Source organism: Haemaphysalis longicornis, unplaced genomic scaffold (assembly GCF_048455015.1).
Source record: "Haemaphysalis longicornis isolate Haplotype H1 unplaced genomic scaffold, Haemaphysalis longicornis Haplotype H1 scaffold_17, whole genome shotgun sequence".
Lineage (NCBI taxonomy): Eukaryota > Metazoa > Arthropoda > Arachnida > Ixodida > Ixodidae > Haemaphysalis > Haemaphysalis longicornis.
The window spans coordinates 1,307,339-1,379,427 of NW_027526276.1; the positions used below are offsets into that span (position 1 = coordinate 1,307,339).

Below are 72,089 nucleotides of genomic sequence, written 5' to 3' on the forward strand. Positions count from 1 at the left end.
TGGGGACACCTGTTATGCAGCCAATTGAATTCTTTAGCACACGTTTTTTTTCTTTATGACAGCTTGTTAATTTATATTCGCTCTTTTTTAGCTAAGACAATTCGATGGTTTACCGCCTATTTTGTATTTTTTTTAAATTACACACCCTCAAATTACATAAGTTACATGCACACTCTCAACATCCAAAAAGTAACAAACATTAGCTAGCCCCCCATAATGAAGAAAACCTTATGAAGAGTATTACGTAGGCTGGGCTGCCTTATTTGCTACAATGAATTCGCGAACACTGGTCTAGGATATTGTCGGGGAGGAAAAACGGGCCTTTTGGAAAACAGCCGCAGGTTCTAATGTCCTAAATGCTGATTAAGCGCGTACCGGTATGCATACAAATTCCACCCATTGTGTTTACAAGCCTACATTTAGCACATTTTATCTCTTTGTCCCCCCCCCCCCTCCCACCTCCCGCCTGTACGTTCGAATCTCGACCAGATTTCTTTTTCAGCCATATTATTTTAGGTTTCCCCTGAAAATCCTACTGGCGTGGTGGAGTTCACGGTCTCCGAAGCGTCACCACAGTGATTTTTTTTATTTTTTATTTAGGACATACTGCTAGCCTCTTAGTGGAGGCTTTTGCAGGAATTGGGCGATACATTCAGAACAATGACATAGCACACTTCCCGTTTAAAACAGAGAAAAAGCTTTACATTCACCATGGGCGCACGAAACCTCTATAATGTGACACAAAAAGCCAGCCAAAAAGCCGCTGAGAACACAATGGCCACTATCGTTTGCTGGCTACGCCCTTCCGCGCGTCGCCGTCATATCGACGGCGCCCCCACTTTAGGAATCGCTATTTCTGCGCCTTCAGTCGCCCCTTGAGAATTAACTCATCACGTCGCAGATATCATGGAAACCCCAGGTATACATCGCTTCCTCCCATTATAAGGAGCAAAAAAAATGTATAGACTAGTGTGACAAGAGCGGCAACAGTCGTCTTCAAGTTTTCGAAGTCCATTCGACGCAATGGTGAAGCACAAGTGACAGCCCTCTCTCTCTTCTTAGGGTGATGATTGCCGGCGGGGCTCAGCTTTCCCCTCCCCTAAAAAACGCCACCTTAAATGCGATCGTTGGTTTGTTAGTTTTAAGTAGAACTGACACCGAATGCAACGAAGGCGAGATTGATTGAGAGAATAATTAAACCGAAATGCACACACGCCTAATCGACCTCGTTTTTTTTTGTTGTTGTTTTTTCGCGGAAGATTTGCTTGGGGGGGGGAGGAATAGACTAAAAGCAACAACGTCTTGCACCGTTGGGAGAAGTGAAAGGAAAGCGCTTTGGTAACACTTAAAGTATGAGGGTTGTTCACATGAATGTTAAAATAACAAAAACTGGTTGAAGGAATCCAAATTAACAACGCTAATTTTTACCATATGCTACAGAAATTGGGTTTCACGTGGCAATGCTCCGCCAGAATTTAGCGTTCGTTTCCACGAACGGCGGCGCAAGCACAAGTCTCGAACGTAAAATCATATCAAGTCACGAAATTACAATATTAAAGCTAAAATGTTCAAAGAATGCCTGGGACATCCCTTCACTCAAAATGTCTGGGCCAAGACGTCGTGCACCAAAATGTCCGTGCACAGAAATGTCCACACCGAAACGTCCTGGACCGAAATGTCCGACACCGAAATGTCCGGATCCCGTTTAGCAGTCCGTCCGTTCGTTGGTTACGTTGTTACCGGGTTGGCCGGGCCCGGTCTGCTCCTGAGCGCGCGGAAGGGCGAGTAGGAAGGGTGCGGAGGCACGGATATGGCGAAGGCAGGCCCGCGGAACTAATCCCCCTACCACGACGAATGCCCAAGTGCCCAGCCGGGTCCAGGTCAACCCAGTAACAACGCATACGACAGAACGGACGGACTGCTAAAACTCTCTATTCTTTCCCCGCCAGGGAACAATTCTATCGGCCAGACGCGCATTCCGGCCTCCCCAAACAAACGATGAAGGGTGAAAAGCATTCTCGCGGCTACGCTATTCACCCGTCGAACGCCGCGTAAGCAACCAGCATGAAAGCAAGCACAAGCTGCGGCCTGCTGCGTGGTTATTCTTCTGCCTTTGACCTTCGAGGAAGCACGTACGGTTGAAGGGCGGGTAAACTGACCATCTTATAGTAAGAGAAACGCAGTAGCGCTTTGTTGATTTTTGTACTCGAGCCTTGGCATCAAAAACAGCCAAATCTTAGCGATGTAACGGCAGGAACGCCGTTCCTGCCGTTCCTTCAAAAACGTAACGAGTTACCGTTACAGTTCCACCAACCCTTAATGGAACGGTGGCGTTCCTCCGTTCCTCCAAAAAGGAACTAGTTCCAGGAACGCCGTTCCTTGTAACGCCGTTCCGTACAACACTGAATTCTGGTGCCAACCGAGGCAAGCGAAATTTGTCGAAAGGTCGTGAGTTTAAAAATTCGGAAAAATTGGATATTCGTGACCTTCCACTCCAACTAGTTCAGTGCGTAACAGACGTTATAGCACACTGTCAGGCCTACAGGGTATATCCTATCACGGGCTTAAATCTTGGATTCTTGCCCTTCAACTGTCGGCCTCAATTTACAAGGATCGCTTTTGTCTTCCGCCGTTTTGAATATGCTGTCTCCCGACTTGACCCCAGACCAAGCTAAGAGTCTGTTCGCCCGTTTCTTCCATTATAGTGATATTTGTTTTTATATGGTGGTCGTCTACTGCAGCAAAGAACCATTGTGAAATACAGCCTTAATACGGGCAAGGAAAACCTCGTTCACAGACTACCTCAGCGCGTTTCTGCGACGGAAGGCGGAATTACACAGACCGAAGTTGATAAAATCCCAGACAAAGGTGTCGTAGAGACTTCGCGGCGGTACCCCGTCTTGCTGGTTGAGCTGGTTAAGAAAATGACCTGGAAGGAAGATATTGCCGGTACTACCGCCATCCAGAAGTACCGCCATGCGCCAGCCTAGACCGACGTCCACTTTTTACACCAAATTCATGACGCACTCCGCTGCCATCACGGTGCTCGAAAGTTTTCGTTAATGGACGTCCGTTGCGGGTACTGGTAGATATCGCCGGACAAAAATAACCGTCAAAAACTGCCTTTATTGCTCCCGGCGATCTCTACCAGTTTCGGGTCATGCCCTTCGACGTGTGCAGCGCCCCCGCGATCTATGACAGAAATATGAACGTCCTCTGCCAAAGCTTGCAGTTGTCCACCTGCATGTGCTCTGTGGATGATATAACCGTTTTCTCCCCTCCATTTGAAACTCGCCTCGAGCGTGTGTAGGCCGTTCCGGCTGTTTTTCGCAAGGTAGTGGTTTGGTTCAACTCTCTAAATGCATTTTCGTAAACCGTGCGATTGTCATACTTGGTCACATCGTCAATGCCAGTGGCTGTCTTCCGGACATCGCCATATTTTGCGCCGTAAAAGACCTTCCCCGCCCACGTTCTACGAAAGACGTTCCAAGCTTTACCAGATTGTGCACCCATTTCCGCCTGTTCGTCAAAAGATTAAAACATAAGGCGCTTCATCTTCCCAGCCTTATGAAGAAGAACATTGCTTTTACAGCGAAGCTTTAGTGTTCTTACTGATTCCGTTCTGCTCCAATACGCCCTGCAGAAAACCTAACTTTCTCTGACGATGAATGATCGGGGGTGAAGTGAGAGAAAAAGCGCTTCCCATGGCCGGAATCGAACCTGGGTCCTTCGCGCTAACAAGCCGGTGTCTATCCGATTGCACCATTTCAACATGATCGAAGTGAGCGCCAAGCAGCAGGTACCGCCGTACACTCCGAACCCAAATGTAAGGCCTGGGGAGTGCAGACCCGAGAGTTTCTCTGGGAATTCTAGAACAGTTGGGCGTACCTCCAGAGTAGAACCTACTCACAGTGTGGGATTGGCAAACTAGAAATCCATCAGGAGGGAGCTTCCCGTCCAACCAAGGTCGTCGTTAGACGGAGGTGTGCATGTTTTTCTACTTTGGGTACTGCCTAACCAGACGCCCTATCATCCCCATCCCATTCGCTCCCAGTGCCACCCATTGTGGCACACATGGACCCGTTGGCCCCTACAGGGCATCGCACTGATGCCGGTGTGCATGGCATATACGTCCTTTTTGGCTCAGTGCCAGATGGATCTTGATCGTGTGATGGCCGAAGCCAGCCGCCTTCTTTTATCCGCGGATATGAACTACTAGATAACGGAACGCGGAGTCCTTCGGTTTCATATGTGCGATGGGAAATTTTAGGCACTACTTCCACGCCACGCCTCCCATTGTCGTAACCTTTCACCACGCTATTTGCTGGTAATCGTCTCTCAAACATCCGAATTGCCGCCTGGTAAGGTAGGCCTTCGGGCTTCAAGAAGTGTGTACAAATCTGAGTGGTGTACAAATCTGGACGTCTCTACGCCGATGGCAGAGTGCATTGAACATCTGCACTATGCCATCTTCTACGTGAGCACTGCACTCTGGAACACCTTGGTATCAGTCGTATATGTGACCGTCTCCGGTAACGATTCTACTCGTCTGTCTTGTACCGTTCTTTATAAAGCATGTTGCCAGGTGCGGCACCTGCCAGTGTCCTAAATCTCCCTCCCGACCACCTGCTTGTCTCCTCCATCCACTCGACATTCCTGCCGAGCAGCTTTCCCGCGTAAAGGTAGACGTTGTCGGTCCATTTAGGTTATCCACGTCGGACAATAAGTCGGTTGCCATTGCCCCAGACCACAAAACAGGCAACGCCATTACGCAAGCGTTTCGCACCAGCTGCGCTACCGATTCTGGCGGACTTCGTTCTCTATGATTTCATTCTTCAACCTGGTGCTCCACGCTACTGCCGACCGGCCAAGGTCCGTGTCTTATCTCTGAAGTCTTCTCGGACATTTTACGCTCTTCCTCTACCGACCACGAGTTATCCGCAGCGTATCAACCGCAACTAGCGGCCACACAGAGCCTTATAACGGACCATTTACAAGAATGCTTTCAATGTACGTTTACACCGACCACCGTGATTAGAATTTTACGGGACGTCATACTTGCAGTAGTACTCGGCGATGCCCCGGTGGGCCACTGTACTACTGAAACTAATAGGCATAACATCTGTTCCGTTATTTGTTGTCCTAATGAGGTAGTTCAGCATGAAGTTGTACACAATTAGGAACTGAAGCGTGCAGTCAATACGTGCCCTCTTAATAAAAAAGGTCATAAAGGGTAGTAACGGCCGTAATTACTAACTCTTTACAAACCTTGCAACCTAGCGGTAGCGTACCCAGGCTCCGCCACTAGCAACTGCATGGTTAGGAAATTAACTGGGTGTAGAATGTAGTATACACTACATTTAGGTCGTGCTTATGACTAGGCTATGAATGGCTACTTAGTAAACGCATTTAACTCAGGAGTGTATTATCCTTAGGACTGTACAAGTGAAGGTAGTGGCGCTTATTGCGTTCTTCAGTTAGTAACCCCCTGACAAGTGCGGAATTTACAACCTCTGGTTACTAAGTACCTAGTGTACACTGGGACAAGTAACTTTCTAGTGTTCCCTTAGTGAATGCCACAATCTTTTTTTTCTGAGGCGTGTGGCAATGGGACAAGGCTGGAAGTCGTGTTCTATTTGAACTCTCCCGAAACAAATTGTACCATGATTGTTCGCTCGAACGACTACTTACCCGTGGGAAGTGTTATCTAAGTAGGCATGAAGGATGGGCTGCTACAGGGAGGCGCGGGGTTGCGGAAACTCCCAACAAATGGCGAGAGCTATGAGAACGCGGGAAAATTGAATTGAACTCCACGTCCAGAGAGGCGTAGTTGAAAAATCCCGCTCGCGTCTTTATACGAGTGTTAGGACAAAATCCTGTAATTGTCCTGATGAGAAATATATACGCAGCATTTACTAGCAAAAACGAATTGGATGTACGTACGGGCTGTTCACGTATTGAGTAACTTGTTAAAAGGCGTAAATTCCCGAAATTTGTGTTGTCACTACGATGTGGGCCTTATGTAAAAGTCTTCTAATACAGTGTTTACATACCTGTATACCTATATCAACAAAAACCACCTCAATATCTGAACTGGGATGCCGGAAAAATAAATATATAAAACTCTATTTCAGCGCTCCTCACTCTCTCCCTGGCGTAATTTTTAAAGATTTCAGCAATATGTAGCTCCTGGCACTATAATCAGAACGTGTCCACGAAGTTTGAAGCGTTTGGAATGAGAAGTTTGGCTAGGCGTTGATATCACCTATTAAGCATTTTAGGCTCGCCAGGCGTGTCATTTAAAAAAAATACTTGCGGTCCTTTGCAAGGCGAAATCAATAAAATTGGTTTTGTGCATCGGTTTTAGTAATATTTTTACCATGAACCGATTAGATAAATAAACCAGTGGAACATTAATTGGAGAATCTTTAAGAACAGCCAATTTGTTCGGAAATGCATAATTGGCCCAATAGTGTTGGCTAGGGGAAAAAGTAAAACTCCTTTTTACATATTCGTAAGTGTTGCACATATTAGAAAAAGGCGCTCGGCTATGCGAATGGGCGAGAGAGTCAATGACGTATTTCCGAAAGCATAATTTCCCTCTTTGCCTTGCTTGGTATTACCATTTCGGAAGACCCCGCCTTTGTGAGCGCCTTCGTCATGACACGAATGTACTGCCCGAATTTCAAGTCTTTGGCTCGGCGTTGATGAATCAGTGAGTGAGTGAGTGAGTAAGTGAGTGAGTCAGTGAGTCTGTTAATCAGTCAGTCAGTCAGGCACTTTTTATGGGTATAGATTTATCTAGAATTCTTCTCCCGATTACACCACCGGATATTCCCCTTTCTGCTTACTTTTCGGCAAAGAACCAACGTCGCCCATCGACAGGTTGCTCCCACCCAACAGAATGCCAGCTATCGAGTGCGGCCGTGGTACCATTGCCGAGGCTGATGAGGCCCGTTACATAGACTGCGAACCAGTGACTCACTCTCAGTGTCCCCGGAAAATTATTTACGACTGCCACGGACACGACGTCCACTTCCCTCCCCGATCCTTCGTGCCGCTTTGGTCTCTGTACGCTACGTGGGTCGGTCCTAGAAGGTTCTTTCTCCGTAGCCTGTGAACAATATGAGCGCCAGTGGTAGTTTTTGAGAGCCCGGTGATTTGGTTGCAAGATGAGCTTCAGTGAGTCCTTTTGCGGTGTTCTGCACACGGAGGTCTTCGAACTTGGTAGTGGAAATGCTCAGGCGCAGATGGAGGGTTCTTTGCCTTCCATCTGCTCAATTTGGAAAGGGCACTGCTCAATTCGCTTGTATTCTAGAAGTTAAAACGCAACAACTCTTTTATTTCTTTGTGGATAATAATTATTTTTGTGCCTATCTCTTCATTACCCAAAGGACAGACGTAGTGCCGGAAACGTACCTGAAAGGAATGTGTTTATGGAGTCATTTAACAGGTGTCCGTATGTGACACGTGACACGTTGCACTTGAGTCGAGGGGCCGTCATGCCTGCACGCTAGTAGTTCAATCACTAAGACGACTTCGCAAACGATAGCATGTCGTAGTAGGACTTGATCGCTGGCTAGTTGGTTCATGACGTGTGAAGGAATAATTTCGCGCAACAGCCGGGGACGAAGGGAAGAGAGGACAAGACGAGCGCATCTCATCTTGTCCTTCTCTTCTATTCGTCCTCGTCTTTCGCGCAAACTTGTTCGTTCATATAGCAAGTCGTCTTGCCCATTGATGCACGGGGTCCGGTGTAGCTACTCTTGATATATACGTTGCTGTAATCATCTCCTTGTTACGAGTAGTCGAAATTCGATTTTTCAAGCACCACATTGCTTATAAGATTGTTCTGTCTACAAGCCCGTAGTTCGAGACGCTGCGGCGATTGCTCGCACACACAGCTTCGCCTTCGAAGTTTGGCCTCACAGCGCTATACTGCCAGACTTTTAAAGACGATAGTCTTTCTTGGGCTACTTGTACGCGGAAATTTGGTCTGCCTGTCTGTGCCTCGATTCAGCCGCTTGGAAAAATTTGTTGAACGAAATGATTATATAGGCAAAGTATATTGCGAAACTTTTCAGTCTAGTGGTAATGTTCACGCTCGCCAACACTGCTTAGAACAAACAACGCATTACGCGTATTTGAGGCAGAATATGAATACCTGTGATAATTGCAGTGTTCTTGTAATTAAAAATACATGGCTGCTTCGTTTTTGCAATAGGAAATGGAAAACAATACGCCGTCTACCGCTGTCGCCTGCAACACTATATCTCCTGGTTTCATTCCAAGAAGTTCAACCATAACGAAAGATTGCAGTGGATGGCACACGGAGTGCGCTGGAGCAGTGCAACGTGGTAAAATAAATGGATTTAAGTTGCAGGGGTGACAGCTCTACTCTCGTACAGGGGTGACGTCTCTACTGTCGTGTTTAGACAACATTTGCAAGGAAGTGAGCAGAAACGGGGATAATTTTGTATGCTTATCTTCGCCATCTTCTCCTGACAGCCTCCCGTTGAAGACGACCATCCCAGTCGAGGGAGAATCAAATACGCGGGCATGGTGGTGATACGAACTGAGAGGACAATTAGGTGCTTATAAGTGCTTCCCTGGAACATAGGCGCGGCCATATTTAGGATTCCAGGCCATGTTTCGGTGCCGCCCCTTACCTGCGTAATACATTTGTGTTACTGTTTTCCCACTATTAATTCAGAACTGACACCCCAAAACATTCGCCTTTTTCTGCTTTATTTCGCACTCGATACGAATACTGCTTACATTTAGAAAGATTATTTATGTTGGATTTAACGATGAATGCAGAGCGTAGGTTCTGCCAGTAAATTTCACTCCAAAGCCTGTTTCAACGCGGCATAGAAGTTGGAGAAGAACTGATTATGCCACAACTCCAGGGTAATTGGACTGAAGATCTTGCTGAGGGTTCCAGCAACCATTCTCAATGCATCGCCGGCACCGTCAACGACGAGGTACGGGTTCACAGTTGACACGGGGACAGTGGGTCCCTGGTATGACAGAGCCACGTCATTGACACCTGCCCTTCCAACAGCTAGCTGAACAGTGAAGCGCGAAAACTCGGTGCGGAGACTTATGCTTCCTTGGTTTCCGGAGCAGGTTCTCCAGGGCGTCGACATGACGACATCATCGTCGTTGACCAGCTCAAATTGCAGGAAGCGGCTTCCGTTCACGCAGTAGGGCAGCGCAGGGCCGTACTGGGTCAGCCTCTGGAAGCCACTGACGTTGAGTCTTCCGCCTTCGAATCCTGGGAAAATTTCCGTGAATCCTTCAGGGCCAAAGGTTACGTACTTGGGAAACTTCGAGATGAGTCTTGTAACGGCGAGGTTGGGGTTGAAGCCGCTGAAGTCACACGGTACGTCTGAAAAAATGACCAGTGTTGAAACAGGGAATTGCAAATGCGATTTCACAGCCCCTTTCACATTCCAGTAGGGATAAATTTTATTGATTTATTTGACAACACTGCGGCCGAATGTGCTGGCCCAAGGAGGAGTGGGGACACGAAAAAATAGTTGTAAAAAACAAGAGACAACAATACGGCTGAAACGAAAGTTAAGAAAGAAAATGGCGCTCCAGGTCCCCAGGAAACCTGTTAGAATTAAAGACCCCACAGGGCAAAGAATTCCAATCTTCCCTAGTTCTAGGAAAAGAAAGTATATTTAAAAGCATTCGATCGGCAAAAATTGGCGTTAGACAATGATCATGACCATGACGAGTACGTTGTGCTGATAGCGGTTTAAGGCTGTCAGAAATATCAATTTTTACACTACCAGACAAACAATCGTAAGGAAGGGAAAGACGACTGAACTTTCTGGGAGGTTCTCTAGTAGAAAGGTCGTTTAATTGCATTAGGGTGGTCGGGTAATCAAGCCGGCGATATTAGCCAAAAACAAACCCAACAGCTTTCCTGTTTATACGTTCCAGTTTCGTAATATCTTTCTTGGTATGGAGATCCCAAATAATGGAAGCATACTCTGGCTTTGACCGAACATAGTCATTATATGCTAGAATGTCAGTGCGCGAGGCTGCAGATGCTGATTTTATTTTTAGAAACGATATCTTACGTAATAACGAAGTGGTAACGTCAAATATGTGGGTTGACCAAGTTAGCCTGCTTGTGAGAGTGACTTCGAAGAACTTATATTTATCCACATTATTTATGTTACGGCCCCTTAAAGTATAGTGGAATTGACCGGGACAAGGTTTCCTAGTGATAAGTAGTAGCACAGTTTTTTTAGTGTTTAACTGCATGCCCTAGTTCTGACACCAGTTGCCGATAGCGATATGAGCTTCTTGTGATTCCACATGATCACACGGTGAAGAAATCTCTTTAATAATTAAACAATCATCTGCGAACAAACGCACAGGCACATTTCCAGGAATGACGGAAGCTAAATCATGAACAAAAATTAAAAACAAAAGTGGCCCTAACTCAGTTCCCCGTGGGAGTCCTGAAGGCACACGAACAGTTGATGAGAAATTCGTAATCACTACATTATGACGTCTATCTTGAAGGTAAGCCTGAATGCAGTGAATAATTTTTTGTAGGTAATGCTAAACACTGTAATTTGCATAACAACGTCCCGTGTGGCGCTTTCTCAAAGTCCATACAAAGATCTAAAGACAATACATCACTTTACCCAGGCACATCAAGCACACGTGAAAATTCATGGACAGTTGGCTAACCCCGACCGAAAACGCGGAATAATATCACGTTTTCCGATCATCGGCCTTTTCAACCAGATGCGGCACTCTCGTGTAGACGGAAGCACAAACACAGCAACCGTGTCTTGGTAAAGTGTTTTCTTTCTTGCCAAGAGCGCAAGTTTGATGTACCCTTTTTGGTGGGTTCTCCCCTGGCTAGCACCGGATTATGATTACGTATAAACGTTGCTAAACGGCTGTATTAGGAGGCAAAGTGGTTGATTAGGTATTTTTAGACGATAAGAACAAAATTTTGGCATTGTTTTGCACACTAAAAACATTTCTTGCTTTGGCTTTGCAATGGATAATAATCAATCAATCAATCAATCAATCAATCAATCAATCAATCAATCAATCAATCAATCAATCAATCAATCAATCAATCAATCAATCAATCATTTATTTGCGTGCCCAGGAACAGCCGGGGTCGGCCTTTGTGCTGGCGCACGGAAACAGAAACACACGAAACATAATGTACACATCTTTCAAATACAAAATAAAATACAAAATACAAAAAAAACGAAAGGATAGCTTATGTTGAAGTTACGGAATGAAAGTCATTTAAGTGCATGAACTCAAGGATAAAAGACAAATGCAGAATAAGCAAAGTTGGCAGTTACGCCAATACAAACTCACAGACATGTTTGCGAAACAGAGTAGGGCAATCATTAAATATATCAAGGTAATCCGAGTACCGATTGTACGTGCGTTGCAGTCGGCACACAGGGCACAAGACACGCAGACAATTGGGGTTGCAAAAGGTATCATGTTTCCTGGTCCACTTTTGCGGCACATAAAGACGAACATGCTGTAGCAGCTCACCACAAGACACTATGCCGTGCACAATTTTAAAGAGGAAGAGAATATCAGCCTTGTTCCGCCTGGAAGTTAAGCATGATAGCGTCAATGAAGAGGGCGACCCAGGGTTATAATTACTACTATCGCCGAAGCGATGGTTGAAGATAGATATGAACTTATTTTGGACCCTTTCTACAAGCTTACGGTTTGTTTTGCTCGTGCTGTTCCAGACAACAGATGCATATTCAAGCTGAGGACGACATATAGTTGTGTAGAGCTTGAGAAGAGAAATCGGCTCCTTGAACTCCTTGGACACGCGACAGACAACGCCAAGCGATCGAAGAGCTCTACGAGTAATTACCTGAATATGTGGAGAGAAGCTCAGTTTACTGTCGAAAGTGACGCCTAGGTCATTAACCTCTACCACACGTGGGAGTAATTCACCGTTGATGTTATACGGAAACAAGATGTTGTCAGTCTTTCTTGTGTATGTCATTACCTTAGTTTTAGATGTATTAATGAGGAGTTTGTTGCATGAGCACCAATGCGAGAAGGACGAGATTGCTCTCTGGAGAGCGGAACAGCTGGCAGAGTTGGAAACAGATTTAAATATTTTTACATCATCGGCATATAAAAGAAAATTACAATCATTAAATATTGTCGCGACATCATTTATAAATATTGAGAAGAGAAGTGGCCCGAGAACTGAGCCCTGAGGGACACCACTGGTGACCTCATAGGAAAGAGAAGACTGTCCATTTACATGCACGAAACATGACCTATCACATAGATAATTGCATATAAGAGATATAAGGGATGGTTGTATATCAAGCTCAGATAGTTTTTTGGCTAAGAGCTCGTGGCAGACGACATCAAAAGCCTTGCTTAAATCAAAGTAGACTACATCAAGTTGACCTCTCCCTTGCACAGCTTCCGAAGCATGCAGCATGAAGTTGACGAGATTGGTAGTGGTCGATCGGCCCGCGAAAAAACCACGCTGTTCAGGTATTAATGTGGTATTTATACTGAATGTGAGTAGTTTATGCAGTATTGACTCAAACAATTTAGAAGCAGCACAAAGAATAGATATCGGTCGGTAGTTCGTGAGGTCCAATTTAGAACCTGTCTTAAATACAGGAACAACCCTTGCATTCTTCCAACGAGCGGGGAACTTGCCAGACTTGAGAGAAGTTTGAAATATACACGTCAATACTGGAACTAGGATATCACCAAACGCTTTCAGTACGGCAGAAGGAATGCCGTCAGGGCCGCATGAAAATGATAATAATAATAATAATAATAATAATAATAATAATAATAATAATAATAATAATAATAATAATAATAATAATAATAATAATCAATCAATCAATCAATCAATCAATCAATCATGTTTATTTACGTGCCCAGGAACAGCCAGAGGCCTGGGTGCTGGCGCACGGATAGTTACATGAAAACAAAATACAAGAAACATATTGAAAGAAATAAACAAGCGACAACACACACAAATTGAAGTAGCGAAAATTACAGAAATAAAGCACAGGCGGAGCCTGGGTACAGGTAAAAAAGAAAAAGAAGATGCCTTTGTGGCTCAGCTTATTATAATGAATACACAACAAGCAGAGAACAAAGTTTAACAGTAAGACGACAAGAACAATGACAAAGTATAGAGACAAATGATAAGACAACCATGATAAGTAAACAGTTTCAAAAACAGGCAACTATAGTGGTTAAACAGAACCACAGAGAAACCAAATTTCAGCAATAAAAAAAAGAAAAACGAACGACAGAGATATCATAGATGTTTAACATACTGTGTTCAACAAAGCAGTACGGTAAATTGTAAAGGAGCTTTGAAAGATGTCAAGGCGTTCAGAGAAGCGGTTGTAGCAATTCTGTATTCTGCGCACAGGAGAATGATTGGAGTTGCGCGCAGCGGTCAAGAAAGGGCGATGCGACCTGGTGGGCCTCTGTGGAACACTAAACTCTAAACAGTTAAGCAGGTCTGCGCAAGAAAGGTCACCATGAACAATTTTGTGAAGAAATGTAAGGTCTGCACGCATGTAAGAAATGTAAGGTCTGCAATAATAATAATAATAATAATAATAATAATAATAATAATAATAATAATACTATACCGTCTATTTCAGTACACGGCGGAAGTAACACCACTGCTACAGATGGGAAGGTTTTGGTTGAATCAAAGTGGAATCAGGCTTTCCCAATGTTGGAACGGTGAGGAAGTTCCGCTTCTTTCCCACGAGCTTTGCCAGTATGGTTGCACCTGTCTGGTTGAGCCTACTGGTATGCGAAAATGTTTTTCCGTGGATATTAAGACCGGGTGTTGCCTATACCACATTTTCCAGTAGGAAGGGAGAATGTGGCCCCCTCCAGCAAGAAAAACCGGCGTTCGAACATCGTATATCCCCAGAATTCCACATTCCTTTAACTAAAAGAGAAATAAATTCACCGCGTGAGCGGTACTCAAACCTATGTACGCGCTTATAGGCCAGTGTCTGAAATTTACATCAAATCCGCACGAAGCATGGCTTTTGAGGAGCACTGAAGTCCGCTTGTCTGGTTACAGGCTGCGGATGCGGAACAGGCTGTGAGTGCGCGTGTGTTGGACACTGCAAAAGGCTTTCCCGGTGCTTTGGTATGGTGGTTCCCATGGCTATCGCACTGACCACATACCCCTCAAAGGGGTTGACTGATAACAATGACACTTGCCGTCTGTGGCCGGAACTCCAATAGAAGCCAGCAGGGTTCGGTGAGAGGCAGGTGTCTTCCCAAGTACTCTACGCCTACAGTTAACGGAACGCTTCTTTCAAGGCGTACTTCAGCCTGCTTACGTGCTTTTAATGCCAAAGCAACTTGGCTTCCTCTGGCGTAAGTTTACTGCTGCATTGTGTGCGCGTCATGCTGGTTCCATAAGATGCCACAATGCAGATACTAGTGCGGAGGACGAGTGCGCAGTCCTCGTACAAGGATTTGACTTCTTAAAAACGTGAAGTCACCACGGCGAAATGAAATTTCATATTTGCCGCGCTTTCGAGGCGCTTTTTCAAAGAAAGTGCTACGAGTTGTGCTGCGCCTCCGCCAGATGGCGCCACGGGTCCCGCGACCGAGAGAAGACGCAGTGAAACATCCCCCTCGCGGGGGGCACGATCAAATGCAGAGCATTTCCGGGGGCGCACGACGTTAAGTAGTTTGCGTTAAGTTAATGTTGTTGCACTTGTGGCAACTGCTGACGAGAGAGCGCTCGTCAGCAGTAATTTGAATGAGTCAACGATATAAGGCGCGTTGGAAGCGTCGCATACTGTGTCGGCTTTGTGGCGCAGTGGGTAGAGCACCATGTACATTGCGTTCCGCCCGCAGGGTCGAGGGATCGAAACCGGGCGCCGGATACTATTTTTTTATATAGTAGGGAGGGGTGCGGTGCGGACTACGGACGTCAACGCCTGTGACATCGTGAGTTACTGAAATGCTCTGCATTTCAAAGAAATTTCCCGCCTTTAATTAATGAGACCCGTATTTACCTGTTCTGTAATGCATGGCAGTGGCCGCAGCCGCCATGAAAATAACAGACGCCAGGACTCTTACGGGAGACATCCTCGCTGGCGCGATCTGAAAGAAAATTGTTGGTCTCTGATCAATTGAAGCCTCCGCTTGTAGAACAACACTGGAAAAAGGTACTTAATGTGAACACGTGAGACATGGGAAACATGGAGGAAATTCACAAAGGTAACTCGATAGATTGACTACTGCAGATATAGTAATAATTGTGCTCTCGCACAAAGCGCCTCCAGTATTTTTTTGATCACAACGAGGCTCAATATCTTCCAGACTGCCTGATCAACAACGTTTAGAAACGATCCTCGCTGTAAACACACACCGTTTCGCTTTTCCGGGAAGGGAAAAGATCAGGAGGATGAAAAGTAAAAAAAAAAAACTGTTGCCCTTCCACAGCGTCTCAGCGCGCGCGTACACAATCATTTAGCGCATCTTGCACTAGCAGTTAAGGCTGACGAAACAGCTGAGCTGGCGGCCACTGTCCCTTCGTCGGGGGCCCGGATGTTGCACCTCAGGGGGATTTCCAAACTTGCTGCTGAAAGTTCTGCATGACTGGCAAACCCAGGTCGCTTTGTTCGCAGTCTTTCACGTCTCTCCTAAAGTGGACCCCGTTACCACGCGCTAAAACCTACTGCGATCAGTTTCCCGAATTCGGCGTCTTCATGCGCGAACGCACGCAAATTGGCGAGGAGAACAGCACGCGAGAGATATCGCCACGAACGCTGGGCAGAGTGTTCTCGAAAGTCGAGCTGGCCGACTCGAGGCATGTCGAGTCCCACGGCCACTTTAGGGCCGCGCCTTGTCGTTGTAGCTCGCTTTCTGGACCCAACTAGAGAAACAGGGCGTCCCGCAGTAACGCTGCTGTCGTTCGCGGCGTACCCCAGAGGCTTCGAAAGTCAAGCGGTTTATATAGTCATAAGCATTACAAACTCGTGAACCGTTGGCGCTTGCCCTACATCTCCCGTTGTTTAGCGCAAAGAAAACTGCAGGTACATTTGAGGCAAAATATACGTAAACACGAAAACGAAAACTGCGTATAAAACGAGGCTAGAAGAGAAGACGACTTGACACACAGGGCGCAGGGTGTCCTCGTTTTATGCGCAGTTTTCGTTTTCGTAATGTACCAACTAGCCCAAGTTTGCATTACACGCAATTAACCGGCAGCGCCCGCGTTCTTTTAGTTAAGAACGCCCGTTGGGTTGGTTTCTACTATGTAAAAAACAAAAAGTGGTAGTGCAATGCCGAAAAGTTCGCGAGGAAAAGCACGAAGAGAAGAGAACTCCCGCTGGCGCAGTTTCAGGCAGGGAGCGCGCGAGCACTGCGAAGGTGGGAAATTTGAAATGCGTTGTGTGGTAGCAGTGAACGGATAACGGCGCTACAGCCCATTATGGCGAATCACTGCTCTGCACGTACGACCGCTTTTACATTGATTGGAACGGCTTAAATTTTCTTGTGGTCTTTTTTTGTCTATAGCTCCTCCAGTGGCGCAAGGCCACGCGCAAGCTTGGACGATGCCGCGCGCTCCTCACGCGGCGCCCGCTCACGTGCGATCGGCTTGGCTGGGCTTCGTCTAATAATATGTGCGAAAGCTGGTTTTGTGATACTAAGGTGTAGTCACAGCGACAAATTTTACGTTTTATATAAGTTGAACAATTTTTTACACCACATGCCGAGCCCAGTTTCCGGCCTGCGCGCAAGTTCCAAGGTGTTTACCAAACAAATATTGTTCAGATGTCTTCAAATCGTTCATAGAAACACTATGTTGAATTGTTACCAAGACTTTTGGGCGCAGAATTCCTGTCTGGTTATCGTTAATTGGGCGAGTAAAATGTCGGAACTTCAACAAACAGTGGAGTCGAGCCACAGGCTTACAACTGCTAAATTGTTATTTCTTATCAAATGGGCCCAAATACCGCTGTCACATCAAATACAGTTCCAACGTTTTTCTGTGACCCACTGCGGTGTACACTTCTAAGGAGTGGGGCTGCTGAGCCCAAAGACGGGGTTTTGATCCCGGCGCAGTGGCTGGTTTGCAGGCGGTGGCAAAAACATAAAACGCCCTTGTGCGGGGGTTTTGGCGGAAAGTAAATATTACCAGGTGGCCGAGATTTATCTGGACATCTCCGCTACGTTGCGTAGAACAGCCTACTAGGTGTAGCTCCGTGGCGCAAACGAAACGTTATTATATTTGAAGCCTTCTTTTGGATGATGAGAGCAAAACGCCGCGTTTGAGCAACCAGACACTACTCAAAATATATTGACATTTTTTCGCTTACTACAATGCTGTACTGATTGCTTTATTAATTATTAAAATCGAGGCTGAGTACTAGGGATAGCTGTACTCAGACACCATATCCACATTTGTTAAAATATCACAATACGAAAGCTCGTAAGCAGCTTATCAGTCTTCCCAAGAAATTCGTTCTTTAAAGATGGAACGAATTTGTAGTAAAACGCCGTACTTATTTCTATGGCGTGTATTCAGTGAATGAAACCAATACGAGCTAATTTCCTCCAGAGTGAGGCCAAAACAGTAGTAACACACGTGTAGTGCCTAGCCCTGCTCAAGCTAGTGGAACAAGAAGCCTGAGATACAGCCCCCTCAGCGGTATAAAAATTACGGGTGTAAGAAACTAAGGCGTTTACGGTGGGACTGGAAATTACGCCAGCAGCGCTGTTTTAAACCTGCCGCCTGATGTAGTAGACAATTTTGATATATCTATAAAGCGACGCAATGCACCTATGCCAATATCGTCATAGTTTCTGCTTAAACCTCGCGTCGCAGTCTCTTGATTTCAGATTTTTCAACTGATATACTGGGTGATTTGTGATTACATGTTTTAGATAACCTTCTTCGGGTCTGAACAACCATCTTCTATTCAAATATAACGTTAGATAGGTACATTCACTTATAAACATCTGTTATGCACCTAGCTTATGATGGTTTAAAAAGTTGAACACACTTCGCAGCAGACAAATTCGCAGTTTCACAGCGCTGTTTTTCACAAGAACTTTCCCACGAATATAAATATAGTTGCACAAAATGCCCGTAATTAGGACGGGCACCGAAGTCGTATAGGAGATGCGGGACTGTATCATTTGCCGAGTGGTACACATGTTAGTGGCGCATTGAACTGATTGATGTATTGTAGGTTTAACGCGCAGACGCAACCCAGGCGATGAGGCGCGTCGTAGTAGAGGGCTGCGGATTAATTTTGACCACCTGAGGATCTTTAACGTGCGCCGCAATCTCGTACACACGCGCGTTTTTGCTTTTCGCCTCCACCTGGAAAGCGGGTGCCGCAACCGGGAATCGAAGCATTTAACTGCCGGACGCTATTACAGATCTATTTCACTGTAACTACTCCAAGACATCATGTCGCACCGTGCCGCCACAATGCTTCCACAAGCCCACAGAAGGTCGCAAGGTTAGTTATACCTTGACATGCGTATGGCAACTGTTTGAGAATGATGTTTCCTTTTCTTGTGAAATACGGTACCCTTGCACTGCCTAATACGTCATATTGAACGGAGAATACTTTCGGCAGCGTCTTTAAATATAGTGAATGCGTGTCTGGCGGAAGTTAATCCCCGTTCTTACCCACAGACCCGCAATCGGAAACTAAGCGGTTGAGCGCTATTTTATGGCGAATAATCGTCACGCAGGCAAACTTGGCAACATTACGCACCGGAAATGTTTTTTATTAATTTTTTGCTCCTTTGCGGCACCGGTTACGGTTACACTTCATCCGGGTGAGAGCAATAATGAAATTAGGCAGCGAGTGGCACAAAACCAGTGTTCCCATCCCGACACAGCGGGGCATTGGTTGGGACGTTGCAGATAATGGATGACTTCCGCATCAGTAACTCAGGATGAGGTCAGTAATGCGCATTTAACGAACCAGTAGCCGTATTAAAAACTACTCATACCCCGTAAGGAATGTATGTAAATCTTTCCTAAAGTGAACCGGAATCACGAATCGCGAAATCCCGGGAAAACTAGCAAAATAAAACGTCAGAAAAACATTTTGACTAAAAAAATGGGACCTGCGCTGTGTTATCGCGCAATACTACTCTTCGTCCTTTCATCTTGCGAAGTCACAAACGCGACGACATTTTTTGGGTAACATCTTTGCTAGTTAAGGTCATTTACTTATTTTCCTGATTTTATAGAAGCGATCAGCATCCTCCATGCACTAAGCTGAAGTGGATCGTAGACATTTCTTAGCTTACCCTTATAAATGTACCAGCACCCTACAAGGCCACAAAGTGTTTCCTGTGCAGCGGGGGGTATCATGCATATCATTCGCCGCAATATTTTGAGAGAACTTACATCCAAGAAGCGCTCCTAAAATCCGGATGTTCCCGCTTCCAAAATTCAGAGTCGAAGAATTCCCTCCAACTAAGACGACGCCAGGCGTACTGCGTTCCCTTTGGGAAAAAGCTTGCCGCCGATGTGTGATAAACAGCTTTATATGCATTCGCAGCCGGGCTTTTGCTAGCTCTGATAAGAGTCGTGTTTCTCCAAACTTGGGGCGCCATATAGGGAACGCAATTAGACGCAACACAAAGCGAGAGCTCCCCCCCCCCAAGGACATCCGCCAGGATGCGAACATGCCAATAACATTTGCTTGACTCCGCATCCGGTGCTAAAGACAAAAACATCGTGTATCACATCGCCACGTTCATACCCAATAATCTTTTATCAACGCTGCGCAGACCAAACATTTGGTTATGTTGTGTTTCCGTCTGCAAGACATCCGTAGAGCGCACTGATAGACCGCCTAATTGGACTGTTCCGAACGAGTATCCTTTCACTTAGAGCAGAAGCTTCATTGTTAAGGAGACTAAGGGGAGAACGTAGCGAATGGCACCAGCAAACGTGGTTGCGGAGAGTACCAGCAACTCACATCGTTAGGCATTGGGTGCGATCTTTTCTTACAGTCGTTTTCCTGTCATTTTTGATGTCACACGTCTTTTGCGCCGGTAAAAAGTGGAGCGCTTGTACAAAGCGTAAACAGAAAGAATATATTAGTAAAAACACCTGTATATTGACAACAGTACTGCCGCGTTAATTTCGTGTCGTCCTGTATACCAAAGAATTAGATAGTCAAACATGGTCTATTACGACTGTGTCCCATATGCAGATGAAGCTTTTGTCACACCACACATGACGCCTTTGTATTGGAATATAACCTTTCGCCTTGCGGTCAGTGAGTCCAAGCACGGCCTTCGAGTCCAAGCACGGCACTGCGCTTTCGAATGTTCGCTTTGTCAAAAGTATAACACATTTAACACGAAGCTGCCGTCATTGCGAGTTACGGAGTAATTTGTTTCCAAAAGGAGTTCCGTCATGTACCCGGCAGGTACGTTCCACTTGTCCTTGGCATGACTCATGAACAGGCTGAAACGTTGGCTATGGCTGTAAAAAAGCAACAATATTACCGTAGATGGTTCATGAAATTTGTTTTATTATTATAAAATTGAACCTCCAAAATGTCAGTAGTTTTTTAGAAGCTTAATGTACGACGAACAAGAAAAAAATAGTACTTTTTTGTTGATTCTGGCTTCGTAACAAAAAAATTACCCCACCTTCCCGCGAGGCGAACCCCGAGGAGATGCGACGCATCTTGGGGGTTGACTTGGTGTTTCCGTTGGGTTGATTCTCTAATTGCGTGAAACGTGTGAGGAACGCGTATGATGTATTCTTTATATAACACGCGGCGTAACGTTAACGATGACGGCCTTGTGGTCGCCGAAGTGTACGGGTAGTGGATGGTGAAGTAACGGGACCACGCCTAATATTCACCTCCACTGGTTGAACGCATTTAACTCAACTGTGTCTGCGCTAACCACTAGAACACCCCCGGGCCGGTGCGATTCAGATTCCGAAGGAGATTCGCAAGTTTACCGATGTGGCTGCACTACCCCTCAACGTTCATCTGGTACTCCACTAGGCTCGCAGAGTCTCCAGAGCGAAAGCGATCTCCAAACAGCACCGTCAGAGCTCCACCACCGTGTGCACAGACGCAGCATTCTACCCCCAAAAACAGCCCTGATCGCTGTTGTTACTACAACTGAATCCCTCCTCACAAGCGCATTAAATCCTACCACCCATGCTGTACGGCCCGCAGTGGCCACCGCCCAAGCCCTTTCCCAAACCCCTGGGGTGGTCATTATCACGGTCTGCCAACAAGCGTGTATAACTTTCTCGAGAGGCTTCACCCAATGCCAACCACACAAATTCTACTGCAGCATTCTCTCGAACGCCAAGTATTCATTATTTGGGCTCCACTCCAACCTTACGTTCCCGGCAACCAAACTTTCAACCGGCATGCACGAGAGCTGACACACCGGGCAAGCCAGATGTTTGGCGAGCAAAGGCATGTCTGTCGCTCTTGTCCTTCAAACAAATCCCGCAGCAGCACCGGGTGGGGCGAAGAATATTATTCATCCACACCAAAATCTCACAAAAGAAAAAAAAACGTCACCTTCGAGGCTTTCAAACACATCTCCCCAACCCACGAGCACCTCACAATGCCACCTCTGCGAAGTTCCGGGCACCAGCAGCCATGTTACGTAGTGCTTTGATGAGAACCCCTGCACAACCTCTCCTGACCTTTCCCTTCCCCGAGCAATGGGAGAGTACGCTGTGACTTCCGACCATGAATACCAGCTTTGGCGGGCGAAGAGAGCCAAAGAAGCCAGACCGCCTCAAGGCGTTCATGAATAAGGACTCTTCCCCAAGACTAAGTGCTTCATAGACACGTTCATTCATCCTCCCTATAAAGCAAGCCAGCTAAAAGGAAAGATTGCAAGTGAGGTACATTCGATTGTTTGGCTACTATACTAACTTTTCAGCTGTCACCCGCCACGGGACTGCTAATAGAAAGCTGTATTTAACGATCATTCAGTGGAATGAGGCTCCCAAAAGCCTCGAGCTGCGCCATCACTGCGGCGCCTGCGGCGCCTCTCCGCGGCGCTTACGGAATGACCACTGTGGGGATGGCTATAAAGAAAAAGTACGTTTAGAGCACTTCAAGAATTAGCTGCGTTCTGGTAGAGTGCTGGAATGCCCACAAGAGATATCCGGGGACGCGGTACTGTGTTGGGTTGGGTTGCGTTGTGTTTATGGCACATCAGCAACTAAGGCTATCATGCGGCAAAGAGATGGTTTTGGGTTTTGTTTTGTGGATAATTGTCCGTTGTTTTAAAACATTACAGCTTGTTTAAGAGCATTGCTTCTTTTACAAAACAAAAAACAGAGGAAATTTTAGCAAAACCGTCTTCTCTTAAAAGTAAACTGGGGTGAAATGGAATGTGTTCTTTGTAGAACAGCCTAAAATGCCTTCTTCTGAGGCCCTCATATTTCTCACATGACAGTAAGATGTGGTTCAGTGTTAGCTCTGGGTCCCATGCGTCAAATCTATGTTTATCTTGTTTAGTAAGAAGACAGTTATGTGTCCAATGTGGAAGCGATATACAATACCTTATCTGAAGCGTTTTTTATGTCAATGTGATCGCCACTTTGCTATAGTGGGTTTAACTCTGCGAAGCTTGGTGTTGATTTCCTCAACCCGTGATGACTGCCATTTTTCTGTAAGCTTAGTCTATAAAAATTTCACAAAGTCGCTGTGGGAAATCTGTACTTGTTTTATTGTTCCATTACCGGCTTGTGCAGGAACCCAGGAAAAACTTAGAAACCCAGGACTAGGAACCCAGGACAACTTAATTTTCGGTCCCTGCCTTTCAGCCATTTTTAAGTTGTGTATTATACCTCCTATTACAGGTTGAGCTGCATGTTTCTATTTGATTGCTGTCATTGCGCTGAGAGCGTCTGTGTAGATAACACTGTTCTTTTAGTTTTTCTTTCATTATTCTTTTTACAGCCACAGCTATAACGTGACATTCCGCAGTGAAAACCTAGACGCACTGTGGTAACCTTATAACCTTCTCCCATTTCCCTTGCACTTCTGCACTCCCAACATAGCATGATGTTTTGGAACCGCCTGAGTAAAACGCTGCGTATTCTTTGTATTTTTCGTTCAGTGCCAAAAAGTCCTGTAAAATATGTTCCCGCGGTGTCTGCTATTTTTGAAGGCGCGTTAGTGTGAAGTCACTCTAGTAGGAAAACTATGGCAAGGTGGTAGTTGGTCCGGTCTATGGGCAATTTGAGGTAATGCGCCCAGCATACTTAATTCTTGGCATTTCTCTTCAAACCGAAGGAGCAATGGTCTGATAGCGTGGGGTTTGTTGTAATTTTGTAACTATGGGGTAACAAAGGTGTTTTGGCAGTGAACAGATCTTTAGTATGCGTGGGCATGTCAGCATTGTTCTTGTATCTGTGAGTGGTGGTTCATTAGTTTCGACGTAGAGGCTGTTTATGGGTGATGTCCTATACGCCCCAGACGAGAGACGTAAATGTAAATTGTGAACTGGGTCCAATCATTTCAATTAGGACTGCCTCGCTGAGCCAATGCACAATGCTATCAAAGCGGACGCGGTACTGCGCTTCTTCGCTGATCTTACGGGTGCCGGCGACGGTAGCAGCATATCACGCCTGTCACCTCCGAACACGTAAGGCACAAGCGAATTCTGTTGCCGCCTCTCTTAGGCCTGATACGGGCACAGTGAGAGGTTGGTTTCGTTTTGCATTTGGGACAACGAATGCGACTTTGTTTCGAATATATACGTTGTAGAAAAAATATGATTCGGGACTGTGATTACCCAACAAATGACAATCACCTGTGCCTTTGATGGGAATATAATCAACGCGAAAATATTAAGTATATTCCATGGCTGTGACGCTAAATATGGGCCCACTCCCGCCTTATAGGAAGGGCGAAGGAGAGATAATGAAACAACGAAAAAATGAATGTTCTGCAAAGTCTGGAAGCAACAGAATAGCTCGTACGGGAAGAAAAAGATCCACTGTTGCTCAAGAAATGCTCAAAACGTTCGTCTTAACTTAAGCAAGGCAGGACTCGCTACACCAACTACACGTGAAATGCGGTGATATTTCCCAACGCAAGAAGGGGGGGGGCAGACAGACGCTTAACTATCGTTGTCTGCAAATACGGAGCGAAAGCAAAGAACTGACGTTTTAGTAATCACACAGACACAAGCTGTGAGTTCACTTTTCTTTTGTTTTTCTACATTAAAGGGGTGCTGACACAAAATTTCAAAGCTGAGATAACTATGTAAAATGCTTCCTTTTTATCAGGCGATATCTCCCAGCAAGTTTCAACAGCAACCATTCGGCGTAACATATTTTAAATCCATTTTAATCTTCGCCCGCACGAGAAAGCCCAGAGCGGGCCGACATGACATCATATGCTACTTTCCCCAAACTGCCGACGTCGGGGCTCCCGTGACGAAGCCGACGCGCTGGCTGTGGTTGGCTCGCGCTGCTCTGGCGTGTGTACACGTCATGGTTTTGGGACTGACGTCATACTGCCCGGGCGCGAGGGGACTGTGAAGACCTCCGCTAGTCTGGGCGCCCGCGTGCGCCGCTCGCGCGCGCGTCCAGAGCGGCAGCGGCACGGCAAGAATGGTGACGTCACGTGATACCTCCTGTCATGGCGTCCGCTCGGCGTTCGTTTTGTCGAAACCGAAACTGACACGAATAAACGACGCCGTAAATGAATGTTTACGATGAGCTCGACCGTCTAATGTGTCATTTTAGGATTAGTGCGCTGGTAGGCACGCATAGCAGCGAAAAAAACGTAACACGAAAATTTCATGTCAGTACTCCTTTAACGAACACCTGATCACTTGGCGGACGCATTTTTGAAGTATACAGGGTAGGCAGTTCACAAGAAATAAAAGGTGTTTGAAGAGTGTGGTATCTGATAAGGCCCTCTGATTTCAGCTTTAGCTAGACTCTGCAGGATCCCTGTATTATATGACAATGTTTCGAAGACGCGTTTAGTCGCGGACGCGGATATAAGCCAGGCTCCGCGCTGCTCGCGGATGATATAGGTAGCAGATTATAAATGTTTGCGAGCGCTCTCCTCGCGACAAGATGACCCAGCGTAAAATTATTTGTCGTGTGCTGAATCCCAGGTATGGTTTTGCATTATCCATCATGGTTACTGCGTAGAATGTTCGGGAAATTTAGGTTACATTGGCTTGTTCAGGGTATAGTGGTCATTAGGTAGGATATGAAGCGTAACTGGTGTGGTCAGGTACGAGTGCCCAGGTAAATTATTTAAGCGCACAAAACCGATTTACATAGTAGTGTATCGCCGTAACATGAGCATCTGAAGGGACGCTGCCTACAGAGAGACTGTTAGTAAATTTTAGGGCAGTAAAAGTACAATCCGCTCCATGCTTATCCCGGTTTGGCGAAGCTGGGCGGTGACACACACTCGGCCCTTATACGAACCCAATACACGCCACTAAAATTGCGTAAGAAGCATTTATACTCTCGTAAATACGCCACATTTGCAGCAAGAGTGATTGCTACACATAAATATGTATTTCCGGCGAATGTAAGCGGGAAATCTCAGTAGCGAACGTGCCGCAAAACCAGCGGCGACCTTGGTAAGCAGGCCGGAGACTCCCCGCGGCTCGTTTTGAAACGGGCCCCTGGTGGAATTTCAGTGCCCCCCCCCCCCCCCCGCGATTACAAATTGAAAGGCAATTTAGTCACTAAGCTATTAATGGTACTACTTTCTGGGTTCGACGGTTTAATTGTGTGTACACCCACTTCGAAACAAGTCGCAATAACACCAGATTTGATACTCAACACAAGCATGTATAGGAAAACGAAACACATCTGAAACCGACCAAAACCTACTTAAGACAGAAAGAATAAGCGCTGGGCAAAGAAGACAGCGCTGCAAAATACTGCCTTTCCATGTGTGTTATCTATAATAGCCCTGTTTTCTCTTCAAAGCCGAAATATCTTGACCCTGCAGGGTAGGGGGGATACAATTTTTTCAAAAAAAGGAAGCGCGGTCCATACGCTAAGAGTGTCTATGTTATATATAATGGCAATTTGGCTGCTCTTAAGCAACTAAAACTTGTATTTTCTACGCGGCCCAAAAAATTTATTATTACACCGCCGCAATATTTGATGATGGGGACAGGTTAAGCGCCAGACACAACTGGAGGAAGTAAAACAGACAGGAAAGGGGTGCGCTAACGCGCCCCTTTCCTGTATGTTTTACTTCCTCCAGCTGTGCCTGGCGCTTAACCTGTTCCCATGATGAAGTACCAACTAGCTCGCATCGACAAATTAATGCAATATTTGAACTGAATCGTTCAACTCCTGATACAAACAGACTTGCGAGTGAATCGTGTTCGCAGTTGATGAACCCATGATCGAAAGGCGGAACGTGGCGTAATTTAAGGAGCTCGTTGAAATGCTCCTCATCGTAATCAGTTTACTGCTTTTTAGATCTTTAATTTTTAGAACGATACCAGTCGCTATGCTCCGTCTTTTTGTAGTTTTCTTGCTCAGCAAAAATCCAGCCAATCACCATTGAATACGTGTGAACTACCTCGGTATGGCATGGGCATCCCCATTTATACGTTGCGTAGTTCATGTATAATTCCAGCCGCGTTGTTAGAGAAAGTGTCATATCACAGGGTCTTTCAGCCTCAACTCTAGATAGGTCGCCCGTTATGTAAGCGGAGCTATTGCCCATTACAAGCTCTTCTTTGCAGGAGCGGGGTAATTGTACTTGCGGTTGTATTTGCGAGACCGCCCACAAACCTTACCTCTATGGGCTGCGAAGGTCACACGTTTTGTGCTGATGTATAATCTGGCATTTGTTTTTGCTTCCTTTGCTTTCTACACGTCCGTGTTGTACTGCATGTGTAGAAACTGCGAAGATGTCTCCCAGTAGCAACCTTTTGTGGAGAAGGAGGTCAGTCACAGGTGGAGAACAGAAGAACGAATTACTACATGCACCTATTAAAAACACTACCAAACAGTGAATTTATGCATTCGTCTCACGGGAGGGTGCTTCAAAAACACGACTAGTACTAGAGGCTTAGGGTTATCTGAATATATTGTCAAACCATGACTCACGGTTTATATTGACCCCAGGGAAAAAAAAGGAATTACCAACGTGGGTCAAAGCTCACACGATTTCCAAGTAACATTCGAAGGGTACTTTTTGGCAGCAATTCTTTCAACGATTTTTTTCGCGTAATTATTGCCTCGTTATCTACACTGAATTATGTAACTTTGTGAAATAGAGTGACATATTTCTCGGAGGACATAGGCACGCAGATAAGGTCACCTCAGTGTTCTGAAGAAAACTTCCTAGGTTTCCCGACTGCTGTACCACTGTGGCGCTTAGAAACGAGAAGGGATGGAGGCCGTAATGCTACGCTCCATGTGGCAAGGGAGTGGCCACAGTTCGTCGTTCTGGTTGCGTTTCGATAAGAAGAAGGCCGCGGCAAGCGTAAAGTGTGAATTGACTGTGCGACACGAAGCACCACCAATAGCAGGCCTCAGAAAACTCGACCTCCGCTCCACATTCAAGTACACAACATTGGCCCGGTTGCAGCCTTGCACGTATGCCTCGACAACAAGCGCGGGCCAATTCCTGAGCCGTAAAAGCTGGGAATGCATGTACATTCGTGGCGTAATGGAATGCTGACACGATATTATCAACCACACCACACAAAATTGAATAGTACTGTCAGTGGAGCCCAATAATGGCGTGTTAGTGGTACAGTGGTACATCTCGAAAGCCATAATTCGGAACTTTGTTACCGTAATTAAGCCACGCGTCAATTTGTTTTGCATGGAAAGAAATCGCGCTATTTGTGTGTTCCAGCGTATATTTTCGTGTTCCCATTTGATTTGTCCATGACTGTACTTATGACGCCTACAAGAGACAATGCGGGATATGTCTTGTGGCTTCTGCAAAGAAAGTTTTTTTTCGCCAAACGTACCCATGCGAAACGTTTTCGCAGCACTAAGGAAACACATCTACGAACAATGCAAATGTATGCCAATACCTGGTTTATGTGATAAACTTACACTATCGTGCCCCTCCTTCACTATCAATACGTGTATGGTGTTATGTAGAACCGTTCGTTTATCGCGATTTTCAAGTAACCGTTTTGACACAATGGAAGCCCGATTTCATTCACGTGCCGTGTGTCCAGAGATCTTATCAGAGCTGTTCAGTCGACCAACCGGTTTACCGAAAAATGCATCAGTGTTATGACCCACTAAGAAACGTTTTGCTTTAACAAAATTTGGTTCGCAGAAGCCACAAGGCAGTATCAGCCAGCGTCTCTTGTATGCGGCATAAGTACAGTTACGGAAAAAGGAAATGCCTGCACGGAAATATAAACCGGAACACAGAAATAGGGCGATTTTTTTCCATGCAGGTCATATTGACGCGTGGCTTGATTACGCTGACAAAGTTTGGAAATGCGGTTTGCCAAATGCACCAATAGCCGGGCGCTATTCGGCTTCCACAAACAGTATCTTTTCAATTTTGCGTGTTGTGGGTCATACTTTCGTGTTCACATTTCGTTTGTCCGTAACTGCACGCACATTCCCAGCTTTTTCGGCTCAAGAATTGGTCCGCGGTTGTTGTCGAGGCATACGTCCAAGGCTACAACAGGACCAATGTTGTGTACTTGAATGTGGAGCGCACGCCGTGTCTTCTGAGCCCTGCTATTGGTGGTGCTTGGCGTCACACCCTCAATTGACACTGAACGCTTGCCGCGGCCTTCCTCTTATCGAAACGCCGCCAGAACGACGAAACTGTCCCACTCCCTTGGCACATTGAGGGCCCCGATACGGCCTCCATCCCGTCTCCTCTCTGAGTGCTATTGTGGTACAGCAGTCGTGAAACCTTCAAAGTTCTCTCCACAACACTGAGGTGAGCTTGCGTCTATGCATGTGGCTAGATCATCTGAAAACTGTGTCATTCTAGCTTACAATGTTGCATCATTCAGTGTGGATAAAGAGGCAAATATTACGCGAAAAAAATGGTCGAAGAATTGTTACCAAAACCTGTCGCTCAAACGTTACTTGGAAAGCGTTTTAGCCTGGTCTCACGTTGGTAATTGCTTTTTTCCCTCGTGTCAATACGTACCGTCATTAATACTTTAGCAATATCTTCAGACAACTCTAACTCTATAGCAGTAGCCTGAAACACCTTGCCGTGAGACGAATGCATAGATTTACTGCTTGGTAGTGTTTTTATAGGTGCATGTAAGGATTCTTTCTTCTGTTATGCCCCTATGACTGATTGCGATCCACAAAAGGTTAACAAAGAGAAACATCTTTGTGTTTTCTACCCGTGCAGTAAAACACGGTTGGGTACAAAGCAAAGGAAGCAAAAAAAAAAGCCAGATCATACTTCAACACAAAACGTGTGACCTTCGCAGCCCATACAAGAAAGACTTGTGGGCGGTGTCGCAAATACAACCGCACGTGCAATTGCTCCGCTCAGGCAAAAAGATTGCAATGGGCAATAGATCTTTTTGCATAACCGGGTGACCTATCGAGAATTCAGTCTGAAAGACCAAGTGGTACGCTACTTTCTCAAACAACACGGCTGGAACTATACATAAACTAGGTATCGTATAAATGAGGATGCTCATGTAAGACAGAGGTACTTCATACCTATTCAAGAGTGATTGGGTGGATGTTTGATGAGGAAAAAAACTACGAAAAAATTGATTATAACAATTTGTATCGTTACAAAAAATTATTTGAGCAACTAAAAAGCAGTAAACTGGTTACGTTTAGGAGCATTTCATCTAATTGTTTATGTGACGACGCGTTTAGCCTTTGGATCGTGTGTCATCGACAGCGAATGAGGCTCAGTTGCATTACTGTTTTTATCAGGAGTTTGTCGATTTAGTTCTATACATAGCGCTGTGTCGAAGCGAAATATTGCGGTGGAGAAATAATCAATTTTTTGGGCGCCTAGAACGAACAAGTTGCATTTGTCTTAAAACAACCAAATTGTAATTATAAATAACACAGCAACTGTTAACATATGGTACAAGCTTCGTCCCTTTGCACGGAATTGTATCCCCCGTCCAACCTGCAGCGAAAATATATTTCGGCTTTGAAGAATAAATGGGGCTACTATGTAAAAACAGTACTTTGTGGCGCTGTCTTGTTTGCCCAGCGCTCATTCCTTCTGTCCTAAATGGGTTTTTGTTTGTTTCACAGGTGTTTCGTTTTCCTATATATGTTTGCGTTAACTAGCAAGTCTGGTTTCAATGCTACTTTTTCCAAAGTAGATGTATAGCGGCCCACAAAATTAGAGTCTATCCCTGAAGTAGTTCCATTTAATGCGTCGTGCCCGAATTGCCTTTTGGTTTGTAATCGCGGAATCTCATATTAGATTGCGCATTATAGCGTAAGACGCGACGGAAGGTGCCAGAGGTACGGAGACACTCAGACTGCCGCCGGTACAGGTGATAAATACCTCGGAATGCGCTCCACGTGTAGGAGCATTATTGCACTGATTGATAGTTAAATACAGCTTTCCATTACCACTCCCGTGGCGGGTGACAGCTGAAAAGTTAGCATAGTGGCCAAAGAATCGAATGTACTCACGTGAGTGTGCCTCACGTGCAATCTTTCCTTGTAGCTGGCTTGCTTTATAGGCAGGATGAATGAACGTCTCTATGGAGCAGGTACTCTAGGGAGCAGGTACTCTAGTCGTGTCAGCGTCCATGTTCATGAACGCCATAAGACGGTCCGGCTTCTTTGGCTCTCTTCACCCGCCGAAGCTCGTATTCATGATTAGACGTCACAGCGTTCCCTCTCAGTGCTCGGGGGAGGAAAAGGTGATGAGAAGGTTGGCAGGTCATGAGGGGTTCTCATCCAAGCCCTACATAGCATGGCTGATGGTGCCCGGAGCCTCGCAGAAGCGGCATTGCGAGGTGCTCGTGGGTTGCGGAGGTGTGTTTGAAAGCCTCTAAGGAGGCTTTTTTTTTGTGAAGTTTTGGTGTGGAGGGAGAATATTATTCGCCCCACCCGGTGCTGCTCCGGGATTTGAAGGACAAGAGAAACAGACCTGCCATCGCTCGCCAAACATCTGGCTTGCACTGTGTGTTAGCTCTCGTGCATGCCGGTGGAAAGCTTGGTTACCGGGAACGTAAGCTTGGAGTGTAGCCCAAATAATGAATACGTGTCGTTCGAGAGAATGCTGCAGTAGAATTTGTGCGGCGGGCTATGAGATGAAGTCTCTCGAGAAAGTTATACACGCTTGTTGGCCGTATGTGATAATGACCACCCCAGGGGTTTGGGCATGGGCTTGGGCGGTGCAAGTTCGTGCCGTGGAGTGGTAGGAATTAATACGCTTGTGAGGAATGATTCAGCTGTAGTCACAACAGCGGTCATGGCTATTTTTCAGGGGTGGAATGCGGCGTCTGCGTACACGGTGGTAAAGCTCTGACGGTGTTGTTTGGAGAACGCTTCCGCTCGGAAGTGTCTGCGAGCCTAGTGGAGTGCCAGATGAACGTTGAGGGAGAGTGCAGCCACATCGGTAAACTGGCGAATCTCACTCGGAATCTGAATCGTATCGGCCTGGGGGTGTTCTAGTGGTGAGCGCAGGCACAGTTGAGTTAAATTCGTTCTACCAGTGGAGGTGAATTTTAAGCGTAATAATTGGCACATACGATGAGCTTCGAGGAGTTCATCGAAGGCATTGTGAACTCCCAAATGTACGAGTTTCTGTGTCGAGGTGCTGCTGTCAGGTAGTCCCAATGCCAGCTTGTAAGCCTTGCGTATTAGAGCTGCTGGCTCGACCTCCTGAGCCTTCGCGAGCGCGGAGGCATCTTTCACTCTTGGCTGAAGGCAAAGGCAGCTAGATACCGAAAGCACCAAACTCGGAGCTATTATTCTGTTGCGTCTCCTGTCGCTCTGAGATGGCATGTTTAAGAGGCCAATGAAGGAAATGCAATATTATTTCATGTTAAAAACAACCCCAGATAACTCACTCAACTTCATTCTGGCTTCGAAATACGTAGTTTTGAGAGTACCAATATATAAAACATGGAAAACTGCTATTTCGTGCTGTGCAACTTCATCAATGCCGAAACAGGGGAAATAATAAGAACAAGGCTATCAGTTTCTTGAGTGTTTGTAAGCATTGAAGGGAAACGATCAAGCAGAAATGGGGCGCTGTTAAATCGTGTATACATGATTTGTAGTTAAAGCTTAAGTAGGGTGCCCTGCGCCATATGATCTAGGCCAAGTGTCAATATCAGGGCTGGCAAGAATGTGGCTGGTGAATGATCACTATTTCACCTGTTTTGCGGATTATTCAGCACAATCGTTTGTAGTGGAAGTGTCTGACCAATTCGGCAATTGGAAACGTTCTAATTTTCGTGAACCAGCCTTGTAGGTTCTCTTTATCGTGGGTGTGAAATACAAAATTACTACTTTTTCGCGCTCGCTTTGAGAATACACTAACCGAGCCTGTTCGGCGCGTGATTTAGTTGCACCAGAACTGAAATGGAGCAAAATACAGTAACCAGAACGCCAACCATAGCAGAACCGGACTTTTTTTTTTTTAGGCACCTTGGGGCGAGCACGCACAGCCGAGATCACACACACAAAAATTATCTTACAAATTAGTAGCCATCTTCACACAAAGACAGGGAAGAGGAGCACTCTTTGGATCTACTGCTCACCACTGCTCCATAACAGTGGTGCGCTGACAGATAATGGCATCATTTCGGACGTTGGCAATGACGACAAGCAGGACTAGGAGGAAGCATAGTCCGGCAATCTCCGCAGAGGTCATGACCGGAAATAACGCCGCCCATATATTCTCCAGTTTTCAAGAAGGCTAAGATGAAGGTTTCCTGAACATTCCTCTGTGACAGCAAAAAGTGCTCACTGCCGCCTTTTAGCCAAAAGGCAGGCGACAATGACGGGCCTTTTCAAACATCAAAAAGCTGACATGCCTCGCTGCTGCACAATTGCAGTGTGGTGTTTTTATTGTGCACTTAATTAGTTCGAACGTTCAACAATTCAAACTGAGATGGCGCCCCTTGCGGTTCGAAGTAACGAGCTATTACTGCAATCAATTTCGAATTAACGAAATTTCACCGGATAAACATCCGGTTCAAATATTGATTTACCTTTCGTCCGAAAGGCTGAATTCAGGAAAAGAATGACAGACATGCAGACAGACCAAAATTTCTGGGTTTAGGTAGCTCAAGAAAGATTATCCTCTTGAACACCGGGTGCGGACCCTTGCATTGGCTGACGGCAACTTCGACGCCATATGCTTGAAATCTCTTACTGACTTGTCATCGCCCATTCGTCGAAACTGCCAGATGCTGCAGTGGGGGTCACCTCATTTGGTGCCCGGCATATTTCGAAACCACTTTTTACCGAGTCACGAGCATCTTGAGGAGTGTTTATGTTCAACCTAATACTTTGAAATTTTGCGTGCTGCCCGCCGACACTTAGCCTTGCCCTCGCACACTCTATATTTGCTGCTATGGGCGCCTGGTGACTCAGTGCTCTACTGGGACGACTTAAAAATTCCACATCAGCACCAGCGATAATGCCCGCCCAGGGTGCATCAGACCTGCCCGAGAAATGTACAGCCAAGGATAAATCAAAAGCGAACAACAAAATATAAGCCAGAATAAAATAGAAGACTTTGGTTCGTGGTGATCACACAATGACGGTTGGGTATACAGTCAGAACATAATTCAACGACGCTTAGGGGCGAAGGGAAATATTTCGTTAAGTGGATAACTTCGGTGAATTGAGTTGTGCATTTCGTGGTCGCATAATTTGGTACATTCGATTGTATACTATAGCAGAATCCAGCAAGCTTATGCGTTGGCTTATTGGCGAAGCATGAATACTCCGAAAATAAAATTTGGGCCCACGCGTATGAAAAGACAGAACGAAAATTGTTTCCCGAGCACGACCTGCCGCCGGAGGACTACAAATGTATTTACAACCAAAGACGTCGGCTATCTTTTCTTGAGTGCGCTTTGTAAGCAAGCACACAAAACTTCTTTACACTATTTTTGACCAGAAAGGGTGTAGCGAAAGTGGAAAAAAAGTGTTGGGAGCCCATTACACCCTTTGTCTGGAATCACAACACCCGTTTCCTAGCTCTACACCATTGTTTAGTAAAAAAAGGTGTTGATCAACATCAACACCCTTAGTTTTTCTTAGGGTGTTAAAATAACTACTCTGTAAAGAACAAAACATCCCGCATACCTTCGCCTACTCGTTAGAAATCTTTAAAAGCAAATAAAAATTGTTCGTCTGCAATGATCGCTCTTTTCCTGATACAGTGCGCCACATGCCCCATGTTTAGCTTTGGCACGGGAAATATCAATTTGAACGTTTAAAATTAAAGACTGTAGTTGTGGGGCGCAACGGCTGTTTTTCGAACGCAACACGCTTGACTTTCTGTAAGGGGTTGAGACGGTGTGAAATGGGTATTCAGTTGCGAAAAACGAACAGCGGTGCGGTGGTCGACCTAGTTTCTTCCGGTGTTGCAAGGTTTTGCTACGTTTGTTGTGCTTTGCAATGTTCTTGCTAGCTAGGATAAGTACTGATACGTGAGGCCTAGTTTGATCAGATTTTACAAAGGTGTTCCATTATGTCCCGCACCCTGACAGCGGATCGAAAGGGGAAACAAGTTTGGTCGACCCCCAACTATGCTGTTTCTCCAGCCTCGCACCGCCATTGCAAGCTGCGCCAATTCGTTTTGCACTTGAGAATCCGAAATAGACTAGTACCTTTGAAATAGTGTAATAAGAGGTGCGCATACGCTTGCGTCTTGTGCGATCACACTCGAACAGGCTCCAAACCCGACTTTACTGTTCTTATACCATATCTGCGGTGGTGCACACTGTAAGGGGGGCGCAGTTCTTTGTCTCTCTCTGTTTTTGCTAAAGACACCGAACCTAGTTCAAGCTTACACAGCTTCACCTGTAATAAAGTATGCCAATTTATATTGTGCGAAACATCGTGAGGTACAAAACTTACTCAGCTTGTAGGAAATGTTCCGTCAACCCGTCTAAACGGGTATGAACTACACCTAAAGTTGGAGGTCTCTTACACCCTTTTTCTTACACCTCTTCTCTTACACACTTTTTCCTTAAACCCTTTGTTTTAGTTTCAAATGTCCTAATTTCTTGCTTTACACCATTTTGGGAAGTAGGGTGTGAAATAATGTTGCCCTTTTTGGAGGGTTTTGAGATGGCGGAGAATGTATAGTATTTAACGAAATAATAACTACCGCGTGATTGACAGGTTTTTGTAATTCCGCATGCTGATTTGTATATGCATACATTAAAATGCATGATTTTGAACTTAGCAGTAAATCTCTTTGTTTGCGACACGCATGCCGACTCTGTAGGCGGACTTTCTTTAGGTGGCTATAAAAGCAAGAAGAGAGGACGTGTTTCTAAGTCAGTACGTGCTCGCTGCCCGCATGCATCCCTTTGGTTTCCTTGCTCAGTTCATTTGATGGTGAAGTGTGCCTTATGCGTATTGAATGTGTCTGTACGTCATGCTGTGCTCTCGGCCTGTCCACACGGTCATGCATAGCTCCGCCGCCCACACCCTTATTTTAGCGTGTTGAGCATCTTTACACCCTTTTTAGGGTGTTCAGACGAACATCCTTTTTTTCATCCTTACACCCTTCCTTAGCCAAGACACCTTTCAAAGGTGTTCGTCAGGGAACAAGATTCTTCCACCCTTTTCGGCCAAAAAGGGTGTAAGAACGTTTAGTGCCAGGACCGCATGGATTTCTCGTAAGTTTGGTGTCAGTCCAGTGCGTCTTTCGTGTCTTCGTGCGCTCCTGAAAACATCCGCAACCGATAAAGGGCATCCATCACTTGACCCGATGTCGCACTGGAGCTTCCATATCTTCGATAGCTTCGATATCCTCAGCGTCTGAAGCCGCAACTTTATTTTTCTTTTATGTGCCCGATACGCTCGTCACAAAGATTAGCGGTGCGCTTGCTTGCACATACCACTTCCACGCACGCGAGTAGCAATGCTAAACTGACTGTAGTTTTAAGAACTTCTACTACAAAAGAAAAAGAGACAAGATGAGTTATAACATAGAACGATGTAAAAGAAACCGAAAGCCAGGGAACTTCCCGTACAGCAATATTGCACGAACGACTCAAAGCCCGCCCTGAAAAATCCGATCGCCGAAAATTGATTTCCAACAGCCCCACTGCCATCTATGACGTGCGAACGAGACTGTTTTTTTACCACTGGCGTCATCTGAAGGATTCAACATCAAATTACAACTCCTGTTTTGCGACAAAAGTTTTGAAAAGCATGACAAATGCCCTCCGCGATGTTGTGGTTCGCGTGTCATGAATCAGTTTACAGGCGTTCTCTACAAAACATTTTTTGAGCTGTACTTTTTCGTTTTCGTTTCGTTAAGTTTCGTTAAACCGGGACAGATCATAATATTGGGTTCATTATATCGAGTGAGTAGAAGGATTCTGCTCTGTGGGCGTTTGAAGAGGATCCCTATATTTTTATAATATCGGGACTTTCTTTAAACCACTCTTAGTTAAATGGACGTTTGCCTGTATGCAGAACGTCACAAATACAATCTTTTGTTCCGTTTAACAATGATACGAAAACTTGACTTACATCGAAAGAAATTTCACTATTTGTGCGTTTCCGTTGGTTTTTGCACTTTTACATATAATTTCTATATCACCTCCGGGCTTCGGACAGCGCGATTACGGATGGGCACCCACGGACACGTGCAGAAGCCGGCCGCGAGTTTTTTGCTGAAGCAGGAGTGGTAATGGCTACAGCACACGCGGGACTGTCGAATCGGCTCGCCGCTATAATTAAATATAATGAAAGAAAATTCCTAGGGCTCTTAAATTTAAATATGCTTACGTGCTTTGAAGGAGAAAATTGGCGATTATCAAGCTTTTCTTCGCTGCTGCACCGTGTTTGCGTGTCGTTCTTCGCTTGCGATTCTTCATCATTTCGCGCGAATTACTCCGATAGGCAGGCTGGCCGGTCCTCACGCGGCCGCTTCCACGCAGTCACAGCTCTCCTGCGCGTGCACCAAATTTTAGCGCGCAGCACTTCGGCGTCCGGTACATTGGTTTGGCCGCGGTGGTGGTGGCGGCGGCGGCGATGGCGATGTCCGCGTAACCGAGCGAGCGAATGAGACAGTGAAGGCAGATAGAAAACGGTGGAGGAGCATTTGTGGAAAGGGTGAGGGGGAGGGATGCACGCGCAGTGATGACATCTTCTCCTAGCGCGTGGCCACGGCTCAGCATACCTTACCGCCTCCCCCTCACTCTTACGCCAGCTGGTCCTCCACCGTTTGTGGCTCGTCGGAAACACGTGAAATTTGCACGGGAGGTTGAAACACAATTTGAAAGAACATGCTCGGCGGTGGTGACGTGCTGCGAGATAATGCCCGACTAGCGCGCGCCGCCATGCGCTCCTGATGACGCGATCAGTTCAGGAGATGCAGTACCTGGATGCCGAGACCGAAAAGACTCCAGTTCGCCCTACGCACAAGTTTCCCACTACGAGGCATACTAATCATCAACTGATTTTTAGGTGCAGTCCTTTCACTGCACGTAAAAACCTACCTACCGTAAATACCTACCTTACGTGCCGTCGGTTCACGGAACATAACTTTCACGGAAAACGCTTCAACTGCTTTGTGTTAGATTCTTGCCTTTGCTGTTTAGGAATGTAGAGAGTGCACTCGCCTTCTGCTTTTGCGATCAGGGTTCAAATCCCACAACGACATCAGTTTATTTTTATGTATTCATTTTGTATTTGCAGTGGCGGCCATTTTGGTACCATTTGTATTTATGATGACAAGTACAGTCACCCCTCGCTCTTGATGATGCACCGAATACAAACTTTACTGCTTCGTACGCAAGGTGTCACCTACCTCTCTCACAAAAAATTTGGAACCCCTTCAGTGTCATTTTATTGGATTGGAAAAACATCTTTGGGGCCTGCGAATAAAGTCCTATTGCTAGGTCTTCGTGACTTGGCCGTCGTCGTCACCGCAGATGTAGTCACCACGGCTAGGGGTCCCCCTCCCCGTCACCGGGTCGCCGGGGTCCTCCTGCCTTGCCAGCGCCACGATGACTCGCTGGACAGCCTGTAGTTGAAGATTTTGGTCTTCAGTTCGCACCGCCTCCTCGAAGGAAGGTGGCGTCGGTCTTGTGTTTGATTCGTCCGGGTATGCGAGGCAATTCCAGACGATGTGCACGAGTCTTGCTGGAGCTTTGCGACACACCCGACAGGTGGCATCAGGGTATGTCTCCGGGTACATCTTGCGCTTGAGGTGGGGGCTCGGGACCGTCTTTGTTTGGAGTTGCCCATAGATGACCGCCGGCTCCCTGCTCAATCCTTTGCAGGGTGGCGGGAGCTTGCGTCTGGCAAGTCGATGGGCCTGAGTAATTTCTTTGTAGGTAGTCATTCAGTCTCGTGTGCCGTACCACAAAAGCTCTCCGCCACTTTGCCCGGCGCGGTTAGTGAGTTCGCGCGCACGAGCGTGGGCGGTTTCATTGTGGGTCTGAGCACGTGCCGACACCGTCCCTGCATGTGCCGGGAACCAGTTGATTCTTGTCTTCCCCATGACGCTTGGTTGTCTTCGCAGTAGTTTCTCCGTTACGGGGGAAACCCTGCCTCTGGAAAAGTTTATGACAGCTTGCCTGGAACCTCTCAGGATGGTTGTGCAGCCTGGATCTTTTAGGGCCAGCGCGATCGCCACCCGTCTGCTTCCTCGGATCTCCGCTTGCATAGCTGGCCGCCGCTCAGAGGTTGCCCTCGGCGTCGACCACCGTCACCACGAAGCCACGTTCGTTTCAGTATTCCGCTGCATCGACGTAGCGGGCTCCAGCGTCCCCGGCGTCGAGCTCCGCCAGCGCCTTGGCCCGGAACTGTGGCGCGCATATTGTACCGTCAAACAACATGTGGCATTGCTCGCTGGCACGCTTTTCCCTGTTTTCTTTCACATTTTGTAACTGTTGCGTGACAAGGGCCAGGGATTGAACTGAAACAAAAAAAAATTCACAGCATATCCACGGGGTGAATGATGATGAGTGGGCGAAGCTCCTGAGGGGAAATCATCGGTAAAACCGTGACTCTTCAGTGCAAGTTCGCCCACTACATCTGTGTCCGAACGTAACGTCTAGAAAGTCTCGCTTAAACCGCGCGTCAGCACCTTGGGGCTGAGCTCGCCTGATGCGTTTTGCAGACGCCTCACGAGCTCTCACTGCATCGGGGTCTGCCTGCCGATACGCACGCTTTCTCGCCGCTTCCCGTTCTCTGACGTTTTGGAGATCCTCTTCGCGCCGCAGCCGTGCCGCTTCGCGTACGGCAGGGTCCTGGTGCCGTTGCCGTGACGCTTGGGCCTCTCGTTCTCGAACGCTGGGATCTTGGCGTCGTCGTCGCGCAGCCAGACGACACGCTTCGGCCTCCCGCTCTCGTACGGCAGGATCTTGGCGGCGGCGTCGCGCAGCTTCACGGAGCGCTTCTGCCTCGCGGGCTCGCACATCTGCAGCCTTATCCATCGGGCGACTCCGAGCGCGCGCCAACAGCTAACGGATTTTATTACAACGCTCCCCGCCATCTAGTAAACAATCCAAGAACTAAACTAGAGGTAGCCACGCCATCTAGTGAACAATCCAAGCGCATCTTTTCATCATATACAAGTACCGCCATCTAGTAAACAATCCAAGAACTAAACTAGAGGTAGCCACGCCATCTAGTAAACAATCCAAGAACTAAACTAGAGGTGGCTACATACATGCGTCGAGGATGGACAGACCCACGCCCTAAGGAGCTTCGCCCCTAAAAACACCATGAAGCAGCCCAAGAGGCTGCCTTAACAGACATCTAGGATGATGGGCATCGCCTGTTTTCTACGCGAAACCAATAGAGTTGTTTATTCGTTATCGATGATCGGAATTTCAATGAACGACACACTCCAAAGTGCACGGAGTAATTCAGAAGTCACCTCTGCAACTTTATTATCTCCAAAGGTTTGTGTATGTGTGCTGTATACAGTGGAGTCTTGTCGGTATGATTCGGCAAAATTCGTTTTTCGGCCTAATACTTTTTGTTTCATTATCGCCGGACGTCACTTAGAAATAATGCAGTTTCGTGCGTTTAACACGACCACATTTATACCGCAAATTGGATAATACGACCGTGAAAATAGCTCTTGAGCGACGTTGTCAAGAAATCTTACTGTATTTATTGCTATACTAGCTCAAACCACATTTCAACAAGCCATATTCTCTTAATTGCTGATCGCTGGTTTGGCTGCTGAAACATCGCTGCCAGGCATCGCTTTCCAATGATAAGATACGCAGAAGATGCACCGCGCACATCTAGGAAAACTTATCATAACCAATGTAGTTGCTCAATGTTCTCGACAGGCATTCGACTTCCCTTCCAAGCTTCTCGCCATGCTCCGTGCTCTCCACGCTAATTTTTGGTTCTCTATCGGCCTTGTTGCTGCATTCCATAGATCCACTCTGGCTGTATTGTTGGGATGCACGATGGTGCTTCCAGGCTTGTGAGAATGTCGAGGAAACGGAAGTCGCTTTAAATGAAAAAGTGGAAATAGCGGAAATCTTACGCAAATCAGAAAAGAACCCTAACATAAATCCGCGTCTACTGGGCCCACGACCTCGGTTTGCGAGTGTCAAGGATCGACGCTATTGTCGGACAGCAAGAGGAACTTCGGAAGAAGCTGAGAGTTTTCGGTCCCTGTGTAAAACCAACGCGAGGTGCGGAGCATCAGCAAATGGAAGACGTCCTCCGTACATGGTTCAAAGAGGTGTGAGTGGCCGGAGTGAACGTCGACGGGTTAGTCCTACGCAAAAACTTTGACAGCATCATGCTCTTCTTGGACACTGAAGACTTCCAAGCGTCCAGCAGCTGGATTCATTGATTTAGGGCATGACACGGATCGCTGCCATGCCCGGCGAATAGAAAAATAGCAGCAGCTTCTTTTTTTTTACGTTTTAGAACAATTTACTGCTCGACGTTGAAAACAAGAAAGCGCTGCACGAACTGGCCAGTTATTTCAATGTTGCATAGTACAAGTTAGTTGCGGAAGCAGTATGAATATTATGCTTTGTTAACGTCTTTGGATGATAGGATTTTCTCATGATATGTTTTACTTTCGAGTTCCCATGAAAAACGTAACAACGAGATTTCACTCTACAGTTTTTGTTGTGCGCCGATAAATTTTGTCTGGCTGTCAAAATGGAGCCCAGAACAATCATGCATCTTCGTTAGGGCGTTTGGAAGTGAGGCTAAGTTGGGATCAGTTTGAGCATTTAAAAGAGGGTCTGTCGAAAAGCCATTTTAACACGAAAGTGTTTTATTCCGGTATTCACGAAGATTTTCCCTACGACCTATCCGTCACGGAAGTGACACCAGTACAACGAAGCAAACGGCCTGTAAAGGGTCCCGCAAGAAAACCTCTGCACACAGGATCTTCTTCTGGGGAAGCAACCTTTAGTACTAAGGAGTAGGTTATAATTAGGGTTGTTCGGTTTCGGGTTTTATATTTTAACACGAAAGTGTTTTATGTCGGGATATACCAAGATTTCACTGGCGTCATATCCGTTACGGAAACGATGCCAGTACACCTTTGGCGAAGTGACCCGCCAGCAGGACGTCGCTCGTCAAGCACAGCCACAAGACAGCCGACGACCCGCAAATCATGCTCAGCTGCAGATGTCGCTGCACATGTCACTTTCGTATTTTACCGATTCCTATTACAGAAGAATCAACCACAGTTTTCTCAACTCCTTGTCTGTCAGTTTATATGCACAAAAAAGCTTCAGTACTTGAGCTGGCGTGAATGCTTCGTAGAGACAGGAATGTGTACATTAATGCCGCTGGGTGAGACGACTGGAGACCAGCCTTCTAGCCGATGTCAGCGGCGTTCGCAAGGGGTCTGTTTTGCTGTTTTTAAAAACATGGTTACAGCAAAACGTCAGGTTTTACAGTTATTCATTAGCCCCGTTTATTCTTTCGCTGGAAAGCAAATTTGTCGAAACAGGCGGCACAGTATTGCACTTAGTTACTGTGGCCCGCTGCGTATAGTATCAAGCGTAAATGTTGTGATGCAGCAGCAATGAATTTTACCGCTTATAATCGGCAGCGTTTTTGATAGGAACGTGAAACGTTGGCAATCCGTTCGCATGTTATTGCCAGCTTTATAAATATTTGAGGCGCATACAGAAGAATTACTACCTGTCTCTTATTTCCATGATGATCTGCTAGGGGGCGCTGTTAAAAAATACACCAAATTTCTAAGTTACGGAATTGGAAGGCTCTTAGTTCCGCCGTCAAACATTACCACAAAAAAATACAAAATACCAAGCGCGTGAGGAGCACTTTGTGTCGTCCGGGCTTGTGCGTGGGCTTGCACCACGTGAGGAATTTGCAAAAAAAAAAAAAAAAAAAACTCAGAAATAGCGAGAATACGTGAGAGTGCACCTCTTGAGGAGCTCCCGGCGTCGGCCAGCTCGACCTTCGAGAACACTCTGCACAGAGTTCGCGGCGTGATCTCTCGCGTGCTGTTCTCCAAACCAATTTACGTGCTTTCATGCCTGTAATGGAAGCACTTTTTTTTATTGCCATAATTTTACACACCACTTGAATAAAAGAAAGAAAACACAATATAGATAAAAACTGCTAGCCAAAACCCTCCTAGCAGAAAACAGCGAAAATTCCTTGAGGTCCGTTAGAGTCTCCATCACGAACAGCCACTCCGGAGGGTCAGGTTGAGCTCTCTAGACTTCGATCATAATTCGCATATAATCAGAAAAATACTCTTTCGAGCGTTTATCATCAAGGTCACGATGATGAATCGCCATACGCGACTTACAAATGCCGTGCAGGGCCAGGACCATGACGAGGTCATATGGTACCCCGTTGTCACTCTCAATGGGTATAGGAACCTGATCCCATGTGCGTCCAGAGGGAAATCCTTTTTGAAGGTCCGCTGAAGCACGTCCCAGAAAAAGACTCCGTCCCAACACTCGAGGAACACATGTTCTACTGCCTCGGGTGTTTTAAGCGGGTAGCAGTCCACCCCCCATGAAAAGTACAAGCCCTTCTCTTTCTGCCACGTTTTTTCTGGAAGCACACCCACGTGAAGTTTAAAAAAGAAAGACTTTACCCAAGGTGGCACAATGATACATTTTACACTTTTTAGCACGTCCTGCCCAGGCCCTGCACGATACATTGTCCTGTACAATGGTACAGGTACACAAAGTTAACCAAATCACGGTAGAACGTTTTCCGCGTAACGCTTGATTGATAGGTACTCTAAACTGAAACGTGACGCAAAAACTGGGTCGCTTGAACCACTCCACGGAAGTAGCCGTCGATTGCTCCCACAGAAATATGTGCAGATGTAACCACAAATTCAAGCAATGCCCTGGATAACTTCAGCTGACAAACAGTGCGCAAGAAAGGATCGTTCACATCACGAAAGAACAAAATGCGATTGGTGACTTGCCACAAAAACAAATGGGACAAAGAAAGGCCCCCCTCACGCACGCGCTGGAAGAGGTTCGTGCGGCTTGTTCTTTCCCAGGCCGATTCCCAGATAAGTACTGCGAACACCCGGTGCAAGGCCTGTACATTCGCCCGCGAACAATGCATAACCTGAAGCACATACCATAGTTTGCTCATTAGAAAGGCGTTGCACACTGATGCCCGTGCGAACATGGATAGGCCAGTGCCTTTCCATTTCTCTGCTTTTTCGCGTAGTTCAGCAGTCTGTCTGCGCCAATAGGGGTCTGTATCTTCATTATATTCTAGGGGCACTCCCAAGTACTTAGCTGGCCTCGTCTGCCAGCTGATACATTCGGAAACACTTGGCGTACAATCCCAGTCCCCGTGCGAGAACCCAAAAAATTTTTGCCAGTTGACTCCATTGGCACTATATTTACAAAACCTCTTTAAGATGTTTACAGCAACACGTATGCTGCTCCTGTCGACGCAAAAAATGGCTATGTCATCAGCATAGGCGAGCACTACCACTTCAGAGGACTCTAAGCGAAAACCGTTGATTCTCTCACTTCTTATGATACTTAAACAAAGGGCTTCAATGTACAAACAAAAAGCAACGGTGACAATGGACAACCCTGACGCACCGCTCGTTGAACTTGAATGGATTTGCTTACCTTTTTGTTTAGAACAAGGTGAGTACAACACCCATGGTACGCCATGCGCACTACCTAGCCAACAACAGAACCTACGTTCACATCCTGTAGCATATCTAAAAGAAGCTCATGCGATACATGGTCAAATGTTTTTGCCAGACTATCTGTAGCATGGCCAAAGCACCCTGCATACTGTCACAGCATTCGAGAACACATCTGGCAGTATGAGTATTTGTCACTATTGACCGCCCCTTTATTCCGCACGTTTGGTGCGGTCCTATAATATATTTTATTACAGTCTGCTAACGACTAGCTAATATTTTCATTAACACCTTATAATCGACGTTTATCAAACTGATTGGGCGATACGCAGAGATATGCCTCAGTTTGTGTTATTCCTCTGATTTGGGTATAAAAACTGTATGTGACACAAGACAGGAAGGTGGTTGCACTCCTGTTTTGTACGACTCGGCGTAGATGTTCCGTAGAACGGGGCTAATGTCATCCTTAAACTTTTTTATAAAGAGATGCGGTCAGTCCATCAGGACCCAGCGTCTTCCCTGTGCTCAGCACGTCAACAGCCTTCGTTACTTCGTCGACTGTAATATCACTTTTTATGCTTGCTGTTTTTTCTTTTACCGCAACAAACACATAAACTCGTTTTCAAACTGCACTGCATCAATAGACTGACGAGGAAACAACTTCTCATAGTAGTCACAGAAGCTACGTTCGATGATTGCCTGGTCGTTACACAGTGCGCCATCATGTTCGATTTCCACTATCATGTTTTTTGTGCATATCTTTCCTCTGAGCTGAGCACCCTTTTGGTCGGCGCTTCACCAAGCAGGAACCGTTCAGCTCTCACGCGTACAAGCGCGCCATGGTACTTCTCCTTATCTAATTCCTCGAGCTGCGCCTTCAGTGTTCGAATATCATCCTTGAACGTGCCGGGCGACTTGCATTCTTCCTTGACACAAACAACAAGGCTACTTCTTAGCAGAGCTTCTTTACTTTTGCCCTCCTTGTTAAGTGCGCCCGATCTCTCCAGGGCTTTCATTTTTACCTCTTGTTTAAAAAGCTCCCATTTAAAGATAATGTTCGTGTCGCCTTCGCCGCTAAAAATATTTTGTCCGCTTGTGGTAACTGCTTCCGCGAATACTTAGTCTTCGAGTAACTTATTCATTTTCCACAGGCCCCAACAAAAGGCCTCTGTAGTGGGAGCACAGACGCCGAATTACCGCTATAGACGCCAAGTTAGAGGAGCGGGTTACCGCGTGTTCTAGTGTATGCAAACGCGGCCCACTTTGGGAGAGATGTGAAAGCTTCCGAAAAAAAAATGTGGCCGATCCCTCTTTCCTAGGAATCGCCAAACACGGAAGTGCAAGGGGCCTTCAAATAAGAAGTTCATTGTTAAAGGAATCTCCTTCATGCGCGAAGTGTTCGCGAGACTGACCCCGCCAGATGAAGTGACGCCGACACGCAAGAAAAAAAATGGCCGCATATTTGCTCCTTTCGTTGCAAATTTCGAGAAAAGGCGATAGTCTTTGTCGACATTTGCCAAGTAAATCCCTCCCTTCCCTTTTCCACTCACCTCTCGTGCTGTTCCTCTTCAGTCGCGCTCATTCCAAGGTAAACACGCCAAAGGTTTGCTCAAGTAAATTTAAATTTACCGCGTTTCACTGCTCCACGCCGGGTGCCTCGATGCCAGCGCTGCCGTACGGCAGAGACGCGCATCAATCGAGGCGCCCTACTTCAATGTTTATAGAACCCCGTTGCCCTACTCCACGTGCGCTCCAAGCAGAACGTTGAACCTATCTAGTGGAACCTTTCGTAATTGTTGCCCCTTGATTTCTTAAAATACCGCCAGAAGCTATAGTGGCGCGGGGGGACAGCAGGCGACGAAGTGAATCTTTTTTTTGCTGCGGATGTAGTATTTCATTTCCCAAAAATCAAGTATATAGGGCCTATTGGCCCCCTCCTATAATAAAGTCATCCATTCCATTCCATTAATTTTTTATGAAGGAACGCTAAATATCGCTCATTTTATGATTTTGTGTCTTATATTTCCGTAATGTCTTGTTCTTCTTTAACAATGTTGACAAGTATGAACATTAAAACCGGACTTAGATATTTATATTTGACTGTGAGTATGTAAGACTATTGCACGGATTGCGTTTCACTTTGGCAGGCTGGCTGGATTGAGTCACAGACAAGCAGACAGACAGACAGACCAAAATTTCTGGGTTTAGGTACCCCAAGAAAGACCATCGTCTTTAAATACAGCGGATGCTGCCTCAATTCAAGCGCGTCCCCCGTACATGATGGCGCTGGCACTGAGGTGCCAACTGTCGGCGCTCATTAGCATCATTATGCGCTACTTCGCTTCGCCTTTCCTAGAGGGCAGCTCCATATGACTAAGTCATACGAAAGGGCATAAGTCGCGTTCGTAGGACTGCTCACATCTCCCTTCGTAGTGCAGTGGTCATTGCGCCGCGTACTATCTTGATAAGCATTAGGGTGAACACGGGAGCACGTGTCATTCCGTGCGAGGGAGCCGTCTGTCAGCGTTCCGGGTAACTTCGCACGCGCATCACATAGCCTCGTTGCAAACGAACTGCGCATGCCATCAAAGTTACGGGGAACACCGACAGGTGGAGCCGGCGAACGAAATGACCGGTCTTCCGTGTTCACCCTAACTGTGATCAAGATAGTATCTCCCGTTCTGGCGAGAGAGTCGTGGACTCGAAACCAGGCGCCGCAGAATTAATAGCACTTTTTCTGGCCCCGTCCTTCCGTGACGGATATGATGTCGCTGAGATCTTCGTGTACACACGCATAAAACACGTTTGTGTTAGAATGATCAGGGCCGGCCAGTCATGGAGAACTTTCGTCAGCAAGTTCGGAAATCCATGTTAGGTGCAACAGCCGGGTCTCCGACGAAAAGAGAGGGGCCGGCAGGTCTGCTGTTACGTTTATCCAGGTCTCTACGAGTAGTCAATTTTTTACGCTTTCGGTTTAAACGCTTCACAGAAATAAAAAAATACAATTGCTTTCTATTTAAACATAACAACCATAGAAGAACAGAGTAGTTACCCACTATATGCTATTTTCATTTCAGAGTCAGGTAAAAAGGATGGCACTAAGAGTCTTGGCATACATTGCTTGTATTGGAGTGGTAATGGGTTCCCTTCCGTACGAAACAGGTAAGTGGTAACCTCTTAGTCCGATATCATTGAAATCAGCAAGTTAAAATCTTCCAGACAAGTGTCGGCACTTCAAAAAATATATTAGGCCCATTCACCTGTCCACAACATGGATGACAATTGAAGCATAGGATTTCATGCCTCTGTTATCGATTCGGATTAGAATATGAGATTCAGATGTTGCTAATTAAAACGCCCCAACACATTTTATTCATTTTTTCATTGAGATAGCGACGTATTTATGTCTTGCGAGAGTATTGACCGGGCACTGTTTAAGTGAGGGCAATTAAACTTACAGGGATAGACATTCTTACTCTTTACAGATAGCAATATTTGCGCAATGAATGGCACACTAGCACCATGAAAGTTCCTAGAAATTTAGCGTTATTCTACCGGACAAGCACGAAGCTGTTAAAAATCATGCTACGGAGGTTTTCCCGCAAAATTAGTACTGTTCTGAATGAGTTTGCTCAATAAAATATGAGCTACCTTTATAAAACGTGTAAAGAATGTAGCTTCACTCCCCAGAAAAACAAGAAGCTTTTACAAGTTGTTCTACGGCGGATTTTGCAAAGAAAATACCATTGTGTCTAATTAGCCATTTTTTCATAGGGAGGGCTTAATTACATAAAACTGGAAAGCAATTTAGTTTTATTCTACGAGAGAAGTACGAATCTCTCACAAAACGTTCTACAACCATTTTTCAAAATGAGTAAAGCTGCTGGAATGGCCTAAGCTGTGGATTCATATTTCCTCGAGAGAATTAGGAGACTAGCCGTTTAGGAGACTAGCCGAGGAGACTAGCCGAGGCAACAAATTATTAGAGGGCGCACAAAAATAAAGAAACGCAAAATCGCGATGACAGATGACACATCATAAACAAATGAAATGTCATTTACCGAAGCTGCCCAGGATCGATTCCACAAGTTCTAATAATTCTAGAATAGCTGTATAGCCTTTCCTTTCAGTCCTGTGTGTTGTAGTGCTTTACAGAAAATGGGCGTGGCGTTTTCTTTCACGACAATGCTGACTTTAAATCCCATAATAACTCCATAGCCCGGTTCAAATGCGTCACGGCACTTTTTTGTGAGTGGTACGGATGCCTTTGCTGCCGTCAGTTGCAGGATCTCATGTCACCTCAGTTTAATTTTACTCAGCCAATACCGGCCAATTAGCGTAGGCATTCTAGCCCATTGAGCTTGTTTGGCTATGACCAGAGGAAAGTGAAAGCAGTGGTCATGATAACACACTGCCACATCGAGACTCCCTTTAACAGAGACAGGCGTACCATTCTACGTCACAGGCTGAAGGTTGGCTTCTCTGAAACGAGCATTAGGAAAATGCTTCGCGCATTCTGCTTCGGACATGACAGACACTGTGGCGCCTGTACCTGGTTACATGGGAACTTCCTTACCATTAAGATTTACTGTGACAACAATAGCAGGCGTCCCAGAACTGTGCTGTGTATGGCGCAGCGTAATTGCAGCCATTTTGGATACGCCGTTTCGAGCTCTCTATTGATAATGGTTGTGGGGTGTGGACGAACAGGATTGTAATTCCGAAATGCTTCCAGGACGTGGTTCTTGCTTTGTTTCACGAGCAACATATTGCTTAAAAGCCGCGGCGATGAAAGCCGTGGCGCGTTCCATGATGTGCTGGCCAGGTAATTATAAAGGTGTCCAGAAAATCGTGATGAAATGTCGAACATGTCAAAGTGTCCTTCCTGCTGCACAGCCTGCGCCGCTGTGACCATGGACAATGTGTGAAAACGCTTGGGAGAGGGTACAACTTGGCTTCGCGGAAAAAGGGCAAATGCCTTTTGTCGTGATTGACGTGCTTTCGAAATGGTTTGAAGTGAAGCTAATGGCTTCGACAACGGTAGAAAAGACTGTCGAAACAGTGCATTCCTTCCTTGGATCTCATGGACTGCCGATGGAAGAAGTGACTGATAGCGGTTCGCAGTTCCGCTCGACAGAATTCAACACCTTTCTGTCGGCTCATGGCATAAAGCATACGTTCACACCTCCGTCTCACCCTTAATCGAATGGTGCGGTTAAGCGTGCCTTTCGAACTACGAAAAAGGCACTGTTGAAGCAGTTATTGGACGACCAAGGAAAAGGAAACAAAAGAACGTTGCAGCACAGAATTGATAATATCGTGTTCTGATACCGAACAACACCACACACGTTCGCGGGAATGACGCCGGCAGAGTTGTTCCTCAGACAGAAACTGCGGACTCGCTTGTCGTTGCTACGGCCAAATGTCACCAGCGCAATGGTCGAAAAAATGTCAAAGTTAAAGTGGCTGCAGGTGAACGCCGATCTGCGCAGTGATCATTTGCTGCGGGTGATCGCGTGTTGGTACGTTCGGTGCGTGACGAAGTAGGGAAGTGGCTCCCGGGCAAAGTCACACAAGTGAAATCACTGGCCATATGGTTGGGATGAATAGCCATGCGAGCGATTCACCGCGCAATTGTTCCTGCGGGAACTGCAGCAACGACGACAATGAAGAGGGGCCACGCGGGAGTGATCGGAAGATCGAACGACGACGGCTGGAAGGCAAGCGATGGAACAGGGCGCGGTTACGTGGAAACGACACCTTCGGACGCCTGGTCCACCGGCCACCTTGAACAAGACCGCTAATAACCTCCGCCGAGGCTCGAAAGCGCATCTGGGTACCGTCATCGCGGCGCTGGTGCGCCAATTGCTGACGCTCCGTTCCCGCTGTTGGGCGCTGCCGTTGCTGCTATTGAGGCGCTAGAAACACATCGCGACGGAACGTGAGCGGACATGCATAGGGGGCATTGCTCTCGGACCTTCCGAACTGTAAGATTATATTGTGTACCTTCAGACTGTGTTGTGCCTATCCCCATCGTCTATTATGCATCCCGCCGTGTGCTTGTCCTTCGTCTTGATGAAATTATCTTCAACGTGTTAAACAGGGTTCGTCTCTGCCTGTGTGGTCCTTGGCCCATTTGTAACAAAAGTGGCGAGCCGGACAGGATCTCCTCTTGACATCTGCAGGAAGGAGCTGGGTGCTGTGAGACACGTCATTGAAGACTCTGTCATGGATGTAGAGAAGCTACCGGCGATCGGGACGCATCTGGGTCTCTCAGCACTTGAACGTCGCAAGTGGATCGACACCAGTGTTGTACACGTGCCTCTAAAACAGGAACGACAGCTCCTTGCTTCCCAATTTTGAACCTAGAACAATTTTTTCAGGGAGAACCGGACAAATTCCAGACATGTTTAACTCCGCCCCTGATATACTAAGTTCACATAAAAAAACAGAGAAATGCTTAAAGATATCAGCTAAACATATATAACTCCTCGTTCACTCTCGTTCAGTCAGGACTCAAGCTTCCCTAATTCGACTTTATATAACTCTCGCTGTGACTGTCCAAGAACAAAAAAAAAACACTTCGGTTTAATTACACAAAACCATTCCCAGAGGACCTAATAACTAACACACACTGGGCCGCTGATTGGCCAGGTCAACAAACTTCAAAGATTTGTACACAAACAATGACGTGATCCACACTCTCACTCTCACACCCAGGTATTCATCAAAGCGAAGGTATAAAACAGGTTGAAACCGCCCAACTAAAGCAACTCTGAACGCCGACCGTGAGACCTTCGGGCGGCCTCTCTCAGGTATTGTCCATACGGCACGCCACGAAATTATGCCCAAGAATGCCGAAATTCCTGTCCTTTGTCAACACGACGTGTGCAATACAAAAGGACCTGGTACTCCCGTCGACCCATTCCCACCAGATCAGCGATAGACCGCGCCGTGACTAACTGCGTGCGCACTCCGTAGCTTCGAGCAGTACAACACCCCGAGATACTGCGGCGCGCCCATGTCTCTATTGATAGTCGGTGTTCCTTCGAATGACCTCACAGCGAGCGCAACTTCCCGGACAACAATGCACCCGCCCTAACTCACACTAAGGCGGTAATTACCCGGAAAATATACACATACGTAGGTTTCACGAGGGCCCTGCAGGGCCGCTCGGACTCTACCCGGCGGGAAAGAATTCCATCGACTAGACGCGCATTCTGGCCTCCCCAGACAAACGATGCAAGGTTCAAAGCATTCTGGCGGCTGCGCTATTCACCCGTCCAACGCCGCCGCGTAAGCTGAACCGGCATGAAAGCAAGCACAAGCTGCGGTCCGCTGCGTGGTTATTCTTCTGCCCTTGACCTCCGAGAAACCACTTTCCGCTGTAGGGCAGCTCACAGTTCGCGACTTGTGGATTTTTCTGCTCGAGCCTTGGCATCAAAAGCAGCCAAGTCCTAGCGATGTAACGTTTGCAGAAGGAACGCCGTTCCTGCCGTTTCTTCGTAAACCTAACGAGTTACCGCTACGGTTCCACCGATCCTTATTGAAACGGTGGCGTTCCTCCGTTCCTCCCAAAAGGAACTAGTTCCAGGAACGCCGTTCCTTGCAACACCATTACGCACAACACTGATCGACAGTCAGCGGGCGATGCATCATGCAGAAGGCAGCTGAGAGACAAGCACTCGGACAAACTGGAGAACGGGAAAACGAAGCACGGCGAGAAGTTGCTGAGATAGCGAAGGAAGCTGCCGAGAGAGAAGTGCGAATCCTGGAGTTGAAGATTCGTCTTCAAGAAGGGTTACAAAATTGATTGATTGATTGATTGATTGATTTGATTGATTGATTTGATTGATTGATTGATTGATTGATTGATTGATTGATTGATTGATTGATTGATTGATTGATTGATTGATTGATTGATTGATTGATTGAAGGGTTCAACGCGCCGACGCAACGCATGCGATGAGGCGCGCCGTATATACAATGGAGGGCTCCGGATTAATTTTGACCCCCGGGATCTTTAACCGGCGCCTAAATCTCGTACACACGGCCAAGGGTTGCAAAACCCCACAACCGTTACTGCCGGGAACAGTGAATCGACAAAAGCTCCTACCCCTGTTTGGTGAAAAACGCGACGACCTACATGCATCCTTGCAGCGCTTCGAGCACGTGGCGACTGGACAGGGTTTGGCGGTAGGACCAATGGACCGTCAGCCTCAGTATGTGCTTGTCCGTGGAAGCGCTGACCGTGATTGGCCACATGACTGCACAGGAGCGGCTTGACTCCAGCAAAGTCAAGAAAGGGTTAATCCAGCGGCTCAGATTTACGGCAACGGGGCACCAGGAAAACTTTCGTCTCTGCCTGCGTGGTCCTTGGCCCACTTATAACAATGCTGTTCGTGGGAAATAGAATAATACGGTTTGTGCACGCTGATCAGTTCCGGCGTTCTTGGCTCGAACCCCCTGAGGGGTGCGAGGACAATTTGGCCATGCGGCGGCCCCATGCTTTTGATTTTGAGTGTGCGTCAGGTGCAAGAAGACAGAGTGGTCAATTGATACCGCGGTGCGCTACTGCGCTTTCCCGTAGCAGGCAACCATCTATTATGTTAAGAAGCACGAGGAGCAGGCGCCCTCCGAATCGTTCACCATACTACGCCTTTTAACGTATTTTGGTAGGGAGTGTTGTATTGCCGCAGGCGTATATTGGGTTACGTCGCAATGCGCACGTGCACGTGATGTTTGATACGACGGCCTGGCCATAAACGCCATGTGGGATCACTTGACGGCAGCGTTGTGTCGGTGCTAGCTCCGTGGGGCGCTAGTAGAGACTTTGCAGCCGCTGTGGTGAAATGTTCTATTTTCCAAGGCAGCATGGCTGCGCCTCGGGAAATAATTGCTAGGAAGAGTACCACGGTGTCTCAAATATAACACTGTGGAAGTACTTGCTGCACGTATCCATCAGAGGCAATACTCTTTTGGGCTACGTGATCGCAACAATTTGTGTCTGTCCGCCTGTCATTTGATTCAACTGTCCATGCGAAAAACTGTTTAAGGAATGTTCAATGCAAAGTATATGTAGGAATGACATTCCCACAGTAGAAAAACGGATGGCATTCACCATACAGGCCAATGTTGTTCAGCACAAAGAAAACATTACGCACATTTCCGGCAAAACATATGTAAGCATGCCCCTCTCAGGGAACAGTGCTCCTTCCTCAGAATGAATGTTAGATTGGCAGAAAGAATAGAGGAAACGCGTAACGGTCTAAATAAAACGGGAATAAAATGTAATTCGGGCGTTTTCCGCGCCTAAGCTACACCTGCACTATGAAGGGTGCAATAAGGCAGGGCTCCGGATTAACTTTGGCCACCTTGAGATCCTTAACCTGCGCCGAAATGTGGACACACGGGTGTTTTCATCTTCTGAGAAAATGAGAAAATGGCATTCTCAGAAAAGCACAAAAACGAGAAAATGGCGTTCTGAAAAAAGCACAAAGAAACACAAAATTGACCTTGCGTTCACCAGAGAAAGCCTTAACAAGCTTGCGACTTTGGTGGCTGGATGCGAGATAAAAGCAAACCCTAAACAACAAAACTCTAGTCTGGCTCAAGCTGCTCCAATCCCACAAGAAACAAAAGGTCGGAGCAGTTGGCGCGTGAACAGTGAGAACGAGGATAAGTTTAATTCATTTGAAGAAATCTTCATGCTATCCATCAATGGAGGAATGGGAGCAGAGAGAACTAGTATGAGGGTTAAGAGAGTGATAGAACAAAAGGTGTTGGACTGCAGCACCTTGGTATGGGTGCTTGAAGGTTAAGTCTTCTGGAGGATTTTTGCTGCGAAGCTGTCAATTTTTTCGTTCAAAATGTATGTTTTGCGAAATAGGTCGGCCTCTCAAAATACGAAGGTATTGAAATTGGTTCGAAGTGCACAAAACAAGTTGTTAGCGAGACAGTTGAATAACTAACGAGCAGCTTTTGTGATGTGACATTTTAAGGCGAGCTTATTATTCCACGTACAAACACAGAAAACTCTTGTTATCGTCCCTGTAACCTTCAAGCTCCGCCAATGTGTAGCAAACGCCTCGTGACGTTTCGTGGTGAAGGGGGTTAAGCCACGGACATTGGATGGGTTGCTTACGGGGCCAATTTGTGGTGCCGATGGCGGCCACAGTGAAAATATGCAATACCTCGTTTGTTCCAAGGGGAGGGGAGAGAAAGGGGTAATGGAAAGAGTGTACGTGCTCCCCCAAAGTCCAAGCCAGCGCTTTGTGCGCTTCCACAGTGAAAATGACTAGTGGCTAGTTCGTATCGAGGGGAAGGGTGTAGAGAGAGTGATAGGGGGAAAAGGGAAAAGGTAAAGGCACGTGCGTTCCGAAAACGATACAAGCAGGCTCTGTGTGCATCAATGTTGGCGGTTGATTTGCGCATACAGCGGCAAATACATCAAGAGGGTGTGTTGTTGTCTGGCCGTGCCATTGTTTGCGTCCTCGCTGCGCGTTATCACGGGAAAACCTTGCTATCACTCTAGAAACTTCGTTTAACCGCGCTCAACCACGGCAAAATGTATGGCTAAGGATGCATGAATGTACTGTGTACGAGACGCAAAACCTTTTCTTAGGGATGACCGCCGTAAGCGCTCGAGTGAACCACAGCGTGCTCATACCTTTCGCCTCAATTCTGCATCGCCTCTACGTCGTCTAGTCAACGGTCGTGTGGTATGTATGGCCGCGTGGCCTCCACGTCATGTGGTCATCAAGCTTGGGTAATCAATCAATCTCCTTTCGACAGTATAATGGGTCCTAATTTTTAAAGTTAAGATCTCATGACATAATTTCATGTGCTGGAAAATGGCGAAATGTAATCCTTGCGGTATTAAGTTTTTACTTGACAGGTGATAAAGTAACTAGCAGCAGCGCAAACCACAAAATCTAACTACCCTGCTTTTTTGCTATCTTTGCGACGAAGTGCTTCCCACCCCTGAACGTAGAGCAGCTAAAATCACTGCAGTGCTTTTTGTATGTGGTACAGAGGTCTTCCACATATCTTTTCATACCCGGTTGTGCTGTAGTGAGTGATCGAGTAACCGAGCGAGCGAGTTCTTAGCAAATGGGCTGACCTAAAAATGCGAGGTGTGCCGAAACTTCTGTGCAGGGTAACACCTTACGAAAATATTCGCGGCAAATCAGGAAGAGTCACACGTGTGTGCGACCTTAAACATGTTCAGAAGAAGCCGCAAGATGTCTCGCTTATAGCGATCCAGTGTCCTGTTGGGAATAGTATGCCTTACAACTAAGAGAGCGGGGGCTCTCATTACTTTTGTATATAAACCAAAGCCCTCTACCGCATGTACTCGTCAGTGAATTAATTATGTCTGACGTCGCCAAGTACACCTCGCCTTTGATACGGGACGACGAGGCCACGTTTAGCTGATAAAAGCCACGCCTTAGTTCATGCTAAATTCCTCCGGGGGTGTGGAAAACCAGTGACCTCTCTGCCCTTTCAATTCCTTTCTATTACAAGGTTGGCACCGAGGCCTTTAGAGGGACCTAGATGTCTGGCAATTGTCAGCTTTATATTGCGCCATTTTTCTGGTATCAATTTTTAGGGTCTATTTAAAAAACGTGCAAAGCGAGCATCACAAAGGCCTTTGCGCTGGTCGTTAGTGATCTGTTGACAGAGCCACCCGTAGATACTTGAGCCATGCCTTCATACGCCCAGAGCAAGTGCCGAAGTACTAGCGACCTGGTCTCGGGTACTGGGGTATGATGCCGGGTAAATCTAGTACGCATTTGAAAATGTCAAAAGATCAAGGTGTTACCAGTTTTATGGTTTGTTCCGTGAATGTTCAAAAGGAAGGCTCACAGTGTTGAAGGATGCGTGTATGTTGGAGTGCATCCTTAAGTGTGGGCGTCGCGGAGTGATGCATCCCCGGTGCAAGACTCTCCCAGATGAACGACTTTCAGTAGCAACCTTTGCAACGTCATCAAGTGGAGGAGCGGAAACTGACTCGTTGCAGACCTTGATGTTTAACACTGCCCAGTGATACCTTAAGCGTTCCACAGCAAAGCTGTTCGCCTTACGTTGGTCGGAGAATTTCGTGCCATAAACAAAAAAAACCCAGGCTGGACGCAGAAGTTCTCGCCCCAGACGCCGAGCGCACGCGTCAGGCTAATCAGGCGTGCAGCATAGATCTCAGTATTCGTGTAAAGAAAAACCATAAAACATGCATTGAAACCGCATTATGGATGATAAGGCGCTGATGAATAAAGGAGCCACCCCGCCCCCATGTTTCTTGTAAAGAGTAACTTTGCAGCTACTTTCGAAAGGTCAGGAGGTTGACCTCCTTCGAGGGCTAACTCATGCGTCAGGCTAGACAGAGACCCAGCAGTTCTCGTTCAAAACGCCGAGCGCAGGCGTCAGGACCCAGAATGTGCCGCTAGAGAAGCCGATTGCAAGCGACAAGCCCGCCGTAAAAACGAGCAACCTTTCGTACCTTCCCCCTTCAGCATGCGTAGTGCTTTACAGCAGCTGCGCTGGGCACCCAATTCCCCAGGGCGAGATGGCGTCCATTTGTTTCCTTGAACGGCTTCCAGGCTCTCCTTGCATGATTAAGGGAGATTGCCTTTAAAGCTGGTCGAGCGCTTTGTATGTTACTCTTATGTTGATATCTAACGCATTCTTTTCCTGTTTAGGCAGTTCCTGCGACTTCAGTAATATGGACCTGGATCGGGCTCTGATGCGCGTCCTCACCAGGCTTCCCACATACGTCGAGCACGGCTTTGAAGGATACAGGACGGTACTACCTGGCTTTGAAGTCGGCAGACTCAATACTAGCGGCTGGAATCTTCTACGACAGTACGGCCCGGCGATTCCTTACTGCCTCAATGGGAGCCACATGTTACAAGTGGACCTCGTCAACAAGGACAACATCGTTCTTTCGGAGCCATGGAGGACATGTTCAGGAAAAGAAGGAAGCTTTAATCTCCGAGCGGAGTTATCTCGCTTCACCGTTCAGTTTCACGTCGTAACCACAGATGTGGGCCCGGAAGTTAAGCTGTCGTATGTTGGAGCTACGCTTCCCGTGTCCACCACGAACATCTACTTGACAGTTGAAGGCGCTGGCAATGGCATCAAATCAGCGGCGTTAGTACTTAGCAAGGTGCTGGAGGGCATCGGCCAAAAAATGTGGAACCGCCACTTCTTCATGCCATTTCGCACTGCCCTCATGAAAGCTTTGGAGTCAACCAGCGGGTAGACCGACAGGTTGCTCACACCATGATGAGCATAGTGAGCAAGGCGAGCGTAGTGCATGGGAAGTCGCTGTTGTAACTATAAAGATGAAAAGAATTGGGAAGAATGCTCTGCCGTTCAATGTTGAACACATTAAAGAACTGTGTGTGGTGAAAAACAAGGTATGTGTGGTTTCGTTGCATCACCGTAAACAGGAAAAGCCATGCCTTTCCTCTGCTTATCTTGCTGGTGCAGTGTGACTATTAATGCTGTGTTATATGAAAACTGCCAATGAATATTCTAAGGCAAATGCCCCAGATCACTGTGTTTCAAGAGACCGCATGGAGTCCAAATATCATTGCGAGGTACCCATAATTGCGCAGAAAGTCGTGGCGCCGGGAAAAAAAAGCAGGAGTAAAGACAAGAGTCCAAAAAGTGTGAGAAAGGGCGACGTATCCCGTGCTAAAGAACGAAAAAAGCGGTGACCAAGCACGTAAGCCGATGCCACATGTGCAATACGAGCTAGTATCGATGAGCTGAAGCAGGTGGCTCCTGTTTATTGCGAGCAAGCGCAACTACCTTTGGTAGGTGCAGTCGAGTAGGCTGGGCAAGTGGGGATAGACGCGCCGCGAAGTTCAACAGAATATTTCAACAGAAATTTATACATAAGATGAACAGAAGGTCCAACTAGACGTTTGCCTTCTCGTTGTTGAATTGAAAAGACACGGACGGAAGATTGAAGTAAACACAAATAGGGCGCCATGTTTGTGTTTATGTCAGTGTTTCGTCCATGCCTTTTCGCGCCTAGTGAAGATCAATCCAAACCAACTCGCCCAGTCGTTTGTTTTGATGCGATCTCAGGATGTTCGGGGGGCATCTTTACGGCGGGAAAAGCGGTAATAAGTGGTGATATTGTTAAACATAGTAGATCTATCCCTGGTGGATCTGGTCCCATGATAGGGGACGACACTGGGGCCCGCTCGAATCTGGTGTCCGCGAGCGAAGTCATGCTGCCTAGTTCCCCCTAAAACCGTCGTGGGCCGAGGACCGTATTAACTCCCCTGGGGAAAATAGGGAATTTGTGATGTAAGTTTGAGTGGAACGGGGAAATGTGTTCACGTTCAAAATTTTTGAAGGCCATCTTGAAATTAGAGATTATAATAGTGGGAGCCGGCCTGTTGGACAACGCCGCGAACTCTATTGCCGTCTTAGCTGGATGTGGGGAGCGAACCGTGAGTGAATTAATAGAGGGGTGGTCGGGCTAATTGATCACAGCCCCAGTATATGCGGCGTGATGACGGTATTCAGTGGGGTCTACATATTGTATATCCGAGCGTATTGTAAAAAGATTTTCCAGCGACCGTTCCCTCTGCAATCTTCGGCCTGCATGCGTGGGGTGCATATTGCGGTAAAGAGGCCGAACAGGGAGGTTATTCTTGAGGGTGTTAGCAACGGGGACTTTGCGGTGTTGATCTGCTGGAATCTTGGTGCAGGGGTAGTATAAAATGCACAGCCTAGTGGGGTAGTAGCTTGACGGGACATGTTTGGAGAGATGGGTTTCTCTCGGCTCTTTTTCAGTATTATGCACCCCCAGTTGTTCGAACCTGGCTAAGATGGCATGCAAGGGTAACGGCACTGTCGCTTTGTAGACATTCCTAACAAGCCAAATAAATTTTTGACATTCGGTTACGCTAACGTGGAGGTAAGGAAAGGAATACGTGATCCTGCTGATGACAATTTCCTGAATCAAATATAGCCTCTCTTCTTGTATGCCCGGTCGCCGGCTAGTTATTTATTTGATTATACCGATTGTAGTACATACTTATGCAATTGAGATATAAATTGCGCATTCCCCCTGACGTGCTCCATCAGTAATCACCGCACTTTGAGGGTGCGTACTTCTGAAATTCGGGGGTCATCAATATAGATATTATTGTGAGTTCGAGTTCTTGCTCTGCGTTTTGCTGGCGGGAGAAGGAATACCGAATTGGTGCATGAACAGGTAAGGCCAGGTAGTTTGGCTTCATCCGCGACTTTTTGAGCGCCATTTTGGAGGATTCCCCAATGAGGGCGCCCCTCCGTCGCCTGACCCAGACGGTGATACCGTCTGCATATAGGCTGATGCGCAGATGGGGAATTTTTCAAGCATTGGACATGCTCATTATGGCCTAATTGAGGAGCAGTGGCAATGCACAGCGCCTTGTCGTTTGCACATATGTGTTAGGGCCATAGGGTTCGATGGGATGTCGCCGACTTGAATGAATGCCGTGCGTAACGAGAGGATGTCATTGTAAAGTATCGCTGTGCGTGACACTCTGTAAAATGTCTTAGCAAGATCTGAAACTCGTGTTGAACATAGTAGGGGCGTGAAGGCGTGAAGGCACGTTGAACATAGAAGAGGTGTGATGACTTACCGGGGCAGTAGAAGAAGGATGTCTTGCCGGGTGAACCGGGTGGGAATCCCATGATGAATTGCCGAAGTGCGCTGGAGTATTTCGGATGCGACAAGAGGTGGCCGAGGATGACTTTTTCAAGAATCTTTCCCATGCAAGAGGTGAGGGAAATTTGTCTGAGGTGTTCGATGAACAATGGTTTACCGGGCTTGGGAATAAGGGTGATTTTGGCATGTTTCCAGGACGCAAGTAAGGAGCCCCGTTTCCAGAAGCTGTTGAAATACGCTGGGTCGACCGAGACGGAGTTACCGTCGAGACCCTGGAGCATTTTATTTGCACTGCAATTCGGTCCCGGGAAGGACACGGGTCGGAGATTGAGGAGGGCGCCTCGGACCTCCGCCTCCGTAATGTCGGCGTCGAGATCTGCACTCATGGAACCCCTGTTTGATAAGAGAGATTATTTAGCACAAACGGTGTGTAGAGATCATGCACCTTATCTAGCTATTCATCGCTCATTCTGGGTAAGTTGGGAATGATGAAAATGAAGCGATGATTTTGCTCGGTTTATTTGGTAGGAACGGTAGACAACTGCCATCTCTCGATGATATTTGCGTGAAGTGAGTAGATATGTGTGCAATTGTTTCTCAATATTCTGTTAATACGATAGATGGCGTTGGTCAAACGCCCTTTTTACCTGATATGTACTATCAATGTCAAGTAGCTGTGAGACCTACCACCTGCAAGGAACACTAAGCTCAATGCACGCAAGGCTGCCAATGGCGGTTTACAGCGTTGGAGCTTAAAGCGCAATGTTAGTCCTAAGTCCGGGCCGTGGCATACCCGCGTTCCTGTCGCGACGCCAAGAAAAGATCTAGCGAAAACGTATGTTTCACGCAGCTATTTACCACTTCGGTATTTATCACGCTCAAATTATTCTTGTCTGCGTCAGAACATACTCATAACTCAGGTGTCAAAGTTGCCGTCCGCTGTGTGGTCACAAGCTCAGAGAATGTTACCAACGCAATGTGAGTTGGAGGCCACTGGGTATTGACTAGGTACATCTTCAGTCACTCAAAACCATTGAGCCGTTGTGGCGTTTGGGCGACGGGCTCGTTTGGGCCTCCGATGAGGCTCTGGTTTCCATTTTCATTCACACCCACATACCCCAAGTTTGCCTTTCAGCTCAGTTGTATTCTAATTTGCGATTTTGTTTTTGACGCTGTCGGCCGTTGGATGTGCCAGCTGTATGTCCAGGACGCCACCCTTTCGCCATGCAGATTCCTATATTGCTTTCGGATTAGAACGTTCCCAGGTTCTACTGCTGATGTCATCGTTCGAACTTAGTTACACTGTTTTGTATAGGTAGAACTTTATGCTCATTGGAGGCAAAAGCAAAGGACATCAATAAATGGAGCAGTGAGTATCAGTTGTTTATTCATTTATCGAATTTGTGAACCTTGGTTACGCTCTCACGCGAAGTGGGCGTACATTGTGCACTCCACGCATGGGTGCCAAAATCGGTACACTCTGGACGATCACATGAAAGAGAGAACGCGACAATTCAACCGTTCCCTTTCAAAGGCACACAAAAAGACAAAAAAGGAAGAATGCTTGGTGGGCGGACTGTTGACAACAATGTAGCCGCCACAGTGCTGCACGTAGCTTGTGGTAGGAACTATAGGTAGATGCTATAATCTTTACCCACAGCTCATACGTAGCCAGCTAACGCCAAAAATGATGCAACTGATGCTGAGAAAAGTACGCTATGATTCATTATGTAATACTTGCGATGTGACATGTACCCGACTGCGCGTGCAACGAAAATAGACCTTCCAAATGGCGAAAGAAATGTGCCGCTCAGTTGTGAACTCACAGCGTGTACTGCGGGCATTGCTTTGTAAATGAATGACTACGCGATAACGGTGAACGATTGCTTCACCACACATGCTTTTAGTACAGTGCTGGTGCGATCTATAGCATGACCTAAGTAATGCCTATTTTCTCATCACTGTTTGTTACAGTTACGCTTCATTTGATTAACGGTCACTGCCGTACACTATGTCCGGCTGCTATGTTTACTTTTCGCGACAACTTGTCCGCTATGTATCAACGCGCCTCCGTACGGGTTTAGATATGACTATGGGTACAGTTCATTAAGACCACTTCATGGGAAATTATATTTGCAACGTGGGCCTTTGTCTGTTTACAGTGAGCCTGCCTTTCTTTATAGCATGACATTTTGAGAACTCACTACTGATCACAGATGACGAGACTGTGTACGAGGCGAAACATGTCGCGATGTAATGGTTCGGGTATTATATTAATGGGGACTTTTACAATAGGGGAACCAAGTGTTGGGGGCCCCCAAGAAGTTAGGGGAGCCCAAACGCAACACGCCCGCGCGCGACAAGTTTTACAAGAGGGTCTTCTCCAGCACCTCGCAGTCGGCTTCGGATGCTCGGAGTCGGGTGGGTGTTGGAAGCGTTAGGCTTAGAGTAGCTTAGTTGCGAATGACATTCCGTAACACAATTTTTCACCAAACTGTCACGCCGTTTCTTGTATGCAGATCTTTTTATCCGCGGTGATTGCCATTTAAGTGATCAATGATCAAGACACTTGCCACGGCCTCTGCGGATTCTTGCACGAAGGTATCGCCATCATTAGGCAGTTCACCGCACCACGCGTGAACGGGCCAGCGGATGCCAGCGGTGCCAGGACCGACCTCCGCGGCTTGTCGGCATAGATCGCGGCAGATATTTGAGCTTCGCAATGAAATTCACAGATGATAACAATACGTAGCACAATTTTTCAGTCCACTAACAACCACTTTCGCGAATGTGGAAGTCATTTTACGCGATACGTGTGATTTTACAAAGCTGCGACAAGGTGTTGCTGCCGCTACATGCGTTGGTCCAACCCACTTCGTGGGCAGTGCGGGCGTGTGTACGGAGCTCTTCACGCCCGCAAACTCTTCATGATTTCCTGCTTTATCCCTTCCTTGCGAACGACATGCGAAATCTAGAAATTTAGCGCGGTTATCCTCATAGCCTACAATGTTGATCGGGGAAACGAGCCCACCACTGACGCTTACACCGGGCTCGGTCGCATACGTCGGCAAACACCACCATACTCAAGTTGTTTACAGTTATAAATTCCTCCTGAAGTCAAACTACACTTTAGCACTGACAATTAAATTCAGACGCCAAAAATTAACACGAAAATACACAAAGAGACCTAAGCGTGACGCGCCGCAAGCCAACTACGCCTCAAGATTGGAACGGTGATCCTACAAGTGACGTCAAAACGATCGCCGCACCGGAGCCTCCAGTGGTGGCCCTCACTGCCAATTTTAAATAGCTTCACTGGCGATTAGTGAGATAACTCCCCCCCCCCCCCCACGAAAACTCGGACGATTCACTTCATGAACGTGCGGTAAAATGCAGGCGGGTCGAATGTTTGGCCCTTCTTTTCATTGTGTGCAAGTCATGCCGCTTTTAGTATGTGGGGAGCGCCTTGGCACGACACCTTCTGGCCTAGAGGGTGTTGTTAGAGCCCCTGGCCATTGGCTCCCTTCCCTCGCCCTCCTCGCCTTCCGTACGGCCACCGGGACGCAAGACTTGGAGACGCCGGCGCCGGAGAGATGGCGCGAGTGGGCGTGTAGGAGCGGGCGGTGAGGAAGAAGGAGAGCGCGCGGGGACTGGGACTCGGTACGCAGAGTGTTTTTCGGTGTGTGAGAGAGGGCGCTGCGGTCGCTCAGGCGAACGGGTGTGTTCACATCGGCTCCGTCTTTAATGAGTTCTCTCGCAGTGTTAATTAGCCAACACCGAAGTTTCCTCTTCACCAATGTGTTCCTAAAGTCGAGCGCACGGAGCAAGATAAACAGGAGCGCCGACTTCGCTCTCTCCGGCGGGCTCTTAATGTCCATAACTCGCGGAACACAATGTAGATGGCGCAGCGAAAGGGACCTTAGCCGGCGGCGGCTAAGCGGCCGGCGTTCCCCGTGCGCCGGCGGGCGAGTTGGCGGAGCGCATTTCGTCGGCTCTGTCGTCTGCTTCGGCGACGGCAGTTTTGGGCACGGACTGCTTTGGGCCTGCTTCGGCGCCGCTTCGCGTTCATTGCGCGCCTCTTTCGCACAGTTGATTAACTTGTTCGACAGCACCTTCCGGGTAACCCGGACCCGAAGGAATTGAGTGGCCGTACGGCAAAGATACGTTAAGGATTGGTTTGCATGGCGGGAAAAGAAAATATAGAGACCACATACAAACATATGGCTGCTATACAAACACTACCTTTTGCGCGGTGCTTGCCGAAAATGTGGCTCCGTTTTGTAAATTTGGGAATACCAATTTGGCTGTGTTTTAACAGGTTTTACAAAAGGCGAAAGGAGCAACTGGTTCTGATCACTGGCGATTATAAAAGTTCCCTCAGCTTTCTCGCAGTTCTGCAACTTGCGTCCAAAACAGAGTGTGCCTAGAACACGGGCCGGCACTTACACGCTCATCAGAAAAGAACAGAAATGCGATAACATCACCCGCGACTGCCCGCGACGTAGCAATCTGCTCAAGATCAAGTCCCTGACAGTGCGGTCTTTTCACAAGCCTTCATTTCGCGATAACTCGCCGAAAGAAAAGGTTTAACGAGCCGGTTGTTTTGCTGGTCAGCCGCTTAACGAAAAAAAATAAAAAACGCCGGGAACCCTGGTAGGCCAAAAAATTGCAGCCATACAAATCGCAGCATTTTATTTGGAGACCGCGGTGTTATCGACGAGATAACACGGCCGTAGAGCGACAGTGAACATCGGGCGGTAAGTTGCGGCATGAGTTAAAATGAAGTATGCGTTTGATATTCTTGGGTTCCTTATCAAGCTGACAGTGTTTTTGTACACTTGATACGACAGGGCAGCCGTCCAATTCAGTCATTGGCACAGAAATGTGCATCATTGCCGTTTGCCGATGGAGTCTCCGGGCGACCCTCGTAAGCGTTGTTCGCGCGCAGAAGCAGCATAAATAATTAAGCACGCGGCCGGAGAGCGGGATAACCTTTGCGCTGCATCGATTCGTCGTAAGCAGAATCACGCTAGACTATGTTGTGGCGTTCCATATTACTCTTGCTCATTCTTCGGTGCTTCTGAAGTCGTCGTCGTTCAGTTGCATCTTACATGTGCTGGGTTAGTACAATATTTTTAGTGGATATTCATAATGTCAGACTAAACGTTCCGGGAATAAGCGATCGCCATGTATGCGGCGGCGTGCGATTATCTGCGCCGTCTATTGTGCCGCGCACGGGTGTTTAAATTCCGCGCGTGCACGCATGCCTCCTGCATAGTAGGACAGGCATAAGACAGACGTCGCTGCGCAAGAAAAGATGCCTCTGGGGAGAGCGAAGAAGGGAAGAGCTATGTACAGAGGCGCAGTGACGAGAGGGCGAACGAAGGAGGAAGAGAGCAAAGGGAAAGCTGGGTGGCCGGCGGCGCGTGGACATTATCGGCCCGAGCAAAACATTTTTTCTGGGCCACAGTCGGCGCTGCTCTTTATATCTTGCTCCGTGGTCGAGCGGCATCCACAGACACCGAAATCATCAAAGGCAAGTGATTTTTCGCCGAATTATCGAACTTTTCGTGTCAACGCCGTGCGACCGGCTGCTAAGCCTCGGCGTGCAGCGCCGAAGCTAGGTGCAGTCGCTGCACGTGCTGCGCGAGCGCCGGCCCCGGCGGCTGTCGCTCATCTCGGAGATGGAGTCGTCCACTCCGACAACAAGCTCGGAGGCCAAGATGTGCGTCGAAGTGATGGGCGAAGAAATTTCTCCCGAAGAATTTCACGAAGACGCCGGCTGGAAACTCGCGGGAGACCGCCTGTTGAGAAACCGCCAGCGAGGAGCAGACAAGAAGCTCCAAAATGACAACGCCGTCAATCGCAAGGCAACGTTCAACGCCAAGAAACTGAAGGCCTCAGCCATTAAGGCAGCAAGAATGCCGGCAATGCCGCGCGAGGAAATCAAAATCATTGTCAGACCTAGGGGCGGCCTAAGCGTCGTCAAGACTGGGCTGATCGACATCACCACAGCCATACACGCAGCGGCTGGAATCACCAAGGAAGCCGGGCACTCCGACACGTTCTGCCTCAACATGCAGCAAAACATCATCGTAATCAGTACGCCCAAGGAAGAACACGCCTGTCGCTACGAGAAAATCAGCGAAATTAACATTCAAGGCAAGCTGCACGAGGTTGGCGCATACCGCACGGCTCCGCACGACACCGTCAAGGGAGTCATCCGGGGAGTACCTGTGAGCGAAACACCGAGGGACATCGACGTCAGCATCGTCAACGAACGCAACCCGCTAGCCTTGCGAGCCAAAGGAATCGGAACCACGACGACGATCATCGTCGCCTTCAGCGGCACCAAGGTGCCAAATTATGTGAGATACGGCTCCGCCCTCATGAAATGCCAGTTATACCGAAAACAGGTGGACGTCTGCCACCAGTGCGGACGCATCGGACACCGCAAAGATGTTTGTCCGTCGCCGACCGACACCATCTGCAAAGGGTGCGGACAACAGAACCCCCGAGAGGATCATACGTGTTCGCCGAAGTGCAAGCTCTGCGGCGTTAAGCACTTAACCGCCGACAGAGAATGCAAAGCCAGGTACAAAATCCCATACGTCGTTCGCAAGAGACAGTGGGAACGGCGAAAGGTCGAAAGCGAGATGTCACTCGAGCACGACTTTCCATCGCTCGAGCCACCATCTGCGCGCAAGTCGAGAGCTCCTTCCAGGAATTGCTCACAATCGATAAGAGGCAGCAAAGAGAGACTGCAGAGCCGTGACGCTAGTGCACATAGCGCCAAAAGATCCCCGTCGAGAGACCGGGTGAGCTGGGCAGACACCGTCCGATGCCCCAACGCAATGAAAAGCAGGGACGCAAGCGTCGACCGCGAGAAGCAACAAATCACGAGCAAGGAGACCCAAACGATCCAGGCACTGCGAAAAGAAAATGCTGAGATGAAGGTCACGATTCTGCAATTAACCCGGGAGATGGTGAACATCCGCAAGGAGATTAACAACTAGGAACAACCAATGAAGCAAACACCGACCTCGCCGAGTACTAGCGAGGCAGCGACGAAAGAGCTCTACTCCGCCACGGAGCCTGCGCTAAAGAAGAGAGCCATCGATAAGCAAGCAAATAAGGAGACAGCCAGCGACCTCGACGCTCGCTTCGCCGGTATCGACTCGCGTCTAGACAAGCTCGAGAAGCTGATCCTGGCAATGAAGACCACCATTGAGAGAAAGTTCGGCGAGTACGACAGCAAACTCGCCGTCCAGGAGAGGAACACTCAACTAATAACGAGCCACCCTATTTTCGCTAACAGCAAGGTACCCTAGCTCCCGGTAACAACTTACACCTCGGACAAACATGGCCACCAAACCAGCAAGCATAGTCGTGTGGCAGTGGAACTGCCGCGGCCTCCAACGGAAGCGCGCAGTGATGCAACAACACATCGAGCGCGCCAACCGAAAACCCGACGTGCTACTATTACAAGAGACTCTCACTGCCACACCGTCCCTTCCCGGCTACAGAGTGCACGCCGGCCCTCCAGAGGGCAGGGGCCTGTGCACCCTGGTCAAAAAGGGACTGACCTTCGTGTAGCACGTACTCAAAAACGTCAAGATAGAGCACACACTCACGGAGCTCGTGCCGACCAAACGCAGAAAGGAAAGCGTTCTTTTAATAAACATATACAGCAACCGGTCGCAAAGGCTACAGCGGTTCAAGTCGGTGCTGCACAAGGCGAGCATTGCAGCGGGGAGGTCAAAGCTACTGGTGTGCGGAGACTTCAACGCCATGGATCAGACGTGGGGATACCCCAAGAACAATGCCAAGGGGAGGAACCTAGCACAAGACGCACTAGAACTAAACTACACCCTCATCACGGACCCGGCATACCCCACAAGAATCGGAAACTCCGTCTCTCGCGACACCACACCCGCCCTCAGGTTCGTCAAGAACGACGAACCAGTCACCATCACCTGGAGGAACACCGGAGAAGACCTGGGAAGCGACCACACGATCGTCGAAATCATCGTGCCCACGTCAGTAGAACAACCAAGCAGTACAAGAAAGTACACCTGGGTCGACTGGACCGAGTTCAGGAAGCTCAGGGATCGAGAAGAAGCCGAGACAGACGAGATCACGGACATCGACACGTGGACTCAAAAGATCGTCCGAAACGTGCGCGACTCGACGCGAGAAATCGAGACCGACGTAGATACAGACAGGATGGACAGCCGACTTGCCCACCTCATCGAGGCAAAGAAACCCATACAAAGCAGGTGGAAAAAGCAGAGGCTTAACAGATGGCTCCGCAAGAAAGTGGCCGAGCTGAACCACACGATCGAACGATCGAAGAGCACTGTCGCACGCTCTGCAGCCAGCAGTGGAACGAGCTATGCAATGCGGCTGACGGCCAGCTACACAACGGCAAGACATGGAATTCACTCAAACAGCTAGTTGACGAGACCAAAACCAAGTCCCACCAAAGAGACCGTCTCGCCAAACTTCTGCATCGAGAGACTACGGAGGTAGGAGCTGCCACCCTGCGAAAAAAGCTCCAAGACAAATACGTCCCGAGGACAGCGTCGGTCGACCACGGTCCATACCGCGGCCGACCCAACGTGCGTCTGGACAGGGATATAGAAATTGAAGTGGTACGCACTGCCCTTCACGACCTGAACAGCCGTTCGGCACCTGGGCCGGACCTCATCACAAACAAGGCCTTAAAAAATCTCGACGACCACTCCATCGAGAACCTTACGGCGTATTACAACAAATGCTGGAGGAGCGGTACCCTGCCGAAGCAGTGGAAAAGGGCCAAGACAATTCTCATACCAAAACCCGGGAAGCCACTGAGCAGGGACCACCTCCGCCCGATCTCGCTCACGTCCTGCGTGGGCAAGGTCCTGGAACACGTCCTACTCAACCGGTGGCAAGAGTTTCTCGAAAACGAAGACCTCTATCCCGAGACGATCATCGGCTTCCGTCAACACCTGAGCACGCAGGACGCCATGATCCAAATCAAACATCAAGTCAGAGCTGGCGACCTGTAGATGGATGAGAAGACATTAGGCAGTCAGGGAACCCCCAAGGCTCCGTCATCTCACCCATGCTCTTCAACCTCGTTATGATACAAGTTACCAAAAGGCTATGCCAGCTCTAAGCACTGAACCACACGATATACGCGGACGACATCACGCTGTGGGTGGACGGGGGCAGCGATGCCCACATAGAATCCACACTGCAGACGGCTGTCGACGCGATCGAAGAAAGCTTGGAAGGCACGGGACTGCGTTGCTCCCCCACCAAGTCCGAGCTCCTGATCTACCGACCGAACAAAACGCACAGAATCAAGCAGCAAAGGGAGCATGAAAAGATCAAAATCCGAACCATGGATGGCAACACAATACCGGAGGTCAGCAAGATCCGTGTCCTAGGGATGACGATCGAAGCGCTCGGTAGGAACGGAGGCACCGTCACCCGGATAACGGGAAAGGCGGCGAACGCGACAAGACTGCTCAAGCGCGTTACTAACAAGAAGGGAGGCATGAAGGAGGAGAACCTCACCAGACTCATACACTCCTTCGTACTTTGCCACATAGCGTACGTGGCAGCCTTCCACAAGTGGATGAAAAGCGAAAAGAACAAGCTAGACATCCTAATCCGGAGGGCCTACAAGACAGCCCTCGGCCTACCCGAAACTACCAACACGAAGCGTCTCCTCCAGCTGGGCATGCACAACACGATCGACGAGATCGCCGAAGCGCAAAGAACCGCTCAGTTGGAACGACTGTCGTCGACCAAGGCCGGCAGAAAGATCCTGTGCAAACTAGGCATCAATTATCAAGAACAACAGGGAACAAAACGCCCCGTTCCCGACCACGTACGGCGGAACGTACGGGTAGACCCCTTGCCCAGGAACATGCACCCGGACTTCAACGAAGGCTGAAGACGCGCTAGAGCCAAAACACTAACGGACCTGCACGCGAAAGACCCCGGCGCCAGATACGTGGACGCAGCCGAATATGCTGGCCGCAACGGCTTCGCGATTGCTGTGGTCGACTGCGAAGGCAACTTGCGGGCATCCGCCAGCACGTCAAGCAAGCAAGTCGAGGAAGCGGAAGAAATAGCCATCGCCCTGGCCATCGTAGACCAAGAATGCCACACGATCCTCACCGATTCCAGACAGGCGTTGAGAAACTACTCGAAAGGAAGAATTGCCTCAACGGCGGCAGGCATTCTGAGCCGACAGGCAGACCGCGACAAGAGGATTCGTATCAAGTGGTTCCCGGCGCACGCAGGGGCAGCGTCGGAGAAGAATGCCAACCACAACGAAACGGCACACGCCCGAGCGCGAGGACTAACCGACCGCGCCCAGGGGAACGGCCTCCCGCTGTGGTTCAGCGCCAAAGACCGAATGACCAGCTACAACGAGTTGACCAAGGCCTTTCGGCTGGCCCGTAGACTTCTCCCGCCGCCCTGCAAAGGGCTGAGCAGGTCACAGGCCGTGCTGTTCAGGCAGTTGCAAACGAGGACGCTTCCGAGCCCGGCGCTACTGCATCGGATGTACACGGAATCACACCCCGACGACAAGTGCAGAGTGTGCCGCAGGGAGACGGCCACATTCGAGCACATGCTCTGGGACTGCTCCAAACATCCAAGCGAAGCTAATTCAGGACGTATACCGCCGCAGCTTGAGGAAGCAATGCGGAGTGACCACCAAGAAACGCAACTCCAGGCCGTCCAGCAGGTCATCGAGGCGCTTGCTAGGCAGGAACCTCGCGAGCCGGCAACGGCGAGCGATGACCCTCGCAGAGCACCCTCCAAGACGACGACGTAGGCCACGTCCTAAGCGCGCGTGCGCGCTTTACTGCAGGCACAATAAACGTTTCTCCAATCCAATCCAATCGGTGTGTGCGTGTGTATGCCCGGACGAGGATGTAAGTAAAGAGTTCTTTCACGCAACCGCAGTGTGCCTCATTCCTTGGCATGCCGTAGAGAGGAGGCCCACAAGTAGTAGTAGTAAAAACTTCTATTGTGCCCGTGATGTGATTAACAAAGAAAGAGATGAATGAGAAGCGATGTCTTCTGCACGACTTCCTCTCCTCTTCCTCAGTCGTCGGCCAGAAGTCCTCGGAATCTGGCAGCAGCCTCGGCCATTCGGATGACCCGAAGTTCCACTTCGTGGTCGGGGCTGAGCATAGCGGTTTCCCAGCGCTCCATGTTCGTTACAAAAAACGAGTTGCTCCTAGCAGTTGCTACACCATTTTGATCCTGTGTTACGGAGCACGACCATAATATCTGGTCGAGGTCCGCCCAACTCGCGCATAGTGTGCCATCTAAAGAGTATTTAGGAATAATTTTGAATGATTCATGACCATTTTTTTTTATTTTTATAAGCTGCCACGTGCAATTAGTAAACATAAGCCAGTGCTGTTGCATACGCGATGGCGTACCAGAGCCTAGCTCCGTCGCCCCGTACATGCGTGTGGGTCCAAAGCGCTAACGGTCAAAACAAGCGTTCCTTCTGGATTGTGCACACGACATGAACGGCACAGACACACACAACACTCTTTCCAGAGTTCGTGAGCGGTCGGTATTAGCGGCGCACGCTGAGTCCGAGAGAGACAAAAGAGGAGGTCTCCGCAGCGGCTTCCAAGTTCCGCGTCCTTCGGACGAGTTGAAGCATGTTACATCTGCCGCAACTGAAGTTTGATCACGCCGATAGCAAGGCGCCGGCGATCCAGACATGTAACGACGCGTTTGGCTCCGTCGGCTGCAAGCGTGAGTCACCGACAGGAAGGCCTGCTTGAAAGGCGCTCGTAGTGGAGGCTTCGCCACACAGCCGAGGAGTGCTGAAAAAAGCACTGCGGAGGGCTGGTTCGTAGCAGTGGAAAGAAGTGCTCATAGTTCTTGCGACGATAATTGGAACACTTTAAATTTTTTTCCTGAACGAACCGCCGCTCTGTTCGCGCTCAAATTCCACACGAAAGTCGCATTTTGTGGTCTATTTTGTTTGACACCAGAAACAACGACGGTACTTGCCTGTTTATTCTAAAAATAACTAAAAACGATTTTTTTCAATGGGAAAATGGCGGCTGGTTTGCACGTGCGAGCCA

At 47.6% G+C, this 72,089-nt stretch overlaps 1 protein-coding gene and 1 long non-coding RNA gene across 2 annotated transcripts; one reads left to right on the forward strand and one right to left on the reverse strand.

The window, feature by feature from the left end:
* Window positions 1-8,731: 8,731 nt before the first annotated feature.
* On the reverse strand, window positions 8,732-19,619 carry LOC144166374 (uncharacterized). Its single transcript, XM_077695890.1, has 3 exons — window positions 19,439-19,619; window positions 15,072-15,159; window positions 8,732-9,391 (listed from the first exon to the last, which is right to left on the reverse strand). The coding sequence occupies exons 2-3, from the start codon at window positions 15,142-15,144 to the stop codon at window positions 8,844-8,846; spliced, it is 621 nt and encodes a 206-aa protein (XP_077552016.1). The 5' UTR covers window positions 15,145-15,159; window positions 19,439-19,619; the 3' UTR covers window positions 8,732-8,843.
* A 9,176-nt stretch (window positions 19,620-28,795) lies between these two features.
* LOC144166340 (uncharacterized) lies at window positions 28,796-57,690 on the forward strand. Its single transcript, XR_013321649.1, has 3 exons — window positions 28,796-28,964; window positions 47,372-47,456; window positions 56,993-57,690. It is a non-coding gene; the product is annotated as an uncharacterized LOC144166340 (long non-coding RNA).
* Window positions 57,691-72,089: the final 14,399 nt, after the last annotated feature.

Coding starts and splice junctions, on each gene's coding strand:
- LOC144166374 (XM_077695890.1), bottom strand. CDS start 15,144: ATGTCTCCCGTAAGAGTCCTGGCGTCTGTTATTTTCATGGCGGCTGCG. Junction 9,392..15,071: donor TGCCATGCATTACAGAACAG/GTAAATACGGGT, acceptor TCATTTTTTCAG/ACGTACCGTGTGACTTCAGC.